This window comes from Pocillopora verrucosa, chromosome 12, assembly GCF_036669915.1.
Source record: "Pocillopora verrucosa isolate sample1 chromosome 12, ASM3666991v2, whole genome shotgun sequence".
Taxonomy (NCBI): domain Eukaryota; kingdom Metazoa; phylum Cnidaria; class Anthozoa; order Scleractinia; family Pocilloporidae; genus Pocillopora; species Pocillopora verrucosa.
Genome location: NC_089323.1, coordinates 8,165,789 through 8,237,309, shown reverse-complemented (window position 1 = coordinate 8,237,309; position 71,521 = coordinate 8,165,789). Strand labels below are relative to the sequence as shown.

Below are 71,521 nucleotides of genomic sequence, written 5' to 3'. Positions count from 1 at the left end.
GGATATCAGAGCTGAGTTAGTCCCTGGTTTTTGAAGGGCAGCAGAGTGAGGATCCTGATCGTGTTTCACGAACGAACTTTTTGGGAAATTCCCGTGTCATGTTTAGAAACTCGAACATTTATCAGTGTTACTTTTTTTTAAGCTTCCTTTTTTTGTTGATTCTTTCTTACGACAACAAACAGGAGAGAGCTGTTATGAGTGACGCTGCAGAAATCCTAAAATCAGTCCAGATAGGTTTAAATGTCGTCATATTTCTTCTGAACACTGATCGTGGCCTACGAGCGACTGAGTTATGTAATGAATGTTTAATTCTACTTCAAAACCTCAACTCTGGTAGTCACCTTGATATCTCCGATGTACTATTCAATGCGTACTACGCCATCTCTGGTTACACAGATGCAGAAAGACATGCCACCAAACTTCTTGACACATTTAACCATGCCTGGAGACTAATCATCGAACTGGGAGACATAAATATAGCACAAAGCCGGTTTGTAGAGGCAAAGCAACTCCTTCAATGCGCACTCACCATCATGAAAACAATTGGTCACAAAAGAAAAGAAGCAGTGACTCACGGAAGAAGCGGAGCTGTCTGTACTAGACTAGGAGAATATCAGGAGGCTAAAGAATATTACGAGAAAGCACTTGCCATCGCGATAGAAATTGGCTACAGAGCAGGAGAAGGATCAACATACGGGAACCTCGGAACTGTGTTTTATTACCTTGGCAAATATCAGAATGCTAAAGAATATTTCGAGAAAGCACTTGCCATCGCGATAGAAATTGGCGACAGAGCAGGAGAAGGAACAACATACGGGAACCTCGGAAGTGTGCTTGATTCCCTTGGCAAATATCAGAATGCTAAAGAATATCACGTCAAAGCACTTGCTATCGCGATAGAAATTGGCGACAGAGCAGGAGAAGGAAGAAGATACGGAAACCTCGGAAGTGTGTTTCGTTCCCTTGGTGAATATCAGAATGCTAAAGAATATTACGAGAAAGCACTTGCCATCGCGATAGAAATTGGCGACAGAGCAGGAGAAGGAACAACATACGGGAACCTCGGAAGTGTGTTTGATTCCCTTGGCGAATATCAGAATGCTAAAGAATATCACGAGAAAGCACTTGCCATCGCGATAGAAATTGGCGACAGAGCAGGAGAAGGAACAACATACGGGAACCTTGGAGTTATGTTTCATTCCCTTGGCGAATATCAGAATGCTAAAGAACATCACGAGAAAGCACTTGCCATCGCGATAGAAATTGGCGACAGAGCAGGAGAAGGAGCAAGATACGGGAACCTCGGAATTATGTTTTGTTCCCTTGGCGACTACCAAAATGCTAAAGAATATCACGAGAAAGCACTTGCCATCGTGATAGAAATTGGCGACAGAGCAGGAGAAGGAACAACATACGGGAACCTCGGAAGTGTGTTTGATTCCCTTGGCGAATATCAGAATGCTAAAGAATATCACGAGAAAGCACTTGCCATCGCGATAGAAATTGGCGACAGAGCAGGAGAAGGAACAAGATACGGGAACCTCGGAACTGTGTTTGATTACCTTGGCGAATATCAGAATGCTAAAGAGTATCACGAGAAAGCACTTGCCATCGCGATAGAAATTGGCGACAGAGCAGGAGAAGGAACAACATACGGGAACCTTGGAGTTATGTTTCATTCCCTTGGCGAATATCAGAATGCTAAAGAATATCACGAGAAAGCACTTGCCATCGCGATAGAAATTGGCGACAGAGCAGGAGAAGGAACAAGATACGGGAACCTCGGAACTGTGTTTGATTACCTTGGCGAATATCAGAATGCTAAAGAGTATCACGAGAAAGCACTTGCCATCGCGATAGAAATTGGCGACAGAGCAGGAGAAGGAACAACATACGGGAGCCTCGGAAGTGTGTTTCGTTCCCTTGGCAAATATCAGAATGCTAAAGAATATCACGAGAAAGCACTTGCTATCGCGATAGAAATTGGCGACAGAGCAGGAGAAGGAACAACATACGGGCGCCTCGGAAGTGTGTTTTATTCCCTTGGCGAATATCAGAATGCTAAAGAATATTACGAGAAAGCACTTGCCATCGCGATAGAAATTGGCGACAGAGCAGGAGAAGGAACAAGATACGGGAACCTCGGAGTTATGTTTCGTTCCATTGGCGAATACCGGAATGCTAAAGAATATCACGAGAAAACACTTGCCATCGTGATAGAAATTGGCGACAGAGCAGGAGAAGGAACAACATACGGAAACCTCGGAAGTGTGTTTCGTTCCCTTGGCGAATATCAGAATGCTAAAGAATATCACGAGAAAGCACTTGCCATCGCGATAGAAATTGGCGACAGAGCAGGAGAAGGAACAACATACGGAAACCTCGGAAGTGTGTTTGATTCCCTTGGCGAATATCAGAATGCTAAAGAATATCACGAGAAAGCACTTGCCATCGCGATAGAAATTGGCGACAGAGCAGGAGAAGGAACAAGATACGGGAACCTCGGAAGTGTGTTTCGTTCCCTTGGCGAATATCAGAATGCTAAAGAGTATCACGAGAAAGCACTTGCCATCGCGATAGAAATTGGCGACAGAGCAGGAGAAGGAAGAACATACGGGAACCTCGGAACTGTGTTTTATTCCCTTGGCGAATATCAGAATGCTAAAGAATATCACGAGAAAGCACTTGCCATCAAGATAGAAATTGGCGACAGAGCAGGAGAAGGAGCAACAAACGGGAACCTCGGAAGTGTGTTTTATTCCCTTGGCGAATATCAGAATGCTAAAGAATATCACGAGAAAGCACTTGCCATCGCGATAGAAATTTGCGACAGACGAGGAGAAGGTTTCGCATACTCCAATCTTGGAATGGTGTACAGTAATCTCAATAAAAATTTGCAAGCTAAAGAATATTTGGACAAAGCAGTCGGCGTCAGTATTGCAATCGGTTACAGAGAACTGGAAGTCACGGCTATTGTAGGTTTCGCACATGTTTCTGCTTCTGTAAATGACATTCAGAAGGCAAAAGAACATTGTGAGAAGGCGCTTACAATCAGCAGAGAATGCAGCAATAGAGAATGCGAAGCAAAACTATACCTATCCGTTGGTGGTCTATTCCGATCGTTTAGTGAATATGATAAGGCAGTATATTATTTACAGAAAGCTTGTTCCTTAAGCAGCCAAATCGGACACAAAATGACTGAGTTTCAAAGCCTTCTCGGTATTACAGTTTTAAAGATATTGCAGTTCGAGGTTGTGGAGGCAACGAAATATCTTTTTCAAGCTATTGAAAAATATGAAAAAATCAGAACTCTTCAGAAAGGAAACAGTGAATTTAAAATTTCTCTATTAGAGGAACACGGTACTTTTCCTTACAAGTTACTCACTTACCTCCTTTGTGGTACCGGAAAATTTCAAGATGCTCTCTATGCTGAGGAGCTGGGACAAGCAAGAGTCCTCGCAGAACTCATGGCAGACAAGTACTCCGCTGAAAGCCACATCTCAGCTGATCCACGGTTCGGGATTGAAAACATCGCGAGAAGAGAAAGTAACAGTGTTTTTTTGTACATTTCGTATGAAGATCGGCAAGTTCTGCTCTGGGTATTGAAAGCAAATGGAGACATTTTCTTTCGAAAAACAGACGAAGTGAAAATAGACACTCTTATTGCTGAGCAAGTTTGCGAAGTGGAAGGAGTTTTCAAAAAGAGCGCCAAATGCTTTGGTGTTTTACCCACAGCGAACTGCGAAGACCGATCGCTGGGTGACAACATGACGACATCTCTTCATGAAGAGAGCCAAACAAATCTGCGAGGTGACGAAACCAAAGATACCGGAGGAAGTCATCATTTGTGCTACGAATGGATCATCGCACCTGTGGTAGATTTACTCACAGAGCCCGAAATCATTATTGTACCGGATCGTTTTTCGTACCGAGTCCCATTTGCTGCCTTGCGCGATGAACAAGCCGGAAAGTATTTATCGGAGAAGTACAGAATACGCATCGTCCCTTCATTGACAACTCTCCGGCTTATTCAAGAATGTCCAGCAGACTATCACAGTCAAACTGGCGGACTGGTTGTGGGTGATCCTACGGTTGGCAAAGTGCAATACAATGGACGTCTTACTGACATTACACCATTGTTCTGTGCAAGTAAGGAAGCAGAAATGGTTGGTCAACTGCTGGGCGTTCAGCCTTTATTGGGAAGTCGCGCAACAAAGCAGGCGGTTCTTCAAGCAATACCTTCAGTTGGTCTGATACATGTTGCCGCACATGGAGATGTCGAAAGAGGAGAGATTGCCCTTTCTCCTCAATGTACTACTAACAGTACTCCACAAGAGGAAGACTACCTCCTGACAATGTCCGACATTGAAGGAGTTCAAGTGCGAGCTAAACTCGTAGTACTCAGCTGTTGTCACAGTGGGCGTGGATTGGTTAAAAAAGAAGGAGTTATTGGAATCGCTCGAGCATTCTTAGCATCTGGTGCACGTTCAGTGTTGGTAGCATCGTGGGCTATAGAAGACAAAGCAACGGCGAAGCTCATGAAACATTTCTATAAACACCTTGTGCGTGGAGAAAGTGCCAGTGAATCTCTTCACCAGGCCGTTCAATGGTTGAGAAGCAATGGATTCTCCAAACCTTCCCAATGGGCTCCGTTTGTGTTGATGGGGGATAACGTGACATTTGATTTTATAAAAAAAGGGTAAGTCTGATTATAATGAGCAATTTTCTACGATAAACCGATTAGCACACTTAACTTATTCAGTTCACTCAGTTGTCGTAATTTTTTTGTTTGTTTTTGTCTTTGTTTTTCATCCATAAAATGCCTCGAAAAAGAACTTGATTTTGTCTAGCGCTTGGAGCAAGAAGTTTTTCACAGAAGGCTTTCTAAAATTGGCTTTGAATTAGCGTTTCTTTAGTATGCAATACACTCGGAAATAATTAGTCAAATTCGATGCGATACTACACGTTATGACGATGAAGGTAACTTGCGAAGCTGAAAAAGTTAACTTTATCTGTGAAAAATCAACAAAAATAACAATAAATTGACAATCTTAAAGTCACTTTCGCATCAAGCATGGTATGTTCGACAAGTTTGGACAATTATACCCACTGGAATTGAAGAAGAAAGTAATTTCTTTAATTGGAAATCTGTTCCTTTAACTTTAAGGTGAAATAGTGACAAATTTATAATGTTTTTTTTTTCAGGAAAGAGGAACTCGAGGAGGACAACAACGAGACGAAGAAGAAACAGAGCGACTACTGATCCTACACAAAGATTCTTATTCCTGTACACTGTCATTCAGTGGACACTGTCAAGTAGTTGATTTCGCGTGCTTTTGTAAGCAAGGCGTAATCGAAAGGCAGCGACGATAAAACCTGCAATTAAGTCGTTTGATCTATTAAGTACACTATCAATAAGAAACTACAGTAAATTGGGATGGGAAAACTGAACACAGGAAATCAGCTTAATGTATAAAAATGTGAGAATGTGGCAAAGTTTCGTCAAAACTCAAAATTAATCCTTGATTTAAATCATTATAATTCTGTTTTCAATTCTCCCGTTGGACGCACACGTGATCATTAAAGAGTGATTAAGACTGTTCACAGGTGCAGGAGATGATAACATAACAAACTAACAGAAGAGGGAACAAAAAGTGCCGAAGTACTGAAGACACAATCTAAAAAAAAAAAAAGAGAAGGCAATTATGTAAAAATCAGACAGAGAAGAGAAAAATGTTTGAGAATTACCGCAAAAATCAAACAGTGTTGTAAACAGGGCGCTAAATATTAATCTAAAAGTTAAGTGGAGAAGGGAACAAACAGAGTACAATATACTAAAAGAAAAGTATTAACAAATAGAGAAGAAGACAAACGGTGAACGAATTACTAAGATAAAATTAGGAGAAAACATTGGGCGAGATACTAACGTCAAACAGAAGAGTGCAAACAGTTCGTAAGATATGAACGTGACAATCAGCCAGAATTAAGGAAAGAAACAGAGGGCTAGATTTAAATATAGGAAAGAAATTTTAGTTGAAACAAAGAGTGATGTAGATATTTAGCTAAGAAATCAAACAAAGACGAGAAAAGCATTGTGCAGGATTTGAACGAAATATTTAATCGGAGGAGAGAACGAGCCATGTACAAGACACAACTAAACAAAACTACCAAACAGGGCAGTGAAAAAAAACAGTTCTCAATATAATTGCAACAAACAAAGTTAAAAGAAGAAACAGTGGACTGGACAAAAAGGAAAATCATAGGCATGCAATGCTTGCAAGAGTTATTTTTTCGGCTGGGTGAGTTGAGGAGGGACACCGTGTAACTAATGTTTTCATTTTTGTTAAAGAAAAAGAACCTTAACCTCAAAAAGAACGAAAATAACGCATTAGTTTAGTTAAAACATAGAAAAAAAACGTTCCTGTTTGTCTGAAATAAACTCACACGTATTTATTTCGTGGTCTATTGTCTGAGTAATTAGAAACCAAAATAAACTTACTTTACCTTAAGAGAGAGGGGGAGAGAGAGGGAGAGGGGAGAGAGAGAGAGAGAGAGAGGGGGGGGGGGGAGAGAGGGGGGGAGCTAGATGTAAAGGCGCTTTTGTAACCTCATTTTGGCACTTATGTAACCTAAAATGGCACTTCTGTAACTTCTGTGGCACTTACGTAACTTATGGCACTACTGTAACTTGGCATTCCTGTAACTTTGTGGCACTAATGTAACTTTTGTGGCACTTGTGTAACTTTTGTGGCACTTCGGTGACGCCATATTTCTGAAAAGTGTGTTTTTACTACAGATAACAAGTGAAACACTTTCCTAAACATATACTTCAGAGGAAAGGAACTGCATCGTACACGTCTCATCAGAAATGGATGAATGTATGAACGTTGTCAAATTTTCCACGACACTACATTGCATGACATAAATTTATCGTTAAAAGCAAAGGCTTCCTTAATCCATTCAAGAAGGCCGAACTATTGTCTGCAGATTTAATTGCCATAAAAGGACTGCTCAATATTGCATTGTGCAACCTTACGCTTCGTTTACCACACGCACATACAACAAAATGGCGGCCTTTTCTACACGGTTTTACTTGTAAGAGCAGCAAATCATTTTTATTCTCAAAAAATTAATTATGCTTTTTCCCCCTATCCAGCTTGCTAAGTAACTAAAATACTGGGCTGCATCTCCCGGGCTCGTTTACTGGGCACATAAAAATCACACAAACACATTGATCTGGAGTAAAAATGGCTGAAGGCAAAGGCCCAAAGCCGGTTTAATCAGTAATCAAAACTGAATCAATTATTACCCAAAATATTTGAATCTGGGAAAAAAAGCTTGCCCAGTAAAGGTGAGGGCTGAAAAAACGCCAAAGCAGCATGACGCCGGTCATGCTGCCGCCCCACCCAAGGGAAATGCAGCCCACGAATTACATGGCAACACATATAGTTATAAAAGACTAGAGAATGTGAACTGCTGCCCTTGCAAATCAGTTCAAGGTGCTATTTAAAGACAAGAAAACAAACGAAAATTACATACAATGTAGGGAGATGAGGTACTGCTGCCCTTGCTAATCAGCACCTCATATCCCTTCTGAAATGCAAGTACAGAAAAAGGGGGTGGGACTGCCGCCCTTGCTAATCAGTCCCATTCATTTCTGTTAACCCTTGCATAAAGAGATATAATAAATTATTGAAGAAACAAATAATCATGACATCCTAACCAATTTTAGTACAAACGTTGGTGGGACTGCTGCCCTTGCTAATCAGTCCCATCAAGATTTGTGTTCCTGTGCATTACTTCCCCTGCAAGCAATGCACAGACTAAAAATACTTATGTTGACATAGAAGGTATCTTGATATACTTAAGGAATGCGTTAGATTTCCACCGACCCAATGCCCTGATCTGTGCGTCAGACATTCCCCGATCTGCAGCAAAAGAGGCAGCCCCAATACGAAAATCTGTGAAAGTACCCTAGGGCCGAAACATACGAACTAACTGTTGATGGTGCATAGTTTTTGTCATACATATAAGCAATAAAAAGAGCCAATGTATGGGGTAAGATAGGTAACTCTGTTACAACTGAGTGAAAAATTGCATTTAAAAAACCAAGTGCTTGGGAGCTGTTTTATCGGCTAAAGGACCAGCTGGGACTTCCTGAAGATCGGATGTCGGAACAGGTGGTGTTGGAGCCGGTGGTGTTGGAGCCGGTGGTGTTGGAGCCGGTGCCAACCGGCGGGAGACTTCATCGGCCACTCTATTTACCAGGGTCTCCATAAACTGACTGGACAACAGGGCTTCCTGCGGTGTTATCTGTGTATGGGACTCTCCATCGGTTACTGGAGTGGCATTGGGGGTTGTACCAGCTGGGGCTCCTCTTGCAGCTCCTGCTGATGCTGCAGTACTTGCCCTGACACTGGCCCGGGGACTAGCACGTGTCCCGGATGGTCCAGCTTCTGGCCCAACTTGACGCTGCCGTGATGTGCGTGTTCTTGCTTTTGGCATGATTCTGCAAAGGGAAAAGAAACATTCGGCAGAAAAAAAAAAAAAAAAAAAAAAAAAAAAAAAAAAAAAAAAATTGATAGCCCAAAGTGAAACAGAGGGCAAAACCAAGTGATTGGCATCAAAATACACGTACAGTAAGCTGGCAGGGACAACCATGTCAAGACAATTTGTCGACGAGTTGGCAGCCCTTACAACGCCAGAAGCTAGCATAACTACAGATGACTAGCCCACGAAAACCTCAAGGCAATATAAGACTAGGATAACTACATACCCTAGCCATCATAAGACTAGCATAACTACATATGACTAGCCCACGAAAACCTCAAGGCAATATAAGACTAGGATAACTACATACCCTAGCCATCATAAGACTAGCATAACTACATATGACTAGCCAAAGAAAAACAAAGCCTGAGATTACAGCCAAAAGGCAACATAAGACTAGGATAACTACATACCCTAGCCATGCATCAAGAGACTAGTATAACTACATATGACTAGCCAAAACTTAACAAAATAAACCCAAAAAGGGAAATGGGGAAAGCGAACCAGGATCAGCTTTGTTCCGACAACATGCTCGCCGCTCTGAGAACAGCGCCGCGGTAACTGCGGTAAAGCAAATACTGTCCTGAAGGATTCAAGTGAACCCCATCCGCAACATAAAAGTCCTTGAGGGGGCTGTTAAAGTCGGCGTGAGACCAGCAGAAAACGTTAGTAAATTGCTCCAAAACAACACTAACATATTGGTTTAAAACCGTACTTTGCTGAAGAAAGGACAAAGCCTGAGGAGAAGCGATGCCACGTGGGATAACTTGACATACGCCGATCACGCGGACAGAATATTCATCATGAGTAATAAACTAACAAGATCTTCGATCGCAGATCCAACCACTTCTGGAGGAGCATGAGAGAGATCGTTAGTGCCTATTTCCAAGATTATAACATCTGGAGCCAGGTCCTTGACCACGTGAAGGTCATACGCTCTCAATGAATGCACTGTTCGCACGCCAATTCCATGCAAACAAACTGAGGCCGTGCCGTGAAGCCTGAAATCGCGAGCCGCTCGGCGATCAAAACCCGAGTTTAAATCGCGCTTAAGCCTCTTCACAAAGGAATGGCCTAAAATAAGAGCTGTAGGAGCAGCGGCTGCCATGAAACGAATTATCCGAAACGAATTACTATCGCGAAAAAACCGACCCGCGATTCACGACGGACGAGAGCACGTGGGAAATTTGTAAACACGCAAAACTTAGACTCTTTGTCTAACTTGTTCTTCTCGAAAAGTCTGTAGTACTTCTCAGCGGTACCTTCCCGATGCGCCATTAGATCAGCCAGGTTGCTGGAAATTTCCTTATGGCGGGCATGACATTGAGATACAGCACTTTTTCGGTAGAGAGTGTGGTGGACTGGTCCCTTGATCCCGGCTTTCTTGAAAATGGAGCTAAGATCCTTGGTCATTTGATTTGACCCTATTTGATTTCCAAACCATGACAAAAACAACGCCTGTTTCCCATCGGACAGTGCAGCAGGAAGTCTAGGTCTCATTTGCTTTATGAAAACATTGATGTAGCTATACAAGAGCTTTGTTAGTACCACCTGAGCTGGACCATGGGTGTCCATAGTTTTGTGTTTAAGAACTCGAAAAACATATCTTTCGCGTTCAACTCTAGCCCTCTGAAACTCTTCTACGGTCATAGAGGAAACCACTCTGGCACGATTCAATTCATCGATTGATTTATTTCAACTACTGTATTACCGCCAAGTTCGCCTAAGATGATGACTGCATCACGCGAGGCCTGGTCTAACATCCGCAACAACAAGTTTTTACCTCAACTTTAAATCTAATTACAGAATAAGGGATACAACTAAATTTTAAAAAGTCACGGAGCAGCTTTGTTCTTATTATTATTATTGATTTTTGTCTGAAAAGTCAATTCACAGGAAAAAATGTGTCAAAGAACACCTAAAATTATAGGTTGACTTTTTTGTAGTCTGTAATAGAGTTCAAAACAAAAACATTGGGAGCCTTTGGTAAAGAAAGGAAAGTTTCTTTTCTGCTGATAATCTAGTACCCTGTGAGGATTTTTTGGACAAATTGTAAATTAAAAACTGTGCAATATAAAAAAAATTGGTCTCTGAATGTAATACCTGTAACATGGAATTGCCCTTTACAATGTTCCGTATACATGTACCTGTACTGAAAGTTACATGTACATCTGATCATCTCTGGGTTCAAAACCCCACCCCCTCCCCTCTTTAAGAGGAAAACGTCAGTGAAAATACTGTTAATTCCAGAGAAGTTGATTTTTTTGTTTTTGTTTTTTGTTTTTTTTTTTTGTGGTGGCTGTAATTAAAAACACACTATCTCTAAATGATCAGAAAATCATGAAAGCAAAAGAAATGATGAACTGGTTAGATGAAAGATGTAATGAAATTGATGGTTGGTAAATTAACTGATAACTTTTTTTCTGAGTGTGTAAAATCTACATGAATACTGGTACCTAGGACTAATGGTTTTTTGGCATGGTTACCTAATGTTGACATTTTGGGGACATTACACTCTTAACTTAAACTACTCTGTGTAAGTGATATGACTTGACTCATAACTGTAGGGCTAGAAATCAAATGATAGCTCTGAAAAATGTCAGAAGAGGACTAGATTTTGTTCACAAAATTTTGACCACACCCTGGTTTTGAATAAGTTTATTCCTCCGATGTTACAAAGTTCCATAATGTACATGTTTATTGTCATTTGTTTGTTTATTTATTTGTTTTTGGTTTGGTTTTGTTGTGTTTATTTCAGACAGCGATGAAGAAACTGACACAGGGTTGACCAGTGATGATGAGGAGGATGATGGTGCGTGTGACATAGAGGAATACCTGGCAGCTTTAGGGACACGTCCCCCATTACCTGCCAATTTTGAAAAAGCAAATTCAATGCTTCCAGTCATTGAATTATTTCACTGCTGCACCTTTGAAGACCCTAAAGAGAGACCAAGTGCTAAAGACATTGTGGCAGCTCTCAAACCTGAGATCTTGGCTAATGATATCACAATTTCAGAGTAAAGGGTAAAAAAGGAAAACATGTTTTGCCTGTAACAAATATAGACTTTTAAAGGACTAGTAATCATTTTTTTAACGCACAAAATTTTTGTGGAATGACTTAACACTGTAGATACTATAGTGCAAGAGGAGAACGAAACTCATCTGGTAGCATTTATTTGATGTTAGATTTCATAGTCGGAAGCTTTTCATTTAAAATATAGTAAATATAGTAAATTGTAATAGACACAAGTTATTTATATTGAGTATGGTCTGTTGGCCTATATTGAATGCACAATAAGGACCTTTCCTGTGCCAGCAGACAAAACTAGAATTGTCTTAACAAAATCAAAGGACAAATTTTGCCATGACAAATGTTTGTTGCAGTAGTTAGAAAAAGCAGGTTCTAATGTTTTTTTTTCAGTCAACCTTGATTTTTAAGGCAAATCATGAATTTAACCTTGAAATCAAGGTTGACTTGAAATCTTCAAAATATAATAAAATATAGTAAATTGTAATAGACACAAGTTATCTATATCGAGTATGGTCTATTGGCCTATATCAAATGCACAACAAGGGCAGAATTGTCTAAACAAACAACTGTTTTGCCAGTACAGAAAGGCTCTAAATTAAACACAAGTGCCAAATGTAGAGAGTAAATAGGACTATAGTGTTAATAATTAAACAACTAGATGGTCATTTATGGCATCTCAACCTCAAAAAAAAGATGACGAAGTTATTGGAAAGTGTTTAGACTGCTTTGTAAGCTATCACATGAAGAAACAGGTGAAAAAAATACTTCTATGGTGCATTGAGTAGTTTTTTTCAGAACCCTTTAACCTCCAAGATCTGATTGTTAATTCTCCCTTCTAGCTGCTACTTATATCCTTCTGAATTTGGTGTCAGCTTGAGAAAACAACTTCAACCTGACAAGATTGAATATCCTCATGACCTGTTAGCTGGATAATTTTAACTTATTATAGGGATAAGTTACTTATTAATCATTTCTGGGAGTTAAAAACCTCATGGAAATCTGTAGTCTAGTTTACTGGAACATAGAAGAGAATAGAAAAAAGAAGTCAGAACAATATAGGGGAAAATGAAGATTTTTCCCTTCTGTAACCATTACTTGACTTTTGGATGAATGTTTAAAGATGAATTTTCAGGCACAAGTTTATCACAAGAAAAAAATGTGAAGGATTTGGACCTCTTCAAACTTACTTGGGCATGAAAATGCAGCAATTGTGGACAATGACACAAATCGGAGTATCCTCCCTGTTTTCCTCCCCTCGAAGAAACACTCCCCAGGGGGTCATATAAAGAAAAAGTAGCTCTAACGAAAAATCACGATAAATTTTGTCAAATGGGATTGGCAAAAAGCTAGCTTCACTATTTTCTTGCCCCACCTATCTTATTTACAGCAATCACTGATAATTTTCCGCCTTCGATAATTTTCCGCCTTCTAAGGCAACTGAGAGGTACTCGTACATTTCCACTTCTGTACACACATCAATGCTCCACTTCACCCCTCTCCTCTACTTTATTCCCAATTGAGCCCGCAAACCTTTGAAGACAACAACAAAATTTCATGAAAAATGGAGGACCATCGAACGGTGAAAATAGATAAAATATCATTTGCTAAAGAACACTCGTTTAAGATTTTAAATAAGTTGCATTTATTACGGAAAGAGAATTCGATGTGTGACGCAACTTTGTCAGTCGAGGGCAAGAAGTTCCCTGTTCATCGAAACGTTTTGAGTGCCTCGAGTGCTTATTTTCAAGTCATGTTCACGAGCGGAATGGCAGAAAGCTTTGCAGATCATGTCGAAATTCACGGTATTCAAGCCGATATCTTTGATGCAATCCTCGATTTTATCTACACTGGTAAAGTGGAGGTCAGTGAGGATAATGTCCAACAGCTTTTACCGGCATCAAAGATGTTACAAATCGAAGACATCGAGGTAATTTGTTGCGATTTTTTGAAACATGAACTCGACTCATCGAATTGCGTCGGGATCTATACGTTTTCAGATGCGCATTCTTGTTTTAATTTATCAAAATCAGCATTGGATTTCATACACCGAAACTTTGTCGAAGTTTCCAAACAGGATGAGTTTTTACAACTCACTAAGACTTCTTTGCTACAAATGTTAGAATCAGAAGAGCTGAAAATTGAATCTGAGGAACAGGTATTCGAAGCAGCTATGCGGTGGGTAGTGCATGACTTATCTAGAGGAAGAGAAGCTTTGGGAAATATTCTGGAACAAATCAGACTTCCTTTGGTCTCCCCTAAATTCCTTGAACAATACCTTGTCACGTGTCAGAGTGCAAGCATTAAAAGAATGCTTGCAGGAATTCTCGATGGGTACCGAAATTACCAATCATTAGCTAGAAGCCAACAGCGGGTGCACACTCAACCAAGAAGGGCCTCAAGAAAGTGCTTTTTTATCATTGGAGGTTACAGTCGGACAGTGGGAGGGCGATGGAGTGATACGTCCTCTCTTTACACTGTTGAGAAGTTTGACTCCTTTTCACAAACCTGTGACAGCTTCACCACAGCACAGATGAGCTTTGCACGTAGTGGGCATGCTGTGACATCAATTGGAGGGCTGATATATGCTATTGGTGGTGAAAATGATTCTTTGATATATGATACTGTGGAATGCTATGACCCAGTGTTAAATTCATGGTCAGTTGTTGCACCTTTGACTGCACCCAGGGTAGCGTGTGGTGTCTGTGTTGTTGAAGACTTTATTTTTGTGATGGGTGGTTGGGTAGGGTCAGAGATTGCAGAGAATATTGAAAGATATGATCCAGGTCTTGATCAGTGGGTAGTTGTTGGTAAGGTGGAAACAAAGAGGTTTCATCTTGGTGTGGCTGAAATGGATGGATTAATTTATGTGGCTGGTAAGTTCATTGTCATTTTTTATTATTATTTGTGTTGCTCAATTATGTTTGAACAGGGTATTTTTAAGGATTTCATCAATTCACAACCTTCAATATCGAATCATGCAGGCTGTCATAATATCAGTTTTATATAACTATCTTTAATTTACAAATTTAAAGCAGCAGTCATTTAGTTAGAGGTAATTTTTTTCCTTCAATTTCACATTTATACCATTTGTGATCTTAAGCAGATGATACAGTCAGGAAAAAGTTAATTTGAAGTTTAGGAGTTGGAGAAGTCTTCTAGTTTAATGACCTTCCATTACCAAATGAATGTTAATTATTCTTGACTAGTAATAGACCATGAGATCTAAGAGAGGGTCACTTTCAGGTATTATTTGACTGTGTAAAGAAAGAATTGACACATGAGGCATAGCCAAGTGTGTCATCAATGTTTTGCCACATTTTAATATCTTTTTTTGACAGATATTCATGGAATGTATTTGTTTCATAAGTCAAAAAAGAAAAATGCTGTCAGTGGTGATCTCATATATGTCTGTCCTCCAATAGGTCAAAAGTAAGAACCAATTAAAATGGGTGTAAATTCTGCCTATGATATATGGTACTAATTTTTTTCATGGTAGGATAACTGGAATAAGGTCAGGCTAGATGAGCAACTTGGCTCAATTGCCAACTGATATCAATTATACTGCAGAAGAAAAAAACAATCTTCATTAATACTGATAAAAAATTTACTTATTTTTACCATCATCAATATGTCGTACTCACAATGAATACCATTCAATTTTTGTTTTGTTCCTTATATGATTTTTAAGGTGGTTTGAGTGACCTAGGAGAGGAACTTAAAGTGTTTGAGTGTTACAACCCTGTCAGTGATTCCTGGATGAGGCAGCCAGACATGCGTCACAGAAGGGCTTACCTGGGACTTGCAACATTAGGTAGCATCTTGTATGCCGTGGGTAAGTAAACACCAAAGGAAATGGTTAAAAAAGGTATACATATATTTTTTATTGGTAACCAACAATATGGGTGGTAACAAAGAGATATTCCAGGTAATAGCAGTTTGACTTTGTGTACAGTAAAAGATTGCCTCAATATACAATTACATGTAGCTGATTTTTTCAAATTTTTGTTACTGAAAAATTTTACAGCAGATGCTCAGATCACTATAAGATTCCTTTCATTTGATTCTTTTATAATTGTCTTTACACGTGTGTTCGAACAGTTTCTCTCAACCCTTTAACTCCCATGAGTAACCAAGACAGAATTTCTCCTTACAATACAATACATTGTGATACAATATATACAATATATTTACAATATATACAATATATTTACAATATATACAATATATTTACAATATATACAATATATTTACAATATATACAATATATTTACAATACATTTACAATATATACAATATGTTTCTCAATAAAATACAATATCAAGTAGACAGGTGGTGAGAAAAAAGAATAATAATTAGGGGATTGTTAGTTGATCCAATACCAAATTCTCCAAACTAACATCACAAGAACTGTTTGGTAGACAGTAGGGAGAATTACCTATGAGATCTTCGGATTGAAAGGGTTAATTTGAGTAGAGAGAGAGTGAATTAGTATTCTTCATATTAAATTCCTTTCAAGAAATACACTTTGAAACCATCCAAGGCATGTTCTTTTAAAATAGTAGAGAATATTCTTTTGACCCTTATTGCTCTACTTCAAGCTAAAATTTTATTTTTTTGAATTTTTATGTTATGCTCAAAGCAAAGAAAATGAATCAGCATTGACAGAAAAATTCTTAAAATTGTTGGCCTTTGCAAGTAAGGTCTCTAGCCAGTGGTATTTAGAACAACCTATATACAGGGGAAAGATGTTTTTTCATCTTGTCACAAGCATGAAACAAAGAACAAATTCTGAGTCCCAATAGGGAATCGAACCTCAATGCTTAAAAACTCACCATCTCTCTTATTCTATTTACAAACATGAGGCTATTAACATTGCTGATCCTGGTTGTATGCAGGACGTGTGTCATGTGAACTTTGTAATAGACCTCACTCACCACAGAGTCTCCTTGGCTCAGTGGTAGAGCATTGGAGCTCAGAATCCTAAGTTTTGAGGTTCGATTCCTCATTGGAACTCAGGATTTCTTCTTTGTCCCACACTCATGGCAAGATGTAAAAACATCTCTCCCTATTTCTTTACCAAGCTCAAAACTTACCATCTCTGTTATTCTATTTACATCCCATTCTTTTTTTTCTAAGCATTGTACAGACCTCACAGGCAGCAAGTAACAGGTCATATTTACTGCTTTGTCAATAGGTGGCTCCAATGAATCAGAAGGAGCCTTGGCTAGTGTCGAAAGGTTTGACCTGGACACAAGTCAATGGACAGAGGTAACACCTATGGAGAGCCCGAGGGCTGGACTGTCAGTAGCAGTTAGCAGTGGGTTGTTGTATGTGTTTGGTGGGCGGACAGCTCGTGAGGAGTATTCTCCACCTGTCACTTTAACAGCAGTTGATATGTATGATCCCAAGGAGAAGAAATGGAAACATGTCACAGACTTGTGTTTTAGCCGGTGTGACTTTGGTATTGGAATTGTCTAACTGTGGAGTGGACTCCAGGGTAGAGAGGAACATGGTCCTTTTGTCACTTTAACAGTAGTCAATGATTGTGATCCCTTAAAAACAATGTCTTGAGGAGGGAGACGGCCAAGAGAAATTCTCCTCTGCCATTTTTTTTCCGAATGTTGTGTTACAGATGAACTGTAGACATACAATTCATACAATTATTGCTTGACCAATAACCTCCATCAAGAAGATTGCACCATATTGAAATTGCATATTTCTTGTCGTTCAGTTTCAATTATTGTCTGATAGCATTGTGATGCAAATCTAAAATGGCTCATAGAGACTGCAGTGAAAAAAGATTCATAAAATGTTTCATGATTACTTTCGGGTTCACAATAACACTTATTTCCCATGGTGAATGTTTTTTTTAATTTCTTTACTTTTAAATCTATCTTTCTCTTCTTTTTGACGGAAAAGGAGTGTTCAGAAAGCAATACAGTAATTTTGTAAGCTGAGAGTATACTGCTTCCTTTTTGCTTTTGTTTGGTCTTTTCTGTCTGTTTGGTCATTTTAATTCTCTTTATTTTTTTTTTGCTGCGTAACGGTTTCGCTATAATGAATTGAATTACGTTCTTCTTTACTCAACAAACTGCAACTTCTCTCCTTATCATTACAGAAGGAAAAGGCAAGATCTCTATGGAAGATTTTCCATAATAACACCGGGCCATTATTCCTGACGTGATTACTTATGTTCTTCTTTACGTGCTGATACCTATTTCAAATGGAATTGTGACATATATAAGTACAGACCTTCTCGTTTCAGTTATGCGATCTTCTTTTGGACTTATCGACCAATTCAACGGTTCTCTTGGCGTAATCACATGCCAGAGGTATTTGATAGTTCCTTGACAGTTCAGATTTTGTGATGTCAAAAAGAATCCACCGGAATATTGCAAATTAATTTTCGGAATAAATCCATTCCTTAGTTATTGTCGTGGATAATTTCCTGTGAGTACATTGTGCCGACCAGAAATTTAAAAATGTTATGCCTTGTTCGATTTGGAAAAAAGAAAAATATTTAAACACGAACTGAAAAGTTGTCAAGAAAACACCTCTAAATATGAAACGTAAAGTTCGAGAATCAAATGCAACTCTGTTTTTGGAAGTCTTTTCTTGTTAGAGATCAAAAGGAAAAAGTTAAACTTAATAACTGCTTCAATTTAATGATCCCTTGTTATTTTTTTTTCGTTGTAAAGTTTATCATGCGGGCCTAATATTGTAAGCTTGAAGTCTTGTTTTCAATACGATTTTACCCGTGGGCATATTTCCAGTTTTTTTCACTTTAGCGAAAAATGAGAAGATTTAAGAAAATGTTTGGCAAGAAATCATTTTTTAAAGAACGGCTTAATGAAAATTGCAGATTGAGCATTTATGGTTCAATGTCGTGATCGGTTGAGTCAATTATGAAGTACGGGAAAAAGGTAATTTGTAAACTTTTAACACGATATTGGCAATATGCCCTTGCTTTGAAATAATTTGTTTTGTAAGTCAAATTCCGACTGGCAGCTGTTTTCAAAAGAATGAGAAGCCGCGCCAGTAAAAATGTTCCTATATGAAACGAGTGCAGTAGAAAACGACGAGTGTAGAATTCTGTCGTGCCGAGGAGACTTGAGTTGGGGTATCAACTGCTGAATTGGAGAGATTTGTTCTCGGTGAGTTTTCAACTTGGCTTAAGAAGGTAAATTTTCAAAACCTACGATTCAAGTAGCAGTAAGTTAGTAGCCGGTAAAAAGATCTTCAAAGCAAGAAAAACTTGGCTCTTGAAATCTTTGCAAGTTCTTACCCACTGATTTATTAGTTTCGAATGATTTACAGACTATTTTTTCAGTGATATATGTTGCCCTGATCTGGGATATCTGGAGTATGTTTTGAATTTTAAAAATCCCCTAGTAAAAAGTACACAGGAAATCTTTATTAGAGTCTTTGAAGTGCCAAAGGAACGCAGTTCTTGTAATTCAGCAATTCGTAGACACATAAGCCAGGGCTTTGAGTATCCATCGTGTTTCTTTCATTGAATCTTGAGAGGTAGATTTTTAGAGGACGACTCTTCCAGAAAAAAAAAAGCAACAACCCACAAACACTACCAGTAGGTTGTCGTTTCCAGTTCAAATAAATGGTAGATTCTTAATTGCTGATAAATGCAATTAAAGATAAAGAAAGATCCGGCTTAGAAACGTGATAATCTTTATAGCAGCAGTAACTAAATCTTACTTGGAGAGAGAAAAAGGGGAAAAAGAAGAAGAAGAAGGCGAAGGAGGAGAAGCGTAGAGACGTCACTTGACAAAGTAAGAGAGAATTTGTTTGCTCGTTGTTTCGAAAGAGACGTTTGGGAGGAAAATGCTTCCGTTAGCCTCACTTATCAAACCGAAAATTTCATTAGGAGATACATTTAGACGGAGGAGGTCTTGTTAATAATATTTGAAAAGCTTATACGTTACTTACAAAGTGATTCGTAAAATTAAGAATTAAAATGGAAACGTTCATTAGCTGGTGTGATTACATGTTCAAGTGTCGGATTCAGTGATATCAGTTAAGCAATATCGATCTGTTCTTTCACAATTGAGCGCATCAATCGGAATTGCATGGAAACAAACCAAAAACATTTGTATGTAATCTACTCCCGAAGATCTCCGTTAAACTTTCATTCGATAGTATATTCAAGAACTATTTCCTTGGTTACATACTGATTTCGCCAAAATGCTGATCATTTGGCTCAGTACAGTGACAGAACATTAAATTCGTACGCTTTTGGTAGCAACAGATAAGAGAAATTGCAAACACCATTCAGGTAGCTCAGTAAAGGACAAAAACTCTGAAATGGCTTTCGGCTATTTTCTGAGTTAAATATGAATGAGCGCCCATCATTTTTGGAGTGTTGTTTTGTATTAAAAGTTTACCCTGGCAAGTGTCACTCAATACTGAGACTAAACCGTACGTAATTACATAAAAAAATCCTAGTATGAGTAAAAAGCTGTTGTAAAGGGAAACATAATTGAAAAGAATTGAATACAAAAAGTCGACAAGGCTTGCTTGATATAGAACCATATTCTCACTAAAAACATACGTAGCAGATAACCCGGTGCAATATAGAGAGTTTAAAATTGATCAAAGCAGAACGGTCAAGGACAAATCATTTCTCTGAACTGAATTAAACTCCTACATAAAATTCATCCTGCAGTCTGGGAAAGAAATAATAATTACAATGAGGAACGCCTCTGTAAATATCAAGCGGAAACTGTCAAAATAGTTATTAAGATGAACAAGCTAAAGGATGTTAAAATTGGATCCACACTAGACGATTAAAAAACAGCATCACTGCGCAAAATGTTTAATGGAAAACTTACGCGAAATGCTAGCAGGGAAGGAAACGGATATCTTCCATTCCGGTAGCACAGATTAAAAAAAAAACAAGTAATACTAATGAAAATGACGAAAAGTGGGCTCTAATATCCGGACTAACAGGTGTTTATGAGGACTGTTTATACATCCATGTGCTGGAAAACAAACTTGTATTTTCAATCTTACCACTGATTGCAGTCAAGCACAGTTCAGGTTTGCTTGGTTGACTTTTGACAGCTATTTCTGTGAGCTAGAGAAAATCAGTTACGGTAAGTGTGCTGTTAGTTCGCTTATTTCAATTATAAAAGCGATAAAAATAGAATTATTCCTAGTGTTAAAAGGCTAAATTCAACAGAAATGAATGAAAAATCAAATCCTAAACTAAATGTCATTAGAGCGCGACTAAAAAACTGCCTTAACTGACCGGAACACTGTTTAAGTTATTCACTTAGTAAGCCTGAGTTCATGAACATTTTTGTATCCTCGAGTTAAAAGTAACCAAGAAATAGCCAAGAATACCATTTTCGACTTTCAACCAAAAAAGATGAAAATGTTTTTAAAATGTACGTTATTTGCCCAATGCTAGAAAAATGCAAAGGTAATCGGTTTTCGACTTAATTTCCTGTAAGTCCAGAAAGAAATTAAATGAGAAGGTTTTTGATTAGTGCTCATTTTTCTTGATATCGAAAGTGATACTGCCTTATCGTTTAATTTTTCAATTTTCATTTGTTTCAATTCCTTAAATGCGCTTATTGCTTCCTGTAACTCCACGTGGTCATTTCGTCGGGTTTGAAGAAGAGAATTTGCGTAATGCGAGGAAAGTGGTTCAAATTTCAAACTAAATTCAGTTTCTTTCTGATTAGAAATATGTTTACTCTTGATTGCTACGCCAAAATTAAAGTTTGCTTATCATGTCAAACTTCAATCTCAAACAAACTAAAAGGAACATTGTGGCCACTTCGCACTCTCTCTTCAATGCATTGGCGAAAAAAAAAATTGGAGATGAGGTGCACATGTTTAGTGTTCCTGTTAATCTGTCCGAGATTGCCGCTCGAATTACGATAAAACCTTTAGTTGAAAGACAGTTCCGAGGAGACTCGTAGTTGATAAAATTTGGCATATGCCAATCAATCATTCAAAAGCTTTTACACAAGTCGGAACTTTTGAAGGTAACTGAATATAAATTATTTGACTCCTATCTTAAAATATTATTCTCTGAGTAGTAGAGCGCTGAATTAACATGACCGATTTTCCGGCGTAAGATAACTTCTTTATCTTCGAAATTATTCTATGAATGACCGTGAATTTCAATGACGAACGGATCTCGTTAAATTTCAACCACTTAAACAATCGACATCAACCGGCAAACAATCCGCTTAACTCCGTGCTTAGAGCTCTTGAGTAATTACAGCTTAAGAAGACGTTTCTTGGACTGGGAATTTCTCTTTTTCCAGGCTTGAGACGAAACAAAGAAATTTTTCTTTTAAAAGAAAAGTCTTTTTTTAACGTTCTTCTTGCTCTTTTTAGTCGAAGTAACATGGAGACACCCTGGTTTTTCATTGCCACTTATCTGTTGCTACGAAATCCGGTAACTGGTGTCCAGGGCCTCGACAACTCTACCTTCCATTGCGATATCGACGCACGCTGTGACTGTTCACCAAAAGGATTATGGGATACTAGATGTCAGCTGAATGGTTCTACAAGGTCACCAAAGCCTATGGTGCTCTTCGAATCCTTGTAAGTTACACGGCCTTGTGTGAACTGTTACTCTTAAGAACATTGATAGTAAAAAATAAAAAAACTTGATGCAATTACCTGAATTACTGTATGAGCCAGAGAGTGGAAGAGGTTTACACCTGCAGAATTTCCTTTTTTTTCTTCAAACCTAATTCTTGATGGTGCAAAGTATATGCAACACGCTAGGAGGTGCTCGTCGAGAGAACATTCTTCTCCCTGAAAAGTTTCTCAGTCAGAGCAAATCTTAGTTGTCATCGATCGTATGTATCATATTTGTCACAGAGGTTCTACTTAAGAGCACATTCACGAGCCAAATGTTTACAATAAAAATCGTTAAGAATTTTTATAAAAACAGTTAGTGTATTTGCGTGGTTGGGAATCCCTTTGCGATAGAGGGCCAGACTGCACTGCTTTGATCTTGAATTTGCAGACGGAACTTTAAATGTGCTTAAAATTCTATAAGATGATATGATGCATGTCTCGGCTGAGGCGAAACGATGCTTCATATCGCCCGCGTTGTTTATCCAAAATTTACTTTTTAAACTACACCTTAACCACCCCAAACCTTACATTATCTCTTAGGGATTTGTCGAGGAACGACCTACAGGACATACCCACAGACTTTCTGGTGAATCAAACTCATTTAGTGAACCTGTAAGTACTTGACGAAAGAAAACGAAAAGAAAATAAAGCAGAAAAAGAGCAATTTTCAGAAGAGTGTGGGGGAAGTATAGGTTTACATTTGTTCCTTCAACTGCACCCTATGTTTTTTTTTCTAGAAAACTTGTTGCACCCTCGCGATCAATAGGATGCAAAAATGTAGCAGAGCTAAACCAAGATTCTTTTCTTGGTTACACGTGTTTTATCGCACTTAAGGTCGTTATCACATGACTTAAAGTCTCTTTGGCTTCCTATAATTTTTATTTTTGTCCTTTACTTTTGCTTTGGTTCTACGACACTCATCTAAGAGCGCTGTAGCCGTATTCCGTTTTTCTCGAACGCGTCCACAGTTGATAAGAGTTGTGCATCTCAGTCCTCATTTCTTTACCTGAAGGATAAGGAAAAACGCTCATGTCTTTTTTAACTATGAGTGTCTCGCCCAAAAAAATAGTAATGGCGAATAATGATAGTGATGATAATGATAACAATATTATTTGTTTTGATCTTAGGTCGTTAGCTTACAATCAGATATCCGTTATCAAAGATGGTGCTTTTGGAAGGTTATTCAATGTAACTTTTCTGTGAGTATATATATTGTCTCAATTTCAGGGCTTTTTTAATATGCTGATTGTAAATGATTGGATACCAATGTTTTTTCCTTAAATTAAGATATAACAGAAAAGGCAATTGCTTGAATAAGCCTGAACTATGAAAGGCAGAAAATTAAGCTTTTAAATTTTCCATTGTTAAATGCCATAGTGGAAAAATGTATTTCTTTTCACTGAACTAACCCTAGTGCAATCACCACAACTTCGTGTTAGAGACGAGGTTGATTAATTCTAAATCTATGTAACCTCTTTCAGAGTCTGTCACGTTCCTGCTGCCAAATCTACTACACAAATATAAAAGCTGTTATTGGTCAACGAGGGCTTTTCAATTCCCACGGCATTCATTTTCAACTATTGATGTTGAAAACTGGTGCACTTGTATTGTTAAAAAACGAACATGTTTCGAACAAAAGCTAATGTAAGCTTTAAATATAAGTATATTTTGCACTGAAACGTAACCTATTTATATTAAAAATTTGGACTTCTGGCCGGGGGGAAGCAGAAGGAAAGGGTGTGGAGGGGGGGTACTCACCAGAGAACGGAACTTATGCGAAACTTGAAACTCTAGAAGGGCCCATGTAAGTGTATTTACAATAGTTTGGTTTGTCAAAGTACTTAGCATGGCACATGTAAATGTAGATTCTACGTTTTTTTTTATTTATGAAAATTCCTTTGACATTTCAGAGATTTAAGCTTTAACCCTCTTCACAAATGGGAAGGTAACGTCATCGGCCAGCTTCCAAACCTTAAGACCTTAGTCGTGACCGGGAGTGTCTGGACACCAGATAGTAACATCTTGAAAATTCCATCACTCGTAACTGTTTTGGGTGTAACCTGGAGCGACAAATGCGCGAATTGTACATTGTTCAAGGCAGAGGTACCTTTTTCATTAACACCAAACGTGGATCACAATGATGAAAGACCAACAAAGAAATTTTTCGAGCATGGATATTTGATATTTTGTCTACATAAGAGCTGTTCTGCCTTGGCGATCAAACACCCCAAGCACGAGGAAAACACCAAGACTATCGACGTTCCGAAGAAACTATTCTACAGTTCGTATGTGATGGGAGCAGTTGCCATACTACTCAACTTGATAGTCCTAATTACTATCATTCTTGCGAGATCTCTTCGCAAAACAACATCCATGTTGTTGATTTTCAACATGGCGCTATGTGACTTGTTAATTGGGATTTACTCCATAATCATTGGCAATTTGAACATTTTCAGTTTTCTCTCCAGTGTTCAGCTTGAAAAGAAAGTCGAGAAGCTTGTTTTTGGGGATGGAATTCTCTGTCCGCTCGCTACCGCCATATTTACCTCTGCCGAATGTGTTGCAGCAGTTACTTCTCTTTTATTAACTGTGGAAAAGTATTGTTCAATAGTACACTGCATGAATCCCGACAGACGTTTGGGGAAAAAGGTGGCTACGATGTGTTTGGTGTTTTGCTGGGTTCTATCGCTCGCATATGCCATTTCTCCTGAGTTTCACTTTCTCAATCTCTCTTATAGCGCAACAATGATGTGCAGCTTCCCAGTGGCGGGAAGAGACACATTTCTTATCTGCTTGTGCGTTCTCGTGGCATTTTACATCGCTAATATCCCGCTATACGTGCGGATATTTCTATTTGTTCGCCACTCAGGTTCTCAATTGGGGGTGAAAAGGGAAGCCACCATCCTCAAGAAAATTGCCCTTGTTGTTGGAAGCAATTTTATCTTACTTTTAACACCAATGATTTTGATCATTACCTTTGTATCCGTTGAAGATATCCATGATAAGATTAAACTGAGGAGTGACCGCCATAATCAGATTCTGTTTGTGTTCGGATTTTGGTTTCCCATTGCTTGTCTTGGCCTAAATTCCTGCATAAATCCAATTCTGGGTGCTTTTAGGCAAGGAGTGTTCTTGAAACAGATCAAAAATGTCTTCAAATGGCTCAGAATTCCTCCGTCCTTTGGTGCCCTCCGAAGACAAGGAACTAACAGATCGCAGTCACAATTGAGCACTGCTTCATCTCAGATAGTTCTTTACAAAGTTACTCAGCTCAGCAGTGTGTGATGTGGAATAATGTGTTATGCACAATTTTAAAGTCAGACTGTGTTGTTATGGAAACTGAAATAGATAGACTGTAAAAGCCAGTTATATGCTAATGGCATAATACTTGAATTCAATATTTGTTCCTGGTAATCAAATTAAGTTCCTTCAAACCTAATTATATGTTTTCACACCTCTCGGACTCTCTTGCATCGTATTAAAACGTTTGTTTCTCGCGCGCTATAGGGTTTCTCTTTCATTGGATTGTTACCTTTATTTATCGTATTAACTACGGTGTTATACAAGGATTTCCAGCCCCGAGAAAAGCCGTAACGTGAAAAGATACGATATTTTTTTCACGTGTATTTGATATCGCCAATCAGCTGCTTATACGTCACTCGCGCCACGCGGTCAGGTTGATGGATGAACGGCAAAGCCTTCGCCATTTTCAATACATGGTCGTTTGTCGGAATTTTCTCGGATTATATATGGCGGCTTAAAACGCTGAAAAATCCGTATCACTTACAGAAAGTGAAGTTCAAACTTTCCAAGAAGCGAAAGAAAACCAGTATAAGAAAAGAAAAACCGAGAGTTACGTATTCAGTGGCTTTGGTTAAGGCATTTCTCGCGGCTGAGAACGAAAATCGACAATTGGAAGATTTGCTACAAGGCGATTTGGCCGTTTACCTGAAAGATTTCCTCTGTCGGTAAGGACAAAGTCAATAAATGAGAATTTTGCGAGTTGATAATTACGCCCATTGCTGTTTTTGTAATCATGATTCAACGTATTTTTCCATCTATTTTCCTATGCGATTTTGATTCGGGAATTGTCGTTTCCTTATTTTCATTCTTTAATAAATTCGGCTTTTATTGTCAGTAAATGGCTATTGTGTTTACAGTCAAAAAAATAATACATGGTTGTTTGTAGATATGAAATTTCTGTTCTTGTCTTAAAGTCGACATCTCACTCGCTCGCTGCGCTCGCTACCGAGCTATCGAGTCAAACACTCGAAGAGAAATTCCATATCTACGCGCACCCATGTATGATTCTCTGTTTCTTGCGCACTTTGAGGATTCTCTTTTATTCGCTTGTTTCGTAAATATCTCGCACGCTACTTTAACGTAACAATTGAAAGCGGAAACAATCGATTGTAACGTGAGTCATGATCTCGCGCATTTTAAGGATTCTTTTTCATACTGGCTATTGTAACGTAAAAACTCGCACACTTTAAGGCTTTTCTTTCCCCATTGTTACGTTAGTATGTCATGCACCTTTAAGATTCTTTTTCATTCGCGGATCGATTGTCGCGGTACTATCTCGCGCGCCCTTAAGATTCGATTCTAGTGCATTTGATTATAACGTTATTCCTTCGCTAAATTTTAGGATTCTCTTTCATTGGATTGTAGTGTTAGTATCTTAAGCACATTTACGTTTCTCTTTCATAGGATTATTAGATAATGTCTCGCGCACCTTAATGAGTTTCTTCCATTCGGGTGTTACGTTTGCCTTTCGCACAATTTTAAAATTTTTTTCTGGTTGTATTGTTTCATTAGAATCTCGTGCACCTTAATGAGTTTCCTCCATTCAGTTGTGATGTTTGCCTTTCGCACAATTTCAAATGTTTTTTCTCGTTGTATTTTTTCGTTAGAATCTCGTGCACTTTTAGGATTCCCTTCGTTCGATTGTTACTTCAGTATATCGCCCACTTTTATGATTCTATTTCATAACGTGACTTACTTATGTCAGGTGTTGGTAAGCACAAACAGAGGAAAATTGTGAAGGATTTACACGGGACATGGATGATGAAGGGGAACCTCTCGGCTTTTCCAGCTCAGTCTCCTCAGTCAGTTTTCACCCACCCATTCGCTTCATAAGATGGTGTGTAGTTTCTCCTTTCAGTTAAAAAAAAATCCCTCCTCTGAGATGGGCTACTGTTTCTGAAAAATTATTAGTACAATTTTGTGTAGAGTCCATTTGCAATAAAAAAATACCCTGTACATATGAAGTTAAACAAGTCACGTAACTTGCTAAATTTGCTTATAGTCTGGGTCTTGCCGCATATTAAGATTTTAAGAATAAAAATTGAGGCGGTGCAGCGTGTTCAGGACAATAGAGAATCTTATTAACACGATGACACAGCTTAGTTACTCGGGAAGCAGTGCTTTTTCGAGAGAGAATGATTTATGCACTCATCCACGAACCTCTTTGGATCGTATCCAACCTTCATTTCTGAGAATGATTAGACGACCTTCGACTTGCCTGTCATCAACTGAGTTGATAACGTGAATTGGACACCGTAAAGAGTTTAAGGCTGACGTTTCGAGCGTTGGCCCTTCGTCTTTCGTTCTGACGAATACTAAATTACCCTGTTATACTCTCCTACCGACGCATCACCACAATTTCTACAGAAACTTACCCCCTTTATTCATTTAATTTTACTAATAGCTCGAAACTGACCCCCACATTTGACGAACGTGTCATAAATATCATGGAAAATCTGACCGAAGTTTTGAAAACAGGGCTTCTTTCATTCTTTTCAAAGACAACTTCTCGTTGAGTCCACTGTCATACAGGGCGTGAAATTGCGTCTAATACAGGCGCCAATGCGACTAAATTTTTCACTTTGGCGACCAAATCCTGAAAGTTAGTCGCCAAATTGGCGACTACAACGTTTCATCATACCCTTACCAAGAGATATAGTGAATTAAATAAATTTGCAAAGATAAATCCGCGGCAAACTTCCTCGTTAAGTTTGTTTCCAAAACGTAGCACATGCATCTCGATCGATAACTAGACGCCATCTTGGATTTAGATGAGCCTGAAGGTTGTATATCATACATCCTAGTGTCCACTTTGTAGCACGTTAAAGATCGTTTCCCTAACTTAATTTTGGAGGGTCTATCTAGAACGCTGACAGCGTAAAGAAAGATTTTGTTTGTCTTTGAAAATGGCGACCAACTTTTTTTGAATTGGCTACCACTTTGAAGAATTTAGGAGCCAAGTGGCTATCAGAAAAAAAAGTTAATTTCACGCCCTGTCATAGAGAGAGTGGTAGTGGTTTTTGGCTTTGCTTTTACCGCATGATTACTATGTTCTGCTTCAGCTGAAAATCAGTCGGAGTTGAATCCTAGTATATTTAATAAAATTATCGTGATCATTACATGATCGCTCTCGAAAAAACGGGAAACGCACCATGTTTTTCAATCAAACAAATATCAAGTTTACAGGGCAAGGCCTCAAGTAAACATCGGAAAGTTTTTATACCGTATGGTTATGAAGTCACGCGAAAATTTTCCTTAGCTCTCGGGCAGCCATGCTGTTTTTCTGCTTCTTTCGCTAGAACTCAACTCATATGACTTTTTCAGTCACAGTTAGTAATTTTCTTCTTTTTTGAGGGATCTATAACTTGTTTTTCTGTGGCTACTCTTATCAGGAATCATTAGGGCAAGTTACCGCACATCCTGGGTTCGAGAAGCAATGAGCGATGTTTCCCTGGCCAGCGGTAATTTCTGGATTACCAAAATGGCGGCATTATCTGAATATGAAAACGCTATGTTCCTTGAGCTTATGGATGATGACGGGCTGTTTGTCACAGCCAAGTAAGTACACCAGCGAGAAGAGCTTCAATTATTTTACTCTATCGCACCTCATTATTGCTTATTTGTGGCTTGTAGGGGTTTGAGTTTTGAGCGAGTTATCGCGAGTTTTCTGAAGATTCATTGTGTTACGAGCGATCCTTCCTCAATATCTTTAGTCCTTGTGATCAACACGACAGATCAGGAAGAGGTAGGTCCTATTCCTTTTTCTTGAGTCTAGGTGGGAATAAATTGAATGAAACTTACTAAAATCTCCACATCAATCATTACGATGCGTAAAGAAAAGCCCCGTCCAAACGTACAATGTTGTCAGCTGGGTCGAAATTTTCCTATGTGGCTGCGATTTATCCGAACAAAATAAGACAACATTTTTGATCGTTAACTCCCCTCCTGCCCTCCAATGGATGACACCCTTTTGTGCAGGGCTGGAAAGAATTTTACTTTAGAGAAGCCGATGAAACTAGTAAAAAATATATAAATAAACAAACAAACAATTACAGCAACAAAAAGAAAACAACAACAACAGGTTAAAAAAAATAAAGAGAGATCTTTTCCTTTAACTTAGCAGTGGTCAATAGTGCTGCTTGTAAAAACTGCAAATACCTTGCTTTTGTAAACAAGTTTAGATTTTCCTAGGCAAATACATGTACAAAACTTAAAGAAAATGAAGACTAAATCAGAACTGGTGTCAAGCTGATGTGGAGTTAAACTTAAGAGGAATACAAAGAAATCACAAGATGGTCAATGGCTTCTCAAGCAACCCTAAAATAGGGGCAGCAAGTGGTACGGGTGCCTTGAAAATTGGAAGCCTCGCACAATTTTTGTCCAATCTTGTCAAATTTGCTATGAGTTTTGAAATGATAATTTTATACTGCATGTAGTGCCTTTCATTGTTGTCCTCAAATTTAGTATTTGCATTCATAGCTGAGGTTTATGGATGAAAGGCACAGTGATAGCTGAAGTAAGTTACAAATAGCATGTGCAACAACAGATGGCCAAGACTAATTGAAAAAAAATTACTTATTACTAATAATTTGCAGCAGCAGATATTGGGTTATCATGTCAAGTTCAATGTCTGCCTAGTTTCCAAGCCCCTCATCCATGTAGTGCTATCAAACTTTTGTAACTCAGAGAGAAGCATCTTCTTTTGCAGATTATTTAAAAGAAATCTAAAATTCGGTATTTACATAAATTAAAATGTGAATTATCAAACCTTGTGTCACTGTTGTCTGCCTCAGTGTTCAGCTTTGGCTAGTAATTTAGACCTTGGCATTGATAATTAGTGATATCATGCTCAACCTCATCCAATAATTGCTTATTGTTTGCAGGACTATATTCTTGATGAACTTAAGTCTTCAGATGTTCCACTTCCAAACGTTATCACCACTGAATTCACCTCTTCAGAGAGGTATGTTTTATATCATGAAATGACCCCTTGTTGCTTTTTGAATAATATCTGCTTTTATGATGATATTGATATTAAACTGAAAACATACATTTTGTTAGGAGGGTACTGCTAAGGTTAAATTAAGGTTCTAATTAAAGTGGTTAACCCTTTAAGTGATTAACATGTAATTTCTCCTTGGTAATAAGAATATGGAAACTTATCTGGTAGGGTTTATCTTGATCTAACATCAAATTCTGAACACTAATTTGAAAGGAATTGCATAGCAGTTAGACAGGAGAATCAACAGTCTGATCATGAGAGTGAATGATTAAGAGACTGAGTACTTGCTGTCAATATATTAAGTAATGTGACTCAATTTTTTATCTTAAAAACTTTGCAAGTTAAGAGCTTTTAGCCTACTACTGAGGCAATTGTCATTATTATATCAACTCCTTAGAGAGGAGAGATTTGTTATTTGAAGACTAAGTTTAAGCTAACAGGGAGACTTGAAATTAAAATGTTAAGATATATCATTCTGTACTTAAAAAATGGTAACTTGCCAAAAATCCACTCAACTTTTTTAGCGCCTGAATGAAATTGGCAAAAAACCCTGTAACCTCTGCAAGTAATTGGCCTCTATTTGTCATTGTTGTATTTCCCTTGAATCAAAGTAACATTCATGAGAGCACCAGAAATAATTACCAATATAAGAAGCTCTTGATTGTCAAACAATTTATACTTGTCATTACCTAAGGAAATGTTTAGAAAATAGTGTGGACAATATTTAATACATGTTGTGATGTAAAAAATTAAACTGTCATTTTAGTCATTCAAAAGAGCCTTTCGATGTCCAGTTGCTTGTTGTGTAAAAGTTAAATTTTTGTTTTTGTAGAGAGTCTGTGTATCTTTCTGGAGGTGTCCTTTTTGTCACTTCAAGAATCTTGGTTGTAGACATGTTGACAAAGAAGCTGCCCATTCATCTGGTGACAGGAATTGTTGTATTACGTGCTCACAAGTATGTAATAGTTTCAGTCTGCTACAGTTGACAGTTTGTTTGATAACACCTGGTAAAGTGTGCTCTTGAGCCATTAGTGGTACAATATAGTTCTGGAGCTTATCCTGCTTTTATTGCATAAAGCCACAGGTTAACATCAGGCTGCCTACTAGCATTTATTTTTGTCTGGCTTCCCTGGCAGTTCTCTGGTACCCATTTGCATTCTTGTGTGGATACTAGGCACTGTTAGATTAAGCAAAAAGGGCAAAGTATGTACATGTTCTTGAGCCTAGTAGCCCATCTGGCTGCAGCTTATTCTGGTTTCATAGCATGAAGTGATCAGGAGTAATTTACTTCTCCTCCCTGGATAAAGTTCATTGCAAGGTCCCCCCCCCTCCTCCCCTCCAGTTGAGCTTTGCTGACAGTTAGCCACTACCCATTTATACTCCTGGATGGAGTGAGGCATTATGAGAGTAAAGTATTTTGCTTAATAAGAACACAACACATTGACCTAGCCAGTTCTTGTACCTGGACTTCTTGACCTGGAGTCCAGTACATTGAATATTAGTCCAGTGTCTCTGTGAGATTAAAGTGTACTTGAAATAAAAACACCATGACTGACCTGGCTAGGTCTCAAAGACAGACTTCTCTACTCCAGTCATGTACACTAGCCCTTAGGCCACCAAATCTCCCAGCCTAACACAAGAGACCTAATGAAAAAAGGGGGTAGGTTTCTAAATAAACTGTGGTGCTGCATCAGTAAGAGAGTAGAACAGAGTAATTAAATATCATCAACTGAGTTGATAACGTAAATTGGCTATTGTAAAGAGTTTCAAAATTTAAGTTAGCTCTTGAAACTCTTTACAGGGACTCAATGAAAACCCTGACTTGGACTGCAAACATGATAACCTTAGGCAAAGCACTTGACAAAAAAATTGATGATAGCAGTGCTTAATTCAGTGTTGTTGTGAAGTCATTGCATGACATCCCAATTGTTTGATTTGCAGTTTGCACTTTAAATTTCAACTGAAATCAATCAAATATGTTTTTATTTGCTTAGAATAATAGAATCTTGTCAGGAGGCTTTCATTCTTCGATTATACAGAGAAAACAATAAGGTGAAGTACTGTTTATGTTCATTGATTTAATAAAGATACTGAATTTTATCACCTGAAGGTGTTAATAGTATTATCGAGTTTTTTAAAAAAAAGATAGTGTCTCTCTTGAATCTCATGATAATAATTGGTTCAACCAATTAGTAAATTGTGTTTTGATTATTGTTAATTATTATATACACAGCATCGGTACATGTATATACAGTATATATATACCCTTTTTATTTCATAGAAGAAAAAATGTTGCTTTATGTATGAGGAATGGGGAATCTAGATCTATATCACACTCTTGTAGAGGGGTCTGATAATCTATGACTCATTATTGCCACAAAGAACAAAAAAAAAATGACAACATCTCTTAATGACCCACAAACACTCTGAGGCTCATTTGGTGTCACTGTCAAGCAACTATCAATTCCCCTTCTGGATGAGGAGTTGCCCCACTCCCATCTGATTGTCATTTTGAGATAACCTAATCAAATATCTTATAACACTTCATGTAGGTACAACAATACTTCATGTTGGTACTACAGTACAATCATGTAATTGTACTTTATATAGCCACTACAACAGTTTATGTGGGTACTACTAACAGTTCTTCATTATTGTAGGTACTGCAATAAGAAAGGAAAGAGATGGGTTGTGAATTAGATGGTTTAATTGATGTAAAATGTACTTAGTGGGTTATTGATGTGTAATGTACAAGGACATGTGCATATACATGTACACCATATACAGATGAAGTTTGTTGTACACCTCATTCTACCCTTCTTAAGCCCTTTTTTTCTATTGATTGACTCTGTTGCTTGATTCTTTACAGACTGGTTTCATCAAAGCCTTATCAGACAATCCTCAGGCTTTTACTTCAGGTTTTTTTCAAGTGGAAAAAGTGATGAAGAATTTATTTGTAAGAAGACTATATCTTTGGCCTAGGTATGGGAAACAGAAATAAAATTGACTTGCATATTAAAGAAAATTTGTATTTGAATAAGAATTACATGCAGTCTGATATATGGAACCAGCACCTAAGGAAGAGTAGTTTGGTCCAAATTTGCGTGCAGTGTATAATTGTGAACTGATTTGTATTTCTTAATTAATTTTGGAAGATCAACGATTAACAATTTCATAGCATCATAGTTTGACATGTGTGAAATACAACAGAACTGCTGTTCTGTGTAGAATTAGGGATTAGGGATTCTTCTGGGATTATTTATTCAGAAACAATAATTATCAATAAAATTGAGCACTTAAGTCCTTATGATATTGATTGAGCATTAATCTAATCTTTCTTTTAATATATTTGTTCTTTTTAAATCTAGGTTTCATGCAACAGTTTCAGCATTTCTGGAAAAACACAAGGTATGTTTTGGAGTTTTGGCAGCCAATCTGCTTGAATCTTTTAAGCTTAAAAATGTCTCCCTGAAAACCAACTATCAGTGACTGGACATATATAAATGCTTAGTCTTAGTACTGGGACTTTAAATAAGTGAAGGTGAGGATACGATGTTAAATCCAAAAATATATCACCAAATGTAGTTTGGTCCACCTCTAATTTGGCACATTTTAGACTTTAATCATGAAGGATTCCATCAGAGGTGGCTTTTGGAATTGCTATGGTCCAAGCTTTAACAAGTTTAACACATTTGATTATGGGTTTGCAAGATTTAAGTCTTTGTTTTAGTGTGGACCCTGGTCAATTTGTTGTGTCCTTGGGCACTACTTTTCTGAAAGAATGTGGGAAGTTGGTGGTTTGGGAAAGTTGATGAAATATATGGAGTAACCTACAGTAGGATAGACTTGCATCCCTTATTATTTATTAACAAGCCATCGTGGTTTGTCTCTACACTGACAATTACACACTGTCAAAGAATCAAATAATGCTCATTGTGTTTCATTCTGTTAGTGATGATTTGTGCAAATTTTTGCTTTTAAGCCAGAGGTTATTGAGCTTCATCTCCATCTAACACCTTCCATGCTGGCAATTCAAACAGCAGCTCTTGATCTGATCAATACATGCCTTAAGGAGCTGAAGAGAGCAAATCCAACAGTGAGTCTCCTGTTGCATCAATGAAAATTTTGTCTTTTTGACAAAGAAAGAGATTGTCTACATCATTTACAATCTAACATTTAGTCAAGAGATTGTTGATGATGTCTTGAATTTTTCGGATGTGGATATAATTGAAGGGTGAAGTGAATGTAGATTGTATTTATTAGATGCCTCCCTCCTGTTAATAACTATGAATTAATTACAATTTCAATACCATTTCATTTTGTCATGCTAGAAAGGTTTAGGTTAGTTTAGAACTTCGTCATGACATTGGAAGCCTTTTTGCACCAAATAAAATTGTGTTAAGAATGAAGGAAACTGGGAAAAATTGTTTGCTAGGATTTTAGACAAGCTTCAAAGTAGTTGGAAGAATTTAAAAATTGTAGAGAAGATATTAAGTGAATAGATTTTAAGTTTCTACAGTAGGTAAAAGTTTTGAAAATGGACCAGTTGTGGAGAAACTTCATGATAATGCTTTTTATGAGTAATACCATGATTTTCTCTCTTAATCATGTAGCTTGATGCAGATGATCTGACTGTAGAGAACAGTATCAGCAAATCCTTTGACAAAATCCTGAGATTTCAACTTAATCCTGTTTGGCATCAACTGGTGAGACTCTATGTTAAGATTTCCTTTACTCAGTCAGTTTCAATTGTTCAGTTTTAGGGGAAAAAAAGAGCAAAAAAAGAAAATAATGACTGATTTACTCAATGTAAGTTGCTAAAATGCAAAGACCTTAGGTTATTAGGAAAGAATTAGTAACTAACTGGCATTTATGGGGCTTGTGGTTCTTTTTTTTGTGAAATTGCTTTCTATTTCCTTATCAGTGATAATTTTATGCATTTGTATGTTGTAGGGAAACAAGACAAGACAGTTGGTTGCTGATCTTAAAGTTCTCCGGCTTATCCTACTGTAATTGCATACATATTCAAGTACTTAAGACAGTTAAACTGTTGATTTAAATAGTGATAGCCAGGCTTACTGATTTCTAAGTATGGGCCACTTCTCTCTGAAAGTTACTGGAAATTTGCATTTGGGATGGCTTTATTTTTAACCAATGCATCCAGAAAATAATAATTTGAAATAATTCAGTCTAACTTCAATCTTTACGATGATCATAATTATTTCTCTCATCACAGCTATCTTACACAATATGACTGTGTGACATTTTACAACTTTCTGGAATCACTCAGGTATACTTAAAATGTACTTATAATTATTCCAGCATTCACATTTTCCTTCATTTATGTATAAAATGTGTTAAGTAAACATATTTTGGATGTACTGTAAAAGTTATACAGCATGGTGAATAGGCCAGCATACATGTTCATGTGTTGCACTCACAGCCCACAGGGTGACATTGGATGTGTCTGTTCAGTATCACAGATGATGTGAAAATGTGACAGGAAGAAAAAAGTGGTTCAGCCAAGTGTGTCACTTACGTCCTTTTTACATTTTGATGTTTTACTGTACAAAACCTATGACAAAAAAGAATCTATTTTTTATGTGATAAAAAGGCAGAATGTTGTTATAATGGTAACATTATCAATGTGTCTGCCCTCCAATCAATCATAAGTAAGAATAAATTTAAATCTACCCGTAGATGAGTGTAAAATTCAACTTGCCATATAATATTACATGTAGTTTGTCCAGTGCTTGGTTTTAACTCATATACCATACTCACAAAATACCCCACTAGTTTGCCTCCTTGCCTGTGTGGTTTAAACCGTTCCCATGGTATGACAAACCATCTGTTAGGAAAAGATACATTTTGACTGAGTTGTTTTTGTAATGTGTTAACATACAAAATGTACAATGCACCATCAGGGCTAGTCAACGTGATGTCAAGAATCATTCACTTTGGATGTTCATGGATGCTGCAGATTCCTTGTTTGTGGTAAGTTGTTTTTCTGTCAGGTTATATTTAGTCGTAGTTTTGTATTAGAATCAATGTAGAAGCGATCCTTTCAGTTATGAACACTACTGAACCAGTAGTTGAAATAAGGCTTGAAAAAAATTCAGGCCCGTACGGGGTTTGAACCCATAACCTCTGCAATACAGGTCGCCTTATTTCAAGTACTGGTTCAGTAGTGTTCATAACTGCGAGGATCACTCCTATATTCATTTCTTCCACTGCAGTGCACATATATGATTTTCATACATTTAGTAATGTTTAAAAAACGAGCGGGAGTGTTTTATCGGGTTTAAAACCACGAGGCGTAGCCGAGTGGTTTTTGACCCGATAAAACACGTGCTGCGAGTTTTTTGAACGGCTTCAAAAACATTCTTGGAAAAGCGTGTGTCAAGAGAGTTCATAACAATTATGCTTTTGTGAACGTTAGAAATTAGCATACGAGAAAAACATCGTAAGTCACGTGCAGCGTCTTTATATCTGATAAAACACCGCATACTAATAAGGATGAGGTTTATCGATATAAAGTCACTGCACGTGATGTATTATCTACCATTTGATAGGTTAATGGGCTTATGAATTATTAATGAGTTTTTGAACAATCATTATTTACCTCTTGGAAGGTTTATTTGGATCCAGCATAATGACCAGCTCCCAGTTGGCTTGTTAGCTCAGTTGGTAGAGCGCTGCACTGGTATCGCAGAGGTTATGGATTCAAATCCCGTACGGACCTGAATCTTTTTCAGGCCTTATTTCAACTACTATTTCAGTAGTGTTCATAACTGCGAGGATCGATTCTATATTCATTTCTTCAACTGCAGTGCACTTATTATGATTTTCATATATTTATAATCAATACTTTAACTTAAATTCTTTTTCAAAGCATGCAAAGGCAAGGGTTATTGAATTTACTGAAAGTAAAAACAAGAAAATGAAAGGAGAAACATCACAACAGAAGGAAGAGAATTCTAAGTAAGTGAATATTCTCCTAAGTATTCCCATTCTGTTGCCAATACTGCCCTTTGCACAATGTAGGCTTCTAATGTGAATACAGTTGATGTGGAATTAAGGAAGAAGATAGTCTTTTGGGGGCTTGGTGACCAGTGTATATGTTCTGATCTGATTTCTTCCCCCCCCCCCCCTCCCCCCATCAAGCTGAGGGGCTGGGTCTTTAAAGCACTCGTCTTACTCAAAAGGTTATACAGTGTATTTTCTCGACTTGCTGGATGTAGTATCTTATCTTGCGCAGGACTCCTTCATGGGAATTGATCACCGTGATATGCATGAATGTATGCTGACTATGATTATCTGTGTTGCGAAACGTATTTAAGTGATGTGAATACTGATTATGAGTTGTGATCTTATGAACAATGTGTTAACCCTTTAATTCCTAACATTAGCATGCATATTCTCAATTCTACTCCCTTGACATTTCCTCGGGTTCTGACATGGAGAATTTTTTCAACAATCAAGAGATTCTTTTGTTGGTGATCATCTCCCTTATTCTCATGACCTCAATGTTTGATTCAGGGGTGATATTGTAAGGAGAAATTAGATGTTAGTCACTCTTAGGGGTTAAAGGGTTAAGAGACTTCACACTGGATGCACCCAAAGTTTCTCTCTTTTTTCCTTTTCTTCTAATTGCGCCTAGTTCACTATCTCTCTCTTCTATAGAGGCTACAGCAGCGATAAGGATAAGGATCAGAAAGGTTTGTAGTAGATAAATTTTGTTATTTTTGCAACTTTTCTCAGCCGAAAAAAAGACAAATTATGTATAGAAAGTATTGTGACAGAAGACTCTAAGCGGCTGTATTCTTAGCAGGCTGTTAACTTTTACAGTAGACAAAGCAAAACAGGACTAATCAAACAAAGACAAAACAAAGGAGGAAATTGAAGTTGTAAGCAACAGTGAAGGTGTGGCCTTCTGTCTTCTTGTCCAACGAGTTGCCTTTGGGAAAGATTGATTGTAGTTTTATTCGCCCTTCTGTTGCTGTACATATCCTTGAATACCCCTTTTTTTAAGAAGATTTTTCCAGAATCTAAGAACGCGTTGAACCGGTAAGGTGCGCAATCTTGAGTGGAGGAGGTCATCTAGCTGGTGCATGTGTAACCAATCAGATCACAGGATTAGCAGACATTGCTTGCTCACTGAGCACCTTGTGATAAGATTTAGTAATTGATGTTATGTAGAAGAACAACTTGTGACATTTTTTCTTTCTTCTCTTTTCTTTCTTTGGTTTGCTTTCCATTAACAGAGGAATTAGTTCTGGAGGAGAGTCCGAAGTGGAGGCTTGTGTCAGAAGTGTTAGCAGAGATTGAGCGGGACGATGCTGATAACGACAAATGTACCTGTTACACTTAGTCTGTATTTTGTTTGATTGTCTGTGATTTTTACATCAATCAATGATTTTAATTTGCTTCTACGACTGAAAAGATCTTATCGTCGTTCGCTTTCTATTCCAATTTTTTTTTGGGCAAAGAGTGCCGTGCAAAATACTTTCTCCCAATGTTTAAAACTGGTCAGTGTTTTAAACTTTGAAAAGACGAAGAAAAGATTCTTTTTCGTCGTAGCTTGTCAAATGCTCTGAGAATTACTTATATCTTCAATTGCCTTTGGAAGAAGTATTTAATTAGCGAAGCACTGCAATTTTCGGCATTGATATTTCCGTAAATATTTTTTCGTTTTTGAACCGTAAAGCTGCCAAGATTAACCTGAAGTTGATTTTCCACGCTCGAGATCTATGTTTGATATCTCTCTGCACCCTTCAAATTTGATGTTGGGAAAAAACGAGAGGAATCTTTGAGAACCAAGAAAATTTGTGTAGAATTGTCATTGATAGTCTTTACAGAAGATTAGTCCTTGATTCTGGTGTCATTCAAAGCTTCTGTTCTGTTGCTTGTCTTTGCCAGAAATTCGTGGTTCTGTGAATTTCTTGAGTGTCACTAGTGCATAATCGTGTCTAGAAGTACAATAAGTGAGACCAGACGCACATCAAGATGCTGAAAGATTATAAGATATACGGATTTTCCTGCGGTTTCTTTTGTGAGTTTTTGCGTGATTAGTTTTGTTTTGCCTTATTTTACAGTTGGACCTGGTCATGTTCTGATTGCTGCTTATGACGAAAGGACGTGCTCACAGCTCAGAGATGTAAGTGCTTATTCAGCGACTTTTTTCTCTCGGCTAACAGCTTACAACGTATGATATGCACCAACTTTTTAATGAAGTAAACTGATTATTTCATTGATTGTTGGTATGGGCTAGGACGACTGTTGGTACTTACCGGTTATTTTCAAGAGTTTAAATGCAAAACCCTTCGAATGATGTCGCTTTTATGTTCCACCTCACTGACTGCTTAATGCGAAGTCTTTAATGGTGAACTAGGCGATTGGAATGTCATACATTTTTCGCGTGGATTTTCAATTGTATTTGACGAAGTTGTAATCTTAATCTAGCGAGGGAGAGGTGGTTGGGGGTGGGAGAGGGGGACGGTTGTTATAGTGCAGCCATGATTTCAGTTCAAATTTTGCGCCAAACAAAACAGTATCCCTCGCTATAATTATCCAGCTTTCGATGAAGTTTGAAATTGATTTCATTTGCATTTTGCCATTCAGATTGAATCTTTCAGTAACCAGGTGATAGAAAAAGAGAGGGAAGACAGTTTTCCAAAAGATGATGCACAGGATGCTTGATAAAGTTGTTGAATTGAAATATTTTTGCGGACATCTTATTGTTATGGTGTTCTCATCGTTTTGTAATTTAGTACCTCTGTGATGGAAGCGAAGCTGTTCTCACTCGCCTTTACAACAAGTTAATAAAACCTGCAGCAACAGTGGCTGAGACGTCAGAGACAGGTACATGTATGTTTTCACCTTCAAACCACTGCTTTGTATTCCACCTTAACTGTGTTTATTCAGTTTAATAAAACAGTCTTGGCCTTTTTCACGATATGATTTTTAGGGGTGTGGCAAGGAAGCCCAATAGGAGGTAGTAGATTGTCAAAATTAGGTTCCTCAGGTTTTTCGAGAAATGAGAAAAAGAGAATGTTATGTCAAAAGTCAAGCGAGTTTATTACAGTGCTCTCTCGATAAGATTTTCTTTCATTAATGTCTCAAAGCTAGAATAACTTGGTGTCAGGGTGAAAGTATGAAGAAACGAGTTACGTCAGGGTTTGCATGTCTTGAAATAATTGGCCTCCTTATCAAACTTGGAACCGAGTTTATATCCTCCTCCCCCATCTTCCCCAAGATTGACTGCAGAATGATCACGTTGATATGCTCGAAACTTAATATTCCTAAGGGGTATTAAGTGATGTAATATTGTGAGTTTTGTTTTCATTTTGTAGCTTCCGTAAGTGGAGAGACTCTGCAAAGTGACGTTAGCGCAAACATTTCTAACAAAAAGGTAGGGGCGCCAATTGCAAAACAACCCCAACATACTTCTGGCTTGTTTGACGAAAACAGATCTGTTGACCGGAGTGGTTGTGCAACCGATAGCAATCGTGGTAAAGCTAAAACGAATTCTCGGCGTTCCACCATTTGATGCCGTGGAAAAGCTGTTCATTGTTTCTTTCTCTCTAATTTCCTATACCTCAATTACTCAAAAATGCGGCACCTGCTGGCGGTAATTTTTCTTGATGTGAAATAATTATGTTTAATTATAATAATGATCAAATGTTTGTTTGTTGCTGCTTCGTTTCGAATTCATTTCAAATGGAAAACAATTTATCAAATAGCAGTTTGAAAATTCTGGAGAGAAGCAAATTACATGGTGGCAAGAACTTTGAGCATTACCACGGAAACAATTGAGAATAACGAGGTTATTAAGAGGTGATATTTAGAAAAAAAATGCGCCGTCCAAAACAGATTCGCCTGCCTTCTCTACAGAGTTGTTGTAATCATGTCCCTCAGAGAGGCGCTATGCGCTAATGGCAAAAATTATTGTGTTTACCTCGGGGTATGCGGGATGATGGAAAGATCGGGACAGACGGGTTTTAATTGCACCTAGACACGGAAGTATGAGTTTTCAGGGCATCCGTGCCTCAAGATAACGACAATCTAGTGCCCTGATTATTTAATGATTGATGACTCACCATTAACAGCAATAACTGGTGAATGCACACAGCCCAGTTGTTCTAAGGCCGATTTCTGCTAACCCAGGGTTAAGGATAATTTTCTCTATTCTTTTTAGAACATCCAATAATCAAATTGTAGACGAAAAGAATTAAACTGAATTTTCTCTTAAAGCTTTCAGATCTGAAATTAAATTGCACTTAACCCAGCTTTGGTTAATTCTTGGAGGCTAAGTACTTCCTTTGTAGCTAATTCCCCTTTATTCAGTGATATTTCTTAAGCAGTTCACTGGTACTCAGCGGTACTTCCGGGTGTAGAAAGGCAATGTGCAAGTTAAATTTCTCACCCCGAGAACCCAGTCCAGTGCGCTAACTATTAGGCTCTTTGCTTCTCAACAGCAACTATTTTTTTGTAATCGGTACTGACTAAATATTTGATTGCAACACGTACGGTCTAATGGTCCAGGTGAGAGTAGTCCCAAGAAGGACTGTTTTTGGCGGTAGTGACTGATGTTTTGACTACCCTAGCAAGAGTAATCATCAGAGTTTTATCCAGCTTTCCTTTTAAGGTCGATCAAATGTTACTCCCGGGTCAAACCATTACCTGAAGTAAGTAAATAAGTTGAATGTCGGTAAGTTTTGATCAAAATAATGTCGTCGTCCAATTTTATAGGATTTACCGTCATCCCGTCAACGCCGTGTTCAACCTGGAACAAAAGGGAAATCAAAAAGGAAAGTGGCTGCCCCAAGGAAGAAAACGCCTTTAGATCAGTCAGATGAAGGGTATGAAATTGCCTAGTATCTTAGTGAAAGTTTCTCTAAATTGCTCTTCCAGTGGCCGATAATGTCCAACAAGTAATTTCTTAACTTCGTGGAGATTAGATGTCTCTGTTGAAGGATGCTACGTTACTCTGTCGGTTCTTTTGTTAGCATTTCTCTCTCTTGACGTGTCCGCTGAGTTTTTCCTCTTCAACTGTTTTGGTCGTTATTTGGTGTAGTTGTTTTCACGTTTGCCAGGTTATCGACTCGTTAGCAAGGTCAATTTGTTTGCTCGTTTTGTGGTGCGAGTAGTTTTTTTATTCGTCTGCTTTCCCATCGGCTTCGTTAATCTAACTGAAGAAATGTTTTTCGGATCATTTACTGATCAACTAATTTTTTATTTTTCCCATTGAGAAACAGTGCATCGAAGACCCAGTTATTCAAAGGTATCTTTAAATTTTTTATTTTAATTTATTTAGTTTTTAGCAATATCGCCCTATATTACACATTTAGGTCACGAGAATAAACGAAATGTTCAACGACTAACGAAGCTCTTGATTGTTAAACAAATTCTCCTTTTCAGCACCATAGGAAATGTAGAGAGAACAGTATGGAGAATATGCCCGCTGATGTTAGGGTGTAAACTAAAGGGTTAAACTGCTAATTCATAAACGTGTTACTATCTAGATATTCACTCTTATTATTTACATATTTGTACCCAAGTTTTGAAGATGTAAGAATTGTAATAAATACGATATTGAAATTACTATCAAAACGCGGTGAAGTGAGAAGTAAAGGGAGCTTTAAATTATTATTTTTTTCTCTCAAAGGGTCAAGATCAAATGTTCTTTTGAGGGTAAGTCATAAACTGTATCCACATCATGCATGTGATACATGGATATATTATTGAAAAATACAAACATACAATTATCGTTTACCTTAATGAGATATTAAAAATTGATGTCAATGGGGAAACATAATCTTATAAAAATAGATGTGAAACGTTTTTTACGAGGATGAATCAGATAGGCCTAAGTGCCGCTGGTTCATACAAACAACATACTAAGGGTAGGTTTCCTGAATCTGTCGTGACTCTTCACTGTCTGCTTGTGATGTTAGTTTCTGTTCCATAAGGCCATTATGATTACCTTTTTCGTTGGTTTGGTTTCGGGTTTTTTATTTTGTGTTTGTTTGTCTGTAGTTTTGTTTCATTTTTTGTTTATTTGTTGTTTTTGTTTTAATTTGTAGTTTTGTCTGACATTCAATCGAAAAGCATTCAGCTTAATAATTTTTATTTAATGTTGTATCTGCGTTTGTCATTAAAGAAGTTCGTTTGCGCAACAGAGACCCTTCGGGTCATAAAACAGAGATTTGTAATGAGGTATTTATATCATTTTTACTTCAGCCAGGTGAAGTAAACAAAGCGGCAGAACAGGACTCCCCTCCAATAAAACTGCTGTCATCACGAATGACCATCATTCATCCTCTAACAGGTTGCAGGTAATAACTGTTATCACACTTTGAATACCTGTATCTCCCTACAGCTGTGCAAACATTTCATCAGCAATACATGTAGTACGCTCATTAAAAAAAACCGCGGCGGCAATGGCTGACAGAAAAAACGTGCCTTATTTGCATACTTATAACAACTTACTGTAATTATCATAATGAGTGTTAGCCATACTCGTATGCGCAATAATGGACCGAATTAAAGCGATACAATGTAAATCTGTCGGTTTTACCGAATTGATAACCAACTCGGGTTGTCGAGAGAACGCAAGAAAAAGGGCAACTGGCGAATGATTTACAGGCATTCCTAAGAGGATTATTATGCCAGTAACACGACTGAAAGGGTCGTATATTGCTTTTACTAAATAGCTTTGGTTATATCGATGTAGTGATAAATAGGTTCTTGACCTTTTTATAACATAACTTAGACACAACGCGCGCTCTGGTTGGTCAAAAATCTATTGTATAATTGCCCGTAAACCCATAGAAAACTGAAGCATCTTCCCGTTATGTCAAATGGCGCCACACGGGGCCAATTCCCAGATTTTAATTTGTTAAAGGCCTTTGGTTTGGAGGAATTGAAGATGAAACTTTGAACGTTAAAAACAAGGACAAAGATTTTATTTTTCTAACATTATCAAATTTTTTACTTGAAATGAAGTTTAACCAGCTACGCTGTTAATGTGGAAGAACTTCAGAAGTTCTCGACTAGAATTCCCCAAAGTGCTCGCCTAGAAGGGAAAGTTGGCATGTTTTTGCTTCAAGAAGAATGTAGCGATAAACTAACTGTATTCTCATTTGGATATTTACTGGAAATGCTATTTGCATGAAGTCAAAACCACTTGGAAAGTGAATGTGTACTCAAGATTTTATGGCAATTCCATATGCCTTCCAGTTCATTCAGTTTCCGGTGCTTTAATTGGTTTCTCGCACCTTGATGTGTTTCATGAGAATCAGCGACTTATTCTCTCTGACAAACTTCACTCATTTATGTCATAAAAGCAATATACCACACTTGCTACTGGTTTAACGGCTAATAAACCGCTTGGGATGTTGAGAGAACACTCGAAAATTTGGCAAACTTTTATCGTGTTCTCTCAAATAATAGATACACAGATAAACGAGTCAACAGAAAAACAAAACTAGATGAACTGATTAGAATTAATTAATTAAGTAAGAATTAGATAAATGAATAAACAAATTAGTAGATGAATAAATCATGATCAGTCTTCGGTGTCTTGTATTAATAAACGAAACTAATATGAGACTTGATCTGAAGGATGGAGAACTGTTTTTTTTAGTGATCGTTACAGTTTGCTGAGGACTCTTTGGGAAGTAGAGCCTCGATATGTTGTGCTTTATGATGCGCAAATGCAGTTTATACGCCAACTTGAGGTATTTTTACCTTTTTTCTCGTTTTCAGTTGCCTGTTTTTCTTTTACAATGTACTATCAGTATGTTGTCTTGGCCGATCATTTCCTTTGCTCTTTGTTTTTGTTTTATTTCCAAAAAAACTTCTCGTTGCATCTACGAAATTAGACGTGTGTTTGTTTGGTTTGCTTGTTCTTTTCTTTTTTGCCTTCATTTCTGGACCGTTTAAAGACGTGTTTGTGACTGCACGTATTTTGATTCAATTTTTGGGGATTCGTACGTTCATTCGTACGTTTATTCGTACGTTCATTCGTACGTTCATTCGTACGTTCATTCGCACGTTCATTCGCACGTTCATTCGTACGTTCATTCGTACGTTCATTCGTACGTTCATTCGTACGTTCATTCGTACGTTCATTCGTACGTTCATTCGTACGTTCATTCGTACGTTCATTCGTACGTTCATTCGTACGTTCATTCGTACGTTCATTCGTACGTTCATTCGTACGTTCATTCGTGTATTCGTGAGCCTTTCAGTTTTGTGGATTCGTGATTTCTTTCGTCCATTGGTAAGATTGTTCTTTGATTCGTTATCTTGTTCTTAGATCCTTTATCTCGCCTCACTTCGTTTGTTGGTATGATGCTTCATCCGTTCGATGATCTTTTATTCCGCGAGAATTTACTGGTTCTTTCGTTAACATGTTATCTATTTTATTTAAGTTAATTCTTAGATTTTCCTTCGAGTATTTTTAAGCTTGTTGGTTGATTCCTTCGTTCGTTTATCAGTTGGTTGATGTAGTACTACGTTTGTTTTTGTACAAGTCAATAATTCCAGATCGTTATGAGAAATTAATCAGTATCTCTTCCACAGGTTTATAAGGCATCCAGACCTGGAATTCCTCTTCGTGTTTATTTCTTAATCTACGCTGGTTCAGTCGAGGAACAGGTAGTGATTCAAAAGCTTTTCTTTTCAGTTTTCGTTAAATTAACTTTGCAGGTGAGACATGTTTTTTAAACCATTATTTTAGAAATACTTGACAACTCTTCGGAAAGAAAAAGAAGCGTTTGAAGTGCTGATAAAAAATAAAGGGGTAGGTTCATTTCTCTGTTATTTCTTATACATGAATTACATTGATTTATTGATCCACGCTCAGATATGTAATCAGCTATGAACATGTCCAAAGCTGTCTCTTAGGTTTGACCACAGAATATAGCAACAGTTACCATAATGGACATGACTCAGGAACTTGAGGCCTCAACATTTTGTTAAGTGGGATGACTTGGTTGAATTTTCCTGAGTATTTCCTGGTATCGATTAAGTGCGTGTTCTCTTAACGCCAAGTTTGCAGTTTGGGATCAGTCATAGAAGTAATTAGCTTAGGGTTAGGGTTAGACAGAAAAAAAAACAACTTCTTGTTGGATAATTCAGTGTGGCCATTTTGTTGTTGTGCTTTCCGTCCATATTTTTGCTCAGATCTACAGTGTAATACAGTGGCATATTGGGTGTGTTCCGATGCCCTTGTATGATAACATGGCATAGTAGTGGAACAAAAGTGTCAGAAATCGCACTCTTGTTTTTGCCTGTTGTAAAAGTTTTGCATTTGCACATTAAGACAAAGGTATAACTGAACTTCTTGCCATTTTAGTGGAGTGAAGCTTGGTAAGGTAATGTACGCCTTTCTCCCCTGCTTTCATTCCTTGAAAATGAATCGATGTGAATGACTGGGTTTCAACTTCACTCTCGTTTGCAACACTTCACTATTACATGTTTTTTTAGTAAGGCTCATGAAGCGGAACTCTACGTAAGCACCCACATCTCATATCTGTTGTGTAAGACTAATATAGGCTGCTTGTTCTTTCTTAATCATTATTATTATTATTATTGTTATTATTATTATTATTATTATTATTATTATTATTAATTTCACGCTCAACATGGCAGACCATGGTTGTCCCAGAGGAACGTGAAGGTAAAACAAGTGCAGCCATGATGTTGAGTAGAGACCCGTCTAAGGCGACAGATGCTGTGAGCACTAGGAAAGCAGCAACATGCGAGGAAGGAAATAAGCAATCAAGAAAGGTATAACAAATAATTTAGCACCTTAGTATTTTATGGATAATCAGTTTGGTAATTTTGGTATCCCCAATGGGCACCAGTAAAAACCGAGGTTTCTTCTTGTCGAAGTTTTTATTAAAACAGAAGGCGAATGGAAAATTTAGTGACCACTTCTTTGTAGAACAGGCTGGAAAAATTCACCTCCTAGATCCGCAGCAAGTTCTTATTAACCTTTGTGTTGAGCTCAGTGTCTATTCATGATTTGTTTCAAAATTGAATTTTCAACCCTTAATATAACTTTATTTGCGGGCAGCACTGCGGTGGTATGACCTTTCTATAATTTGCACATTTCATTCGTGAGAGTGTTTACATGGAAATTTCAATTCGAATAGAAAACTCAGTAACAGTTTGTTGCGACGGGAGTGGGACGAAGGTAAAAATTGTTCTGTTTCGGCCAACCAAACCTGATTCTCGGAGGCTGGTTGATAAACAAGCAACATAAGTTTATAAAAGGCCGAAATTGTACTCCGATAATAAACGCTGGCCTTACCGGTCAGTGCCACGCCGGGTTTGCCAATTAAGTTTGAAATGAACGCCTGGATGTTTATGGAAGGAAATGAGGTGCACGTGTAAATTAATTCAAAGAATCCCCAAGAAATTGTAAGGTGTATTGCACCGGGAAAAAAAGTTTCTTTTTGAGCATATTTGGACTCAGCAATGTAAGCGCAATGAAATTGAAAAAATAGGTCCAACAATTCAGGTAATTAAATGTTTTTGGACTAGAGTCGGTGAGGAGTTAGCCAAACACATTAGTAACTACTTGGTGTTGTTCAAGGTCATTGTCGACATGCGGGAGTTCCGCAGTGAGCTCCCTTCACTGATTCATCGGAGAGGGATTGATGTAGAACCTGTGACTTTAGAGGTTTGTACATAATTATCTTCCTTATCTCCTCAAGCTTCCACTAATATGTTTTCCATCGCCACAAAGAAATTATCTGGCGACTAAAGTTACAGTGGAAGTCGCCTTTTGGGTGACCTGCTTTGAGTGATCTGATCATGTAGCCAGCTGTAGCGTTTACATAACATTGTGCTTGTGGGGCTCTGTTCTGTAATTTTTACCACTATTGCCAAAAAATAATGTTATTTTTCTTTCACATTTACAGGTTGGTGATTACATTCTTACCCCAGACATTTGTGTGGAGCGTAAGAGTGTGAGTGATTTGATTGGCTCGCTCAACAACGGAAGACTGTGAGTATTTGTCTGTAGTATTACCACGATCTATAGACTCTATCTGTCATTACATAGTATAGAATATTAGACAGTTGACAGGAAAAAAGCCTTTAAGGTAGATCTGTTATTTGACCTGTTTTATTGTACTCTTTTCTCTTAGTAACATCGCATGATTATGTAACCGGGAATCAATGTTAGCATTTCAGCAACTGTGCACCTACTCCTCCCCTGACCCAACCTTAACCCTAACATGTCATCAGTTGACTTTTCAGTTGGGTTGGGGGAGGGGTAGGTATGCAGTTGCTCAAATACAAACATTGATCGGCAAACTGCTAGCTCTGTAGTGTAAATGTAACAATGCTCTTCTCGTCTCTGGGTAACGTCGTATGACTATGCTATAAATATAACGATTTCTTCTACAAATTGTAATGAAATAAATAACTACTCTTTTCGTTTTAATACTAGTCATTGCGAAGTGGGATGAAAAGTCTTTAAATGATTTTGCTGTTTGTGAATCTTTTCCCTCCAATTTCTAGTGCAAAGTTGACTGAACAATGCTATAACGCACAGGTTTTTCCTCATTTTGGGTAGAGTGGTTGGGGGCCAGAATGAAATTATTTCATGGATTTTGACACAAACGTTCTCTACTAACATAAGTTGGCAGCTTCGTGCCCTTTTTTTACTTTTTCACCCGTAAGGTGAGAAAAATTAGAAATGTCGGCACTGTCTGATTTGAATTGCATTTGATGAACACGTTTGATGACCTCCAAGCTTATCGAACACTGCAGTTGTTCTGTACCATTGTTGATCACGTGCTAGTGTCATCCCATCCTAATGATGTTTGGAGTGATTAAACTAAGATTTAAATTTGATCAAATTAAGTGTAAAGCTTTTTAAATACGATTCTGTGCAGATATCCACCATGTCTATGGTTTCTGTGTTAACTTTCAAGGTATCACCAGGCTGTGGCTATGGTCAGGTTCTACAAAAGACCCATTTTGTTGATCGAGTTCGATCCAAACAAGTCATTTTCCCTGCAGGTTAGTATCCATCGTAATCCTGTGGTGAAAATTAAATTAGCTTCGAAGTGTCCATCAAGTAATTTTCAAGTTTCAATTACAGTTGAACATGAGATCATGGGCGTGCGTGGATATGGAATTTCTCTTGGAGTGTTCAGCTCGATAGCTCACGAGTGAGATGTCGAGTTGAACACAAGAACAGAAATATCACATCTACAAACAACTATGTACTATTTTGTTTATCATATCAACACAATAGCCCTTTACTGCCGACAAAAGTCGACTTTATTAATGAATGAAAATAAAAGGATCGACAATCCCCTGATAAAAAAAACCCTAAAGAGCTTGACATACTCGAGATGGAAACAAACAATGGGCCTAATTTTCAATATACAAAATTGTCAGTTATTTATGTCGTCCTTAGCGACAGAAGAAATATTTCAGGTACACGGCCAAAATCGGCTGGTGGTAAATCTTCCAGTTGTCGATTTTCGTTCCCGGCCGCGAGAAATGCTATCACCAAAGCGGTTTCCCTTTTCGTATTTTGGTTTTCTTCCCCATCTAGGAAAGTTTGCACGTCACTGTCTGTAAGCGATACGGATTTTTCAGCGTCTCAGCTGCCATAATCCGCAATAATTCTGTTAAACGACCTTGGATTGTGAATGGTGAAGGCTTTGCCGTTCGTTCATCAACCTGCCCGAGTGGCGCGAAAGCCGAGTGACGTTTCAGCACCTGATCGACGATATTAAACACGTGAAAAAATATCCTATTTTTTCACGTGTGTTGTTACGCTTTTCTCAGGGCTGGAAATCCCTATATAACACCATAGTTTATGTGATAAAATGATTTTCCTAATTTTTATCGTTTTGGCTCTTTGTTTGAGTGTTTGCCGTTTTACATGTGGGAGAATTGTAGATTTATGTGTGGAAATTCTTGATGGGATGTGTACTGGACCTATCTGTAGCTTTTTCTGTTTATTTTTTAATTTAACGGGGGGGGATTATTTGCGCTAGTCAACAACATCCAAGGCAGGGCTTGAAAACAGTTTAAATGCCAACTTGCCCTTCGGGAAAGCAACTTTCATATGTCACTTTCAGAGGCATTCCTCCGCTAGCCCTACCTCGTAGGGGATGAGAAAAGGAAATAAAAGACTGAGATGTTTTAGCGTCAACTCTTAAACTATCAGATATTGCAAGAAGGGAGATAAAGTTGCTCGTCCGAGTGGGAAATCTACCGTGCCCTTCCCGTACTACTGCACAGGGGTTTTTGCGAGCGCTGAATCTGAGGCCATCGAGAATCCTAGACCCAAATATATCTACAATTAAGCGCTGTGAACACACTGTAGAACAAATTGAGCTAAGATTAGAATGAGAATAAACTGAATCGAACAACTTGTTTGTATTATAAATATTAGGAAATTTTCTCCCGATGCAAGCCATCTGTATTGAGGTGGAAAAAGTGAGATTAAGTGGAAGAAAAACGAAAATGAAAATATTAAGATCTAACCTCTTAATACTCGAAATTAACAATTTGTTTGATACACGGAAATTCCCAACACCTGGACAGTTGGTAGGATCGGGTAAAATTTTGCATTTAATTACAAGAATTAAATGACCTAGCCTGCCAGGAGTCTCCCGTAGCTCAGTGGCAGAGCATCCTAAATACAGCTCGGAAGGTCGTAGGGTCGTCCCTTATCGAGAGTACTTGGAGTTTGTTTTGTGCGAGTATGTCTGTGTTGTTCACTGAAAACATCATCTTTCATCAGAATGAAATTAGTGCCCGTTATTCGTTTAGGAGTGATCCAAAACTTAAGAATCCACTGCAAGTGATCTTGATTTTCTATGCTTCTGTATGGTCGTGTGAAGTAGACAAGTTTAGTTCTTGTAGGACACACGGACACAGATAGTTCTTGTCACTGACCTTTGTTCCTTACGTGACGTATAAACCGAACCTCAGAATCCAATGATGTTGTAATTACCCCTGGTTTTTCTTTAACTCTCTTTTTAAAATTAGGAATTAAGACTTGGAATCGCCCATCGTGAATTTCTAACAGTTTTTTACCGACATTTTTTATTTTTATTTATCTGTTTACCCGTTTGTTTGTTTGTTTGTTTTTCCTTCAGGCGAAGTCAAGTTTGTCTAGTGAGGTATCCTTCAATGACATATCTTCCAAGTTGACTTTACTTACACTTCATTTTCCTAAGGTGCGTGTTATGAATGCTTTTTGGCTTCTTGTTGTCTTAAAGCAATAATGGTAATTAATGATGATTCTGGTTGATCTTCCAGTTGAAACTCTTGTGGTGTCACAGCCCGTATGCAACAGCTGAGCTTTTTGATGATCTGAAGGTGAGTCTCTCGTGATGAAACAACCTTGTTGTTTATGGCTTTCGTAATATTTGCTTGGCGTCGTAAAGAACAGACCTATGGAAGCCTTTGAAAGATCAAGTTACGTTTACCCGCGTGTTAACTGACTCCACACAACGTGGTCTTGATCCACTAATTTAATTTTGATGCAGTAGGAGGTGACCAGCAGGTTAGCTACTTAAAATGCCCCCCTCCCCCCACCCTCCTACAGTCCTTACTATCACTATTGAATTTCAAACAGTGTGATAAAATGTTACTAAATGCACTATGTTTGTGTATTGTCTATATAATGATGGTGTTAATGACTCGAAAGTTGGCGCAAATGAAACTACATTTTTCTCCTTTGTTTGACGAATGACGCCTACGCCCAAAATGCATAAAAATGTTATTGAGTGCTGATTCAAATGCAAAATCGTTATTGAATCTGATTTACGCACAAATGATCGTTTTGATCGCTAATGTATGTAACTTTACGCAGTTGTTCGCCTTTTCACGCAACTAAATTGATATTTTGTCGTAATAAACAGCATAAGGTGTAGAAAGGGAGCCATACCGCTAAATGGATTATAGTAATCGTTTTGGAGATGCGTAGTAGTAGTAGAGTGATTTTTACTTTTTTTTTCTATTTTTGTGTTGTTTTCCAGGCAAAATGTCCTGAACCAGATGCCGCCACAGCCATGGCTGTGGGCTCTGACTCCACAGCAGTTGCCTCAGATGTTACATACAACATTGGACCACAGGTGAGTCAGTAAAGGATGCTGGTACAGGCCGGGTGAGTCTCCAAAGACCTTAGACCGGTTAAGACGGAACAGTTGATAAAGACAACGAGGATTGACCGCTAATAAGACTTTGAAATGAGTTGTTTGTGTTTTAAGAAAGACGTAAGGCAGTGCCAAGGTGTCTTATAAGGATTTCCGATACGGACTTCTGACTTGGGAAGACAAAATACTGGCTAAGTCTAATTTGGTGTTAAAGGTGAAATGATAGTCTTTTGAGTATTGGGTAAAACGGAAAACGAATGGAAACTAGGGTCTCGTTCTTCTCTCTTATAGTTATTTCATTTCATTTGAATAGTTCTGAATGTAGATTTGTTTTTTCATGTACGTTGTAATTTTGTTCATTCTAGCTTTCTTTTCTGTTTAAGGACTTCATTTTAAAGCTTCCTGGCATAAATTTCAAGAACTACCGGTAAAACTTCCGGATGGCTATATTCAATGATATGCTTTATTTGAGTTCTGGTCCTGTGCAAGACATGACTTCTTTATCTCTACTTGTATACGTTAGAGAAGTTCTGAAATTCTTGTCTTAAGCCCAGTAGTAGGTTACGACGGACAGTTTAGACCTCATCCTGGACCCCTTTTTTTTGCTCTGTGAAAGATAAATTGTAATTTTTTTAAACTTATTTTTCCAGATCTGTCATGAGAAACGTGGAGAGTGTTCAAGAACTTTTCACACTGCCTCAGGAAAGGCTTGCAAATATTTTGGGCAATGCTAACAGTGCTAAACAACTCTGGGAGTTTATTCACAGCGATAACAAAGGTCGTGTGCAGCCACAAACATCCTCGAAAGTAAGAAGATGAACTTCTTGGACTTGTTGAAAACAAGCTGTCACAGTATAGTATGTTTAGAGGAAATAAAAATTTACCATGGGCAAACACGATCGTTTGAGTATTCAATAAAAAGTCAGGCAAGTTACTCTTTGAATAAGATAGCCCACCTTTGATATGTGTAAACACGAGCAAGGAAAGCTGGGTCGAGTAAAGAAAGGCGAGGATCGCTGTTGTAGATTATGACGGTTTCCTTCATCATCACCATCTCAATTAGGTCGGTAAAAGCCGGTTAGGCAACACACTAACCACTTAAAATTGCAAAAGTAAAAATTACAAGCTACAGTAAGTACAGTACAGACTAAAAAGTGAACTCTACAAATTGACATGCTCTTATTAACCTAATGAACTAAGGTAATTCTTAAATTCGGCTAGAGACGTAACATTAGACATGCAGGGAAGAGCTTATTCCAGTCTATAGCGGTTCTTGAGAAAAATTGAATTTGAACGCGTCTTTCTTTCAGTGAGGTTCAAGAAGTGTATGGCTGCTCCTGGTTCGGGCCTCATTACTAAAATTTAAAAAAGCGCTAATCTTAATGTCAACCAAACCATGAATCATTTTATACATAACGATCAAGCGAGATCTTTTCGTCCCTTTTACAAGGGTGCAAAGTTCTAATTTTTCTAGTATGGACGTGACGCTCGACTACCAGTCATAATCGTTTGTACAAAAAGGGGCTGCTGCCCTTTGCACTCCCTCTAATGTGACAATGTGGTATTTAAAATGTGGTTCCCGAGCAACGGACGCGCACTCGAGCTTAGGCTCATAAATATAATTATTTTATCTCTCAGTTGGTGAGTGCGCTATAATTGGTCGATTTTTCGGGCCGTGTTTCACTGCACGGCCCGCCAAATCCCAAGGTTTGTTTTGGTCGCCAAAATGTCTCGAAGAAAAATTTGAAATATATTGAAGGGAAAAGCACGCAAACGAAGAGCAGGAACAAAACTCAGAGGCAGACATCCCGAACTTTAGAGTTGGTTTCTTCGAGTTTTAGTAACGCTCGATTTCCACTCGATTTATTGCCTGCACGCTTTGCGCTTGGACCATAAATCCGAGAGGGAAAATTCGGTCTGTAACGATAAACAATAAACAACGTGCTTTAGGTAAATTTTAAATAGAAAACGTAATCTTAATAACCGTAGATGGTTTTTTGTGTTAAAAATAGAACAAGATATTAATAATACTGAGTGGACGAACTGTGCACAGACCTTGAATGTGGAACATTTACAACTTTCAATATCCAAGGACCACTGTACTGCAAAAAGCCGGCAAATAACTGCTTAAATTAATCGTCAGACTCACAAAAGCTTGTAAAGAAGATAATTTTTATGAAACTGATGTATCACAAATAGGCAGCAAGGACAACTGCACTAAGTGGACTCACTTTGAGGAAAACTTGGGTAGCAAACTACAATTCTGCAAGGTATCAATCGTACCAAAGCGTTCACGTCAAAATCTGGAGAAATATCTCTGAGTACCTGTTTTGAGCAAATGGCCTATTGCCTATGTTGCTTATGTTTCTCGTGAATTATAAGCAATAGGCATGACTAGTTTTCTTCATTCTGGTTGGTGACAAGACAATAAATCCATTTAAGTGAAGATTCCATCACATCACGCACACTTTTCGAGCATGTAGGAGCCTGAATAAAAATAAGCTACTTTAATATCAACTCGGCTCGATTGGCCCTCAGTCGCTCTAAAAACGACGGTAGCAAACACGGGAAGCTTGCTAGCCCGCAGAGAAAGCGTAATTTTGGCGAGCGAGTGCTCCGTATTTTCTAAACGAAAATCATGGCCGCTATCTTTTATTTTAACTGCAGCGGAAGGCTGGGAAGAAAAAGAAAGTTGTACCAAGGGGGGGGGGGGGAAGTCGATAGTCAATAGTAAGGAGAGTGGTAGGGGTAGGGGAGTGAATATTACGCCCACGAACGGAGTTCTTGATTAGTGCGGTTAAGCTCCAGCTGTCAATCAAAATCCAAACGCGTCATTTGAACATTTCGCTCTTGGGGAAAAAGAGAAAAACGGTTAAGTTGTTAGTTTCAATATTGTTTTCGAGGAAGTACTTCAGTGTCTTTCAGACTTAAATGTCTCGCTAATTTCCGCAATGCAGTGACGCGCAGCTAATCAGGGGGTGTTTGCTTTTCAAAAGCAACAACAGACATTCAGAATTCAAGATTGCCGGAAGTAAATTTTTAACTCGGTGTTGTAGCTTTTACAGTCAAGCTTTAAATTCAAATTTTTTAGTTCGAACTTTGAATTTTAGAATATATTAGCGCTGAACGCCTCTCACACAGCCAGCCCTTGAACTTTATCTCATTCTAAATGAACTACTTCTGCTTTTTATTCGTTCTTTCTTTCTTTTTTTAATCTGTTTGACGGGGACTGGGTTTGGCTGAATACCTTTCACATCTCCGTTTTTTTATTTTTTAGTGAGAATCAGTAGCTTGAAACACAAGCTTGTTTTGTTTGCGCTCAATAAGCAACTCTCTAAGCAATCATATGCGGCTCTGTGGGTGTAAGTTGATCCGTTGCCATGGAGGTTGATATCTAACAACTTTTCTTTTATTTGGAGAAAATCACAGTAAGTTATTGAGTCTCTCATCTCCAACTTGTATCGATTGTATTTTAAGTATGTGTTTACAGAATTTGATGGTTTTGTATAAATGTTCGCCTTTTTTTATCTTGATTTCTAGTGATCTCAGTATTGTTATAGTATCTTTCCATGTGTTCTGCTTTCTTTAGTTATGATTTTTGACGGGAAGTGGGTTTGGCTGAATAAATTTTCATCTCCGCTTCGTTTGTTCGCGATCAGTGAGCGACTCTCCAAGCAATCAGACGTGGCTTTGAAGGTGTAAACTTGATCCGTTGCCATAGAGGTTGAGATCCAACCCCTTTTTATTTCATTTTTGGTCTTCGAAACAGATAAGTTCTATGCTTTTGAAATCACATTTAATGAAAGTAATTCACTATCCCTGTGACATTTGAAGTGGTATGCTGTCGTTCATTAGTCGTTGATTAGTCGTGGAGGAATTCACAAATCAACACCTCGGTGACTACTTCTCCTTTTTTGAATTTTGGAGATTTATTTTGAAATAATCTGCGCTAGGATGAATTTGAAAATGACAGATGGAGAAAATGAACAGTATACAGAACCTTAGTTTCCTCTTTTGGTCAATACGTTTAAGAATAAGCCGGAGGGATAAATGTACTTATTCCTTACAAGCAACATTTTCATTGAAAAATTTACCCACGTGTGGGCGATTTTTTTCATGGAAATGAGTCGCTGTAAGAGAGGAAACCTTTTGTGCGACGTATTTGTTTACAGAATTTGACGGTTTTGTATTAGTTTTTACCTTTTTTTCTGATTTCTTTTGATTTCAGTGTTGTGTTCTTCCAAATGGATAAATTTAATGCTTTCGGAAATTACATTTTTTATGAATTCAACGTAATTCACTATTCTTGAAACATTTGAAGTGGTCTGCTGTCGTTCAAATTGTAAGCTGCCGACAGAATTGTTTGTTACTTGAATGTTTTCGGATGATTAGTCTCGGAGGAATTTACAGATCAACGCCTGTGACTACTTCTTCTTTTCTGAATTTTGGAGATTTGCTTCAAAAAAAATATGCGCTAAGAAAGGTTTGAGGATGACCGAAATATTTCCGTAAAAATCAGGTGGAGACAATGAATAGTACAAAGAACGTTATTTTCTCTCTTTTCCTTACAAGCAACATTTTCATTGAAGAATTTACCCACGCGTGAGTGATTTTTGTCATGATAATAAGTCGCCTTAAGAGAGGAAACCCTTTGCGCGATCGATTGCAAACAGCCATCGATCGTTTACGAAACGGTTATAATTATATGGCCCTAAGCCTTTCGTGCTCATCAAAATGAATCTGAGTTACCCTAAAGAGCCGCGTGGTAATTCCTCCACACTAGAGATCTTTTGCTCCAGCTCACCCCAGTTCAAGTTCATTTGGGACTCGACGCAAAAAACTTCCCTTCAGCTCGCAATCGTCGTTGCAACTGTCGCTTGTCCATTCACTGTTCTTTTAAACATCGTAGTGATTGCAACAATAATAAAAGTTAGACAGTTACAAACAAACTCCAACATTTTGATCGCAAGTTTGGCCGTGGCTGATCTTTTGGTTGGCGCAGTTTGTATGCCACTGACGATCAGTTTAGATACGCTGATTCTTCGAGGTAATGCATCAGAAAACAGCATATGCACAAGAGTTCTCGTTGCTACGCTGGTGCTGTACACTGCTTGGAGTGCTTCATTTTATCATCTAGTAATAATCTCTTGGGAGAGGTATTTGGCGATAGTAAAGAGGGTGGAATATAAACTTATAATAACAAAATCGCGCGTTAAAAAATATGCAAGAATTGCTTGGGTGACTGCGTTCATAACGACTGCCTTATTTTTTGCATCGGCCGTTGCTAGTATCCGTTATGAGGTCCTCCTTTTCCTAGATAGCATCTTTGGCCTTGGTTGGCTAACTGGAATATCAATAATGGTGAACTTTTATCGCAAATTATATTTAGAACTGCGAAAACTAAAGCGATGTCAAACCAGCCAGGTGAGTGTCCTTGTCAAAGCCAGAATAGAAAGGAAAATTACCCACACTGTGTGCTTGCTGACAGTTACTGTTTTTATCGCTACCGTGCCTTTACTGGTTGTCTTCACCGCGGCCCCGTTTTTACCATTTTTTCGTAGTTTTACGGTTTTTCGGTGGGCAGAGGTCGTCCTTCAGATAAACTCTCTCGTTAATCCTGTGCTTTATTTTCATAAAAACAAACGTTATAGAAAATTTGCTCTTCAGCTTTTTGTGTTCTCAACAACCAAGAAAATCGATTCAGAAGTTGACATGGGACGTCTTGCCACGCGGCACCGGCGTCCCTTTTCGTCCTTTGATGTTGAAAAGCCTGCAGAGAAAAAAAATGCCCCACCCTCTAGACGCTCACTTTCTTGTCTGGAAGTGATATATAGATGCGAAAACACAAGGCTGAGAGTGTCACAAGTCACACCGATGGAAAGAAAAATGTCATTGCCATCTTTTCAAGAAGATGCACAGCTACACAATGCCTTGCAACTCATCCCTTTGACTGTCACAGTGCAAATTGAACATACACCCAGAAAAAAGCTAGTGAAGAGGAATAGCGAGTTATTGGACGATAACGGCAGTAGAAAAAGGTTACTTCGCAATAAGAATATAAGGTCAACATCACTAAATCTGAAAATCGTTTCTAATATGGAGATACGAGCTGGTGGAAAAAGAGCGAAAGCTTATTCTCAAAGACGTAATTCAGCGCCATAGGTTCTTTTGATATGGCGAGTTTTCACAGAACACTTGTGAAAATATTAGAGTTGATGGAGAGGTCAGATTTTTTTAGTTTTTATCTTTCGGAAACTTTCTATCTTGAAAAATCGCCTGGATACATCATAACTGTTCAGAAACGGTGATAAGCAAAATGAGTAGATCTAAGAATATTCAAAAGAAAAGAAAATTTGGTTGAAAAATTAGAATTCAGCATAGGCTGGATAAACAACATTCTTAGAAAAAGGAATGTGTACTAATGAAAAAGCTATGCAAACGTTTTTAAAACACCTGCCTGTACCTTTATGGCATGTGGTAAAGTCATCCGAAGTAGTCATGGATCATAATCCCTGGTTTATGTGTTGAAAACAGATGCAGATTCCAGTCCCTCTAAACCTGTAGTTCAAGCCTGTGATGACTTTGAAATTTTGATGTGCACCTCAAAAGGAGAACAAATAAATATCAAGTTTTTAGTTATTCTGTTTACATGCTGGTTAGTGAGGTAAAATTGAGTCAAACATTCATACTACAACAGGTTCAAGAAATTTTCACAACCAATTTTTAAAGTAAGCCTACCTGCAACAATTACCTTTATATACAAATTAACCCAGGTTTGCACTGATGATGCCCAAAAGAACTATCTGTGGTAAGAGGGTAGGCTTTCCTTTCTTCATTTAAAGAAATACTGAGGTTATCGTCTTTTCACAAGCTCAGTGGAAATTGAGAGTGAATGAGACTGATAGTGACTATGTTATTTGGATAAATATCTAAAAGAGGATAAAAAGTAAGATATGGTCTGCACAACTCTCTTATTTTAAATTTTTACTTATTAAGCTAAGGCATTTATATTCTTGCCTTGTGTATTATGTGGATGCCAATTGATTTAACTTTCATGCATTAAAATACAAAAAATGTTCTCTTCATCTATGTGCCTAAACATTACAGGTGAGGAGGGAGGTCAAAGTAAAAACATGAATTAAAACAGGAGGGCCCCCATTGATTTCAGTCCTAATTAATTGCTTTTCCAGATTCCCACCCTTTAAAACTCACATATCTTCTGACCATTGAAGAAATGTAAAATGGTTTCCGTGTTTACATAGCCTGATGTAAACACTTGGGAGGTTGGGAGAACACGAGATAAGCGTAGGAAACCACTCCGCTTCGCGTCGTGGTTTCCAGCTTATCGAGTGTTCTCCCAACCTCCCAAGTGTTTACATCAGGCTATGTAAACACGGAAACCATTTTATATTTCTTTTATAAAATAACTAATGAAAGAGGAACGAAAACCGTGTTTACATATGCTCATGTAAAATGGTTTCATGGCCAATCAGAGCGCGCGCACTATTTGAATTATTTTATAATTCTAGATATCAGTGTTTAGTTTTGGTATGAACATTGGTAAGAAACACCATGCATTAATGAAAGCTTGAGCATGAGTATTAAATGCAGTCTGAATAATAATATTACAATGTGGTAACTTGGACAGCAAAATCATATAATCACACAATTCCAAACAAATAAAGGAAGTGAGGTTATTGACCCACTTGCTTCAACTTTTGAGAAATAGATATGGTAAACAGTTACAATTAATGCAAAGTTGAAAGTTTGAAAGGTAAAAGATATACATTACAATCATCAGATCCTATGCATCCTGGTAAAAAAGGGTCAATTACCACAATAACTTCTCCCAAACGCTCATCAGGGTCGGCCAGGGTTTTTGTGTATTCGGTATTCGGGGGCGTTTTAAATCGGGTATACGGTATATTGCAGCTTAAATATGGGTATTCAGTATATCACTTTCTTTGAATTTCAGGTATAAAGTATTCAAAGCTTCGATTATTTTTGGGTATATTTGGAGGAATTTGGGGTATTTTGGAGTATTTTGTCGATTTTTTTTCGGGTATATTGGTATTCCACTACCCCCCCTGGCCGACCCTGGCTCATGCTTACATGAAATTGTTCATTTTTGTTACTAGGGGGCACTGTACTTAAAATACTTCTACTGACACAAATGCATTTTTCTGAAGTTATCTCATAGCATATGACTGTACAGGTCATGTGGATGGTTCCTGCATGGGGACTGACATTTCAATTACCCCAGGTGTACTAACCAAGTGCTCAAGTTTCCAAATCAGTCACCTAACTCAGTTACAGTGGAGTTTACCCTTTTTTGAGGCTATCTTCAGCTTGATCATCCTGTTACATGTGAAAACATCAAATGTTACTCACATATTCAAATAATTACCTAAATGAAAAGTTATAATTTTTTTAATAACCTGCTTCCTTTAACCCTTTAACTCCTATGTATGACCAAGACAGAATTTCTCCTAACAATAGCAATACAATATCAAGCAGACAAGTGATGAGAGTAAATAAAAATAGTAATTAGGGGATTATTGGTTGAACTAACATTGTAAGAATTGTAGGGTTGATAGTAAGGAGAACGGAGTTAAGAGCAAGTCTCTGTAAGAATCAAACATCTTGGGAAATGAAAATTTCAACCCCCCCTTCAAATTTTGCATGCAGTTAGGCACTCAGCAGAGATGCACATAAATGCCCCTTTTAAAGGTCGCAGCACTCTTGTTGCCATGGTAACAACGGCTGCTTGTTCAAGGCCTGGGGCCTCATTTTCATACAAAAACGTCTCAAGCTGAATATAACATTACAAATTGGCACTTCTACCATACATAGTGACACCATTCGTCTTCACTTTGATTCATTCAATTTTCCCTGAGAATCAATGTGAACACACCAATAGATTATTCATTTCGGTACAGTTTCGGTCATTTCTGTTGTCGGGTAAAACAGGGAAAATATTTATCTGAATTTCTCAAAAAGTACACCGATTCTGGAACTGAAACTACCCACCTAGCTGGTTATAATATTCTAGTTTTTAAATATGTAAAAATCTCTGCGGGCCTGCCTCTACTTTTTATAAGGGCAATTCGCGAAAAAAGCTCAAAATCAGATGTTGCATAATTTGGCGATGTTTACATCTAATGTTCCCAACAAAAAATGTTTCAGAAAAATGAAACATGCACGGCTTTGGAAGAATGTTATCTTATGAGCAATATCCCGAAGAGAAATCTCGCCTCTGGTTGTCATCTTTTAAAAAAATTGATCAAACTTCATGGAGGACTACTCGACGTAACTACAAACATATACCTCAAATCGTGTGCATATCATCCAGATTCCGAGTGCTGCACCTTCCTTCATGGGAGTTTGAATGATCCGAAGTCCTCTGAAGATACACTGTTATACTTGTATGTCATTTGAAACATGTTGAAGTCGGCTGATCTACACGAAAGTATCCTTACACCGGTCATTTGTCATAAACATGTACGTTGTGACGATGGCGTGACGCTGTTTAATTCTCCATGAAGTTTCCATCGATCGCCCCAAAGAAGACGAGAAATGGACATTTTTGGATATATCAGCAGATTTCCGCGCAATCTAAGTAAAAACACCCCCCCCGCCAAAAAAAAACTAGACCCTGTGAGCAGGGTAACTGGGATACCTGGATGGTACTGGATCCTTGGAATCAAGTGTAGTCATACTACGGGTGTCGGACTAGTATACTGAAATAGTGAGCTCAAATCTGGCTAAGGGCATACACCTATTTCAAAACATAGGCATGCTATGCATGCAAGAGTTATTTTTTGTAGGGTGGGTGGATTACTTTAACATTGTAAGTGGTCTACATTCTTACATAAAGAAAGAAGAGTATTAACGCGGAAAAGAAAGAAAATGTCGAATTACCTCACAGACAGGTATTTTGTGGTAGATTATGTGTGTTGTGCGAATAAATGTAACACAAAATTAACTGGTGCCACGGATACCAGTTAGTACAAAATGCAGACTGCAGACCAGATACAAAGTTTAGTTTTATTTCGAACTTTGTTATGATTTTTTCTTTATCAAGACATGGAAGGAAACATTGATTGACTCGATAACACTGCGGCAGTGATAAGTCTCTCCTCGTCATATCTCATGCAAATATTCTAACAGTTTTCTGACAGTTTTCAGATGATTTGAAATATCTTAGTTCCTGTCACAAGGAAATGATAACTGCCCGAATCTGCTGTTTGTAAGGAGATGCCTATGCTGTTCAAATTGCTATTGTTGCAACTGGGTTTTACATGTAGTACTGCCGCTGACAAGTTACGATTTATACCCTTAGATTCTCAGTGTTTACGAGCGTTCAATCAAGGTTTTTTTCTTTTTTGTTGTTTTTACTTCAGATTTAGCGGAAATCTTCTGACATATATGAAAAATATCCATTTCCTGTCTTCTTTGTAGCGACCGATGGAAACTTCATGGAGAAATACAGCGTTATTAAAATTAAAATTCCGAGAGTGTGAAACATTTAATTTAAAAGAAAATATCAAAGCAGATTACAGAAATGGTTCACGAATTGTAAACTGATAATGTGTTAACAAAACTCCCAAAAATTATGGTGCCGATAAGAATTTATCGTTCATAATCACTTATGAAATTCCGAGATTGTACCTCAATGAATTCAACAGAAAACATCCAAGGTTACAGAAACGGACTCTCAAAAACTCGAATTCGACAAGTGCGAACAACAATTATTTACGCTAACCATGTGCTTACCAGTGTGCTTGTGAGCTCGTATTGCCCGTTTAATTACACGATCACAGCTCGGACGCCGCTTGTAAAATGTGATGACTATCAGTTTCAGAGATTGATTCTTCAGATTCCAGCACAAGGAAAAATTTATCGTGTCGCAAGCATGTTTATCATAACCCGAGCATTAGGTACGCCTTGAGATGTCGAGCGAAGAGAAAGTGGCTCCATTTTTTGTGAGACAAACCATTTCTAGAAGTTCGAACGAATCGACAGCATGATAACACAGCGCTAAAAAGTACCATGACCAAACAATGAAATTCACTCCTTCAGTGGTAGGATTAATACCATGTTAACCGTGAGTTTGTTTGCACCTCACATTTCGCGCTCGGTAATTTAATTCTTAGATGTTTGACGGGTTCTCACATGACAATATTTTCAAAATCAAATTACCGCGTCAGACTTAATGTAAACATGAACATCGCTAACTCAATCTCATTATATTTCAATTTTGGGAAATCCTTCACACCGGCATGTATATGAGTAACATTCTCTCTCCATATGGAAGCAAACTTGGTAAAATTTCCGCATAGCCTCATACTATTGTAAAATAAATCTGTTTTCCTAATGGCAATGTATTTTTTTGTCATTGTTTTCTCTATCCAAGAACTGAATGCATAATGTAGTATGTGGCTGTGCGGAAATTTTACCGCAAACTTATTTAAATAGGGAAGGCAGCGGAATTGGTATGTCGAAGTTGCAGGGGACATTTTCTTTGATGAGAATATCAGACCCAGTTGCTTAAAAACTTTTATCATTCAGCGTTTAATCCGTAATTTCCATACATTTCTCCGTATTTCTTGGGTATATTTAAATATGTCAACACACTCGAAAGGTGATCCGCCCGTGGCCCACCACGGTATTCCTTTGAAGCGACATCTGATATGAAACCCAGATGTTTTTCAGGCCAACGCTTGCAAAAAAAAATAGGTCCGCAATGCGTTCATGTGTGGCTTACGAAATTGAGCTGCTTTTTAGTTTCTGGTGTCTCATTGGGTTTCTATTAGAAGAGCTAATATCTGATTACCATTAGATAGTTTTCAATATTGATCCTGTTCATCAATAACACAAGACAACTAGCATACAAAAATCCTGAAATGTTCATTCTGAAGAGTTATTGGCCAAACTTTGTTATGGAGGTCTCATTTTGACAATAAAAGTTTCACATGTAACCTGAGGATTTAAGGAACTGAAAGAACATCAGCATAATTTCCCATAGTGGTCTGATAGATTCAGTCATGATTATGTTTACGTAACAAAGTGGAATTGACTTCTGAAGTTTGTAGGTTGATTGTCTTTTCCAAAGCAAATGATGTGAAATGAACTCTAGGGAAGAATTTCATATGAATATTTTTGACATTTTATGTACCAGTACACAAGGACAAAACTTTGGGCAGGGCAGGAACATTCGGGAAATGATGTAATCTACACTATAAGCCATTGGGAGCTTGATTTGGTTTGAATGTATGACTAATTTTGGACAATACATACATGTAAGGTAACACAACACTGGGTGTAGGTTTCTTTTGTCCATTAGGGCATAAAGTTCAACTTTCAGTTGGTTGAGAGCAAAGTGTTTACTATAATTATTGTATTTAGGTTTTGTAGGACTGTATTTTCAATAAAGAACACAGAAAAATTTAGTTCAGTTAGGTAGATATGAGGTTGCAAATGGAAAAGTCTAGGGGAAAAAAGATAGGTGCATTACAAGATCAGAACACAAACAATATTTTAATGAATCATACATGTATGTTGAGTTAAGTACTCTGAAGTAACATTACATTAACGTTGCTAATAATTTTTAACTCAATAAGATTTACAATTTGACCTGGAGGTTTCATTTAACAGAAAGTTCAATAGAGATAGAGTGTCGCCATAATAGATTCCAGGAACAGTACTCAGAGGCATAACTTAAACACAGCAGGTTCAATGTACAGGCAAGTGCATGATGGTATCATATGATTTACACTACCAGAAGCTTTCAAGTTTTCTTATTATTGAAATTGTAATTTCATGCCAGTGAATCTACCAAATTCAAGTTATGTGGAGAAATGAATGGGTGAACTTGACATCATCATGCAAATGGTCGACTTAATATCATCATGCAAAGTGCTAATCTACCGTACAAAAAGGTCCAAAATAAACATGGTAAGCAACTGAACTTCATGTATCATTTTGTGTTAGAGCACACAAGAGGACTTGTGAGACCTGCTTCACTCTCATTTGCCAGAACAAGATTGAACGTCTGGTACCAATCAAAATTCAGAATGACTGTGACAGTTTGGAACTGATCTGTTAAGACTGTGCTTTTAAGGGGTCTACAGATGTGATCAGAACCCTGGGTCTCCAAGGATACCTGATGGTTATCTAATCCACATCAAGTAGCTCTAACTTTTAACTATAAATGTAACAAATGTCAGTTCCATTGAACTGTCCTCATAAAAACTCAACAAAGTCTAAGCTAAGTTAATTAAAGTGTACTTAGGTATTCTAAATAAGCAGAAATTTTTCACAAATAACAAATGTTGAGCGCATAGTGCGTGTGTAGTTTAAAGTATTTGAAAAATTTACAGGTGCTTATCATGTGAGAAATCATGTTATTAATATTTCATAACGTATACATGAAAGATGCACATTCACAGGAAATCAACAAACTGATGGCAGATAAATTTGACAGTATTGACTAAATGAAGTATGTGCCATCAAAATTTGTCCTTCAGCTGAATTCTTACTCAGGAATGCAATTTGTTAGTGTTTATCAATATACATAAAAGTATCCAAGCTCTTTTTTATTTTTGTCAGCTACTGCATGTATCAATCAGAACAACCTACTTTGAGTAAATCTGATTGGTTTCTAATGTGATCTATTGTTGCTGAGCCTAGTTTATATTATTTTGTACATGAGTTATTACTTTTTCACTAATGATAAATGAAAAAGGTACCTAGCTATTTTCAGCCAACCAAAAAAGTGTAATTTTTCATGTATATCAGTATTGTGATGAATTCACCAAACCAAACAAGTAACTGACAAGGAGTTGTAGTCTACCAAATAAAGGCCTAATACACATGTATTGCCACCAAGTATAGATACCAATGCTTATCTGAACCATTATGAAGAGAATCTAGAAGACTGCCAGGCTTGAAAGAAGTCATGAAATGTTAAGGTCTGAATAATTCTGGCCATAACTTGGAAAACATAACACTAATCACATTTTAGTTAACATTAAAGCACTAGGCTCCTGTTCATATTTTAATAAAAGCAAAACCACTTTGTTACTGAGTTTCAATGGATTACTCCCCAAAGTTTGGAAACAATCACAATAGACATTTAGCACCATGTTAACAACAAACCACAGTTTCAGTTTAGGCGTTAGATGTTTGTGACTTTTATTGGTTTAGCTTTGTAAACATGAAAGTATAATTTCATTTAAAGAGGCTGTCAAATTGAATTTCCAGACAACAGCAGTGTTTGATTTTCTAATGGCAACAAAAAAGTCCTACTTTCACTACTGGCTAAAAATGGTTTATTCTATTTGTATTCAATGACATGTAATGCCATGGGTGGCAGGGTATTCTGCAATTTGACCAAAATTCTATCTTTGCATGTACTAAAAAGACTGGTTAAGTAATTTTCTTACTGAGCATATGGTATAGACAGAAATTCAGGATAAAAAATGTTCCGGTAAATGACTTCCGTGAAATGTGACCACACAGAGAGTCAATAATGACTCTTAAGTTTCAAGGTGGCGTGACCTGCACTAAAGGTCCAGACCATGAAATGTTGGCCAGCGAGAGCAAAACTCCATGCTGTAATCCAAACTTAGAAAACAAGCCGACTGTAGGAAAGCTGGCATGTGAAATCTAAGCAACAAAGATGAATGAAAAACTAGATAAAAAAACGATCTTCAACAGCATGTTACAGCCACCATTGCAAAATGGTCACTTTCTGAAGCTTTGAAGCTTAGGTAACTTAGCCAAGCATAGACTGGAACCTATCTTCGACAATAGTAAACCACGTGACAAGCATTCTGTTCACTGTGACAAATCCAGCCAGGAATAAGTATCTTGGACCATGACATAGTGTGGTTTACATGAAGTGTAAACCACACAAAAACAGTTACAGGATAAACCAATAATTGCATAAAAACTTAGGCAAATGCAAGCACAAAAACAAAGTTTATTCCAAGAGAAAGCATAGGTGAACACAATTATGCATCTAGTTTCATTCTGATATTGACGTTGGTTTAACAGTCTCTTCTCTCTACATTCTGCTGATTCATTTGCAATTTTTTGTCTTTGATACTGAGATTGGGTTACCAGCCTCTTTTTTCTTGATTCAGAAGATTCATTTGCACGTTTCTTTTTGCTGTTCAGAAGCTGTTGGGCCAGCCTCTTTTCCCTAGATTCCTCACTTCCATTTACCCTTCTTCATTTCTCATATTCATGTCTTGCAATCAATTGTTTTTCTTTTTCTTCTGGCGTTTCAGTTAAAGACTTTTGCTTCCTTTTCATATGTTGTGTTTGGTTTCTTTTATTTCTGAAAGGCAAATGTTCAATTTTTGGACTCTCGTGAACATTTTGCAAATCAAGTTCATTATCTCTGACAAAGACACCTTTAATTTCAAAAGGAACAAACCCTATTTGTAAGCAGGAAATGTTCAAATATGATACAAGGTTTTCGATTCCTTCAATGGTAAGCAAAGTACATTCCTTAAGTGAGTGGGGCATCCCATGCAAATCCCTGCAATGAGCATCAAAAATTTTAAAGCTTTGTTCTGAATTCTTAATCACTGCAACAGTATTTATTCCAATCGTTAACAAACAACAATTGTAGTTAAGTTGACCATTTGAAAACACTTCTGGCAGAGAATTTTGAAGAGACATGTATGGCCCATTATTTAATGTCATGAACAAACTTCCTGTTAATGACTCACTATATTCTAATGTATATACATTATTGTAAATTGAAACAATGCATGAAACATCAGTTAAAAGCAAGTAATCATTTGTCTGGACAGAACATCTAATAGAAGTATACACATTATTTCCAATGGTAAGAATATTATTCAAAATGGAAGAAGTCCACAAATTGATATCTTCTATGTGATGATAAATAATAGCAGTAAGTGACATTGCTACACATTGCTTACCAACATTTTCACCAAAGAGAGCTTCATTTCCTTGACTGTGGTCAGCACATATTGTTCTTGTTGGATCGATGACATCAAATATTGTAGGGCCTGGATTTTCCTCTACATCATTTGCCTGCCTTATAAGTAATGGAATATAGGCATTGTAGGAAATCATTTGTGAAAACCAAAACATCACATCATTCCTCATTTTGTGTTGTCCCACAACTTGTTTCAATACTGGCAAGTAAAATAGAACATCACAAACATTAAACTCCAACAATGATCATTAAAACGTGATAAGATATCCTTGGTTTTCACGAAATTGTCATGAGAGCCAATACTTGACCGGTATTGTTCAATCGAGATTCCCATACTTACTTTTTCGTTTTGAGATATGCCTCCATGAATTCTCAACAGTGCAAGGAGAAAGCAACTGCAACTTATTTCACTTCCTGGCACTTTCAGGTGGCTTCAGACACTTTAAAACACTTTCAAACACTTTCAGACACTCAGTGGTGCAACCCGCACCGATAGATCAAGCCGATAGTTGTTGGCTTGTGAGAGTGCAATAACTCCTTTCAGTGTGGTACAACCCGTACCGAAGATTCAAGCAGTTAAATATTGTCTTTTAAGAACGTAGAATATATATAGAATATATAAGCTGCACTTATAACACAAGCTGGGTCTGAATGTGTTGGCTTGTGTGAGGGGAACTAACTCGTGATACGATCACCTGAAAAAAATTACTCGAGACCACACTTACAATCAAGATGGCTGACTCAGATTAGTGCGCCGTACACGATTCTAGATCATGTGACAGGCGCTCGACTCTCGTGTACAAATAAATAAATAAATCCGATCGTGCCATAGTGTGGCTACACAGGTTGTGTAAGCCACACAAAAACCATTCCCTCCGTCTCTTTTATTTCAAAATAATTCTTCACCCTGTCAGCGTCTTTTTACGAAACTATTTTTTCTACCAACAGCCGCCAGAAAAAAGTTATTTCCCAAAAAGACGCTTCAAACAGCCCACGAAGGCTTTAAAATTTCACAGATGCATCGATTAACGTTCCATTTAGCTCAAAGGCCCATTTCCAACCTTGATGCAACGTGGTCGTTTGTTTTTGTTTTGAACCACCGCTTTTGTTTAAATAGCGCCTCTCATTGGTCAGCTATTTTTACCTTGTCACGTTGTCTCAAAATACCTTCTGCGTTTTCTCCGATGTTAATAAAGAGCTTGTCAAAATAATTCTGTTTAAAACAATTCTGTACGTTTTAATCCGGCATTGAATCAGATGAATCCATTTACTTTGTAGATTCTGTGGCAGTTAACGCTTATGGATCGGTTGTTGCTAAAAAGGAACACGAAAATCCTTGCGAGTATTTCGAAGAGGGTGAAAATGTTGATCCACCACGTTTTCATCCATTCATCAAATTTGCCATCCTTGTTAAATAGGACCAAGGGTCAATTGAAGTTTCCTGCCCATGGAGAGGAGCTTGCGCTCGAAAGAGTGGTCGAGGTTGTTGTCAATGCAAAGCAGCAAATAAGAATTGTAACGCAAACTGTCAGTGTCGCTGACGTTCCTGCAGTGAAGTGACTAAACTTAAAATAATTAAACGTCCGGCAGTCCGGTAATTTTCACATTCCTCATCGAAATCCAAAAAATATTTATACGAAATGTTCTACCTTTGTTTACAATCCTCAAGCGCTTCCAGTCAGCCTAAAATTTCGAACTTGATGTTTTTTCGCTAACCTTGTATACAGAGTACGAAGCCATCCAAACGCTTGGCACTTAACTGTTCAATGACACGGCTGGACACGGTCCTCAAAGAACTCCATATTTCTCTCTGAAATATACCAATTTTTCGTTGGAAAATATTCTACCTTCATTTCACCTTCAAGCTCTCCTAGAAAGTGAAAAAATTCCGACGTTGTCCGTTTCGCTGACCTTGTACACAAAGTGCGGAGAGATCCAAGCGCGACACTAAGAAAATTTTCACTGGACACGGTCTTCGAATAACTAAACGTCCAGTAGTCTGATATTTTTCCATATTTCTCTTTGAAAAATATTTTATCCTCATTTAGAATCCTCAAGCGCTTCTAGAAAGTGAAAACATTTGAACGTTGTCCTTTTCGCCGACTCTGTTCACAGAGTACAAAGAGATCCAAGCGTGACACTTAAAAAATTTTTCTTCGGATTCTTTCGGACAAAATTCAAAATACTGTAAGGGAACTGTAAAATGACGAACGGCGAATGTATTTACCGTAAAACAGTTGACTATATGTCCAGGATGGCTCTTGAGAAAGACGATTTTGGAACGTTTTCGGTGATTTGAGAATTTCGTGTTACAGGAAATTGGATCGCGGCGTGCGTTGCATCAAGGTTGGAAATGAGCCCTCAACTGAGATACTCAAACCGAGATTACCCTCATAGATTTTGTTTGTCTCATGTCAATAATCATTAACCTCGTATACATAGTGTGGTATGCCTGTGTTCGGACGCTCTACCAAAGAGCTATGGGAGATTCGTGGCAGGCTATAGTGGACCTCGATGAATGTGCTTTTTGACTTGATTCTCTCTGAAGAGGAGGGAACAAGCAGCAAACACAAGCATACATTCCGAATTAAAAATAGCACAACTTTTTGTATTGCTTGTAAGACCAAAGTTAGTTAAAAAATTCATCGAGAACAAAACTTTATTCTTTAACCCCTTAAGATCAAATTAGAAATTCTCCCCTATAGCCTCTTAAATCAGTTGAGAGAACTTGGCGTTCCATCAATTGAATACTTCGTCTGAAAAGCTTGGTCCTTTTCCGTATCTGTTTATCGGATATTACAGATGCATTGATATTGTAATGCATGAGAAATTACAAGTTAATTTTCAAGAATTTAAGCGAATATATCTGATAAATATATAAAAAAAAA

General features: G+C 37.7%; 4 protein-coding genes and 1 pseudogene across 6 annotated transcripts; 4 read left to right on the top strand and 1 right to left on the bottom strand.

Annotated features, from left to right (window-relative positions):
* The first annotated feature begins 3,194 nt into the window (after nt 1-3,194).
* LOC131770012 (tetratricopeptide repeat protein 28-like) lies at nt 3,195-5,713 on the top strand. Its single transcript, XM_059085732.2, has 2 exons — nt 3,195-4,699; nt 5,206-5,713. The coding sequence occupies exons 1-2, from the start codon at nt 3,195-3,197 to the stop codon at nt 5,261-5,263; spliced, it is 1,563 nt and encodes a 520-aa protein (XP_058941715.2). The 3' UTR covers nt 5,264-5,713.
* Nucleotides 5,714-13,142: 7,429 nt separating this feature from the next.
* Nucleotides 13,143-18,040, top strand: LOC131799975 (actin-binding protein IPP-like). The gene is made up of 3 exons (XM_066159096.1): nt 13,143-14,454; nt 15,270-15,413; nt 16,776-18,040. Exons 1-3 carry the CDS (start codon nt 13,143-13,145, stop codon nt 17,057-17,059), a joined length of 1,740 nt encoding a protein of 579 aa, XP_066015193.1. The 3' UTR covers nt 17,060-18,040.
* Nucleotides 18,041-18,416: 376 nt separating this feature from the next.
* On the top strand, nt 18,417-25,486 carry LOC131769990 (follicle-stimulating hormone receptor-like). Its single transcript, XM_066159341.1, has 5 exons — nt 18,417-18,735; nt 21,950-22,159; nt 22,742-22,813; nt 23,329-23,400; nt 24,112-25,486. The coding sequence occupies exons 2-5, from the start codon at nt 21,960-21,962 to the stop codon at nt 25,484-25,486; spliced, it is 1,719 nt and encodes a 572-aa protein (XP_066015438.1). The 5' UTR covers nt 18,417-18,735; nt 21,950-21,959.
* A 3,457-nt stretch (nt 25,487-28,943) lies between these two features.
* On the top strand, nt 28,944-53,563 carry LOC136277243 (DNA repair endonuclease XPF-like). Of its 3 annotated transcripts, none has more exons than XM_066158995.1 (34): nt 28,944-29,062; nt 29,138-29,249; nt 30,388-30,467; nt 31,339-31,461; nt 32,501-32,558; nt 33,376-33,488; nt 33,875-33,914; nt 34,489-34,602; nt 35,120-35,212; nt 35,460-35,515; nt 35,743-35,796; nt 36,431-36,500; nt 37,399-37,487; nt 38,190-38,224; nt 38,771-38,860; nt 39,602-39,663; nt 40,277-40,367; nt 40,859-40,917; nt 42,258-42,367; nt 42,764-42,789; nt 43,174-43,199; nt 43,749-43,843; nt 45,154-45,247; nt 46,095-46,169; nt 46,252-46,314; nt 47,166-47,303; nt 48,115-48,201; nt 48,443-48,528; nt 49,463-49,550; nt 51,653-51,733; nt 51,816-51,875; nt 52,538-52,633; nt 53,038-53,081; nt 53,305-53,563. In XM_066158995.1, exons 1-34 carry the CDS (start codon nt 28,986-28,988, stop codon nt 53,471-53,473), a joined length of 2,754 nt encoding a protein of 917 aa, XP_066015092.1. In that variant the 5' UTR covers nt 28,944-28,985; the 3' UTR covers nt 53,474-53,563. The 3 variants fall into 3 exon arrangements, with proteins under 3 accessions (XP_066015092.1, XP_066015091.1, XP_066015093.1); XM_066158994.1 differs by having other exon boundaries at nt 42,758-42,789; XM_066158996.1 differs by lacking the exon at nt 46,095-46,169 and having other exon boundaries at nt 42,758-42,789.
* Nucleotides 53,564-65,175: 11,612 nt separating this feature from the next.
* On the bottom strand, nt 65,176-70,976 carry LOC131795603 (uncharacterized; annotated as a pseudogene).
* Between the last annotated feature and the right edge of the window lie 545 nt (nt 70,977-71,521).

Bases quoted from the DNA above. Each gene is read 5' to 3' on its own strand.
- LOC131799975 (XM_066159096.1), top strand. From the start codon at position 13,143: ATGGAGGACCATCGAACGGTGAAAATAGATAAAATATCATTTGCTAAA. The intron at 14,455-15,269 runs GTAAGTTCATTG...ATGATTTTTAAG, and splicing joins TGGATTAATTTATGTGGCTG to GTGGTTTGAGTGACCTAGGA. The intron at 15,414-16,775 runs GTAAGTAAACAC...CTTTGTCAATAG, and splicing joins TAGCATCTTGTATGCCGTGG to GTGGCTCCAATGAATCAGAA.
- LOC131769990 (XM_066159341.1), top strand. From the start codon at position 21,960: ATGGAGACACCCTGGTTTTTCATTGCCACTTATCTGTTGCTACGAAAT. The intron at 22,160-22,741 runs GTAAGTTACACG...ATTATCTCTTAG, and splicing joins ATGGTGCTCTTCGAATCCTT to GGATTTGTCGAGGAACGACC. The intron at 22,814-23,328 runs GTAAGTACTTGA...TTTTGATCTTAG, and splicing joins CAAACTCATTTAGTGAACCT to GTCGTTAGCTTACAATCAGA.
- LOC131770012 (XM_059085732.2), top strand. From the start codon at position 3,195: ATGACTGAGTTTCAAAGCCTTCTCGGTATTACAGTTTTAAAGATATTG. The intron at 4,700-5,205 runs GTAAGTCTGATT...TTTTTTTTTCAG, and splicing joins TTTGATTTTATAAAAAAAGG to GAAAGAGGAACTCGAGGAGG.
- LOC136277243 (XM_066158994.1), top strand. From the start codon at position 28,986: ATGGCGGCATTATCTGAATATGAAAACGCTATGTTCCTTGAGCTTATG. The intron at 29,063-29,137 runs GTAAGTACACCA...TGTGGCTTGTAG, and splicing joins GGGCTGTTTGTCACAGCCAA to GGGTTTGAGTTTTGAGCGAG. The intron at 42,790-43,173 runs GTATCTTTAAAT...TTTCTCTCAAAG, and splicing joins GAAGACCCAGTTATTCAAAG to GGTCAAGATCAAATGTTCTT.